The following is a 60,948-nucleotide window of genomic DNA, read 5'->3' as shown; positions in this document are numbered from 1 at the left end:
AGTAGCAGTAGAACTGCCTTTGCGAGTGGAAATCACCCGTAATCCATTTTTGCCTTCCGCAGCTGGTTGCTGGACGGGAGTTTTAGTTTCTTTTTCCTCAGAAAGTTGGTCTGAAGGGGAAAAATCTATTCAGTTATGCATAGACAAGATTGTTCATGATTACGTAGCTCATGCAGTGACACTTCAGCCCATGCTTCATATAAAAAACTTTGTTGCTCTTTTGTTTTGTTTTGTTTTTTAAAGAGCTACATTGACCTGATGGACTCCTAAGTAGAATACACTAGGACAAAACATCTAGGACTCTCTAGATTCTCTCTGCAGCTTTAACTATTACACAACACATTGCTCTTCAGACAGAAAAAAGAAATTTCCTTCTTAGTTTCACATAGAACTTTACACAACAGACCAGCTAAAGCCAGGAGTGGTTCTAAGCTTTCCTCCAACGTTTCAGGTTCTGTCCACTGACTGCCGGACAAAGCCACCAGTGACCTGGCCACACTGCCTGCCCTATCGCTAGTCAGACCGCAGGTCATCTGTGATTTCTACATTCCTTTACAGCACAGATTCCTTCAAGAACCAAAGATTTACACAATCATTTACAGCACAAATTCCTTCCAAGAACCAAAACATGCTCACCATCATCATCTTCATCATCATCTGCAGCATTGATTACAACTGAAGGGTGTGTAGGGCTTGGGACATTTTCAGAGTTTTCCACTTTCATCACCCCCTTAGCTGTGGAGAGGGATTTGACTGGACAGAAAGTTTCTTTTGCTGCAGTGACATCTGAGCCACTTTCAAATCATCGTCCGCGGACTCAGGCGGACTTGGCAGTGTAGCTAGAGGAAGAGGAGGATCATCGGTAATATGGCAGTTTAAAACTTTGACCACAATTTAGCAAAGAGGTGGTAGGAAAGGCAAATAACCCGCATAGACAATGAATTCATCATCTCCTTTTGCCCATCCCATCACTGTTTACACCGGGAACAATGACTTCCCTTCGAACAACAACACATCTCCCTACCACCCAGCAAAAGATGAAACAACAGGAAGCAAACTGCAAGGCAAACATCACACAAAGCCAAGAGAAGCTGAGCACGAAAGCAGAAAACAAACACCAGCAGTACACTCCGTGCAGTACACCTATGACTGCAGACCTTTTCCTGCACTCACAAATGAACAGTTACCTGATGGCCCCTACAGGATTGGCACCCACTAAGTAATACTCCAAATTAAGTCTTCAGCGCTTCAAGAAAAAGGACCTAAACTCACTCTTGCTTGGTGGGAAGAATTGTCCATCGATGTAACGTCCCTTTGCATGATGAAAAGCACAGTTGGCTTTCTGACAGCCTCCCGGCTGGTTCTCCCAGTAGCAAGGAATCTCACTGCGCTTTTTCTGAAGACAGAAAGAAAGAAAAGCTCGTGATAACATGCACGTGAGGCTTGCAAAGAGATGCGCAGCTCCAGATCATGACAGCTGTCACAACACAGTGCTGAAACATCATTCCAAAGGTCAGTTTCTCAGTTCAGTGGAGTATTTCTGGGCATATTCACAAAGTTTGCATAAGCTGGAACCACTATGCACATTTAGATTTGTCATCATTCAGTTAGAGAAGACAGGCACTCTCAGACACCAGTTGAGGGTGGGTTAAACTAATACACCTAGGATTATACTAGCATTATTCAGAGGGAAAAAGAACATCTGAAATTGCCTAGGTTAACCCTGTCTAGAACTACTTCTTGGAGACTTAGTTCTTCTGCACCTTTAACTTTCCCCACTTCCTACCCCAGGCAGCTAGAACAGCGTTATCGGAAGGACTGTGGGTCAGAAGAGACCTGAGAGTTCATTATCAAGCCTGCTCCCATGACAATAGAACAGCCTGTTTATTACCCCCCTGCTCCAGCAGGTTTTAGCAGTCTATTTAACAGCTATTCTGCATCTGTTGAGAAAACTGTCAGCATCTAATAAAAATATATATATATATATATCTTGCTAAGACACACCTAAGGCATTGATTTTATTTCCCTCTGCTTCCTCCCACCCCCTCTCTTGGTAACAGAAACCAGTATGATTTTGAAGCAAACGAATCTATCCTGCAAAAGCACAATCAGTACACCTACGGCACTGAAAAATGCTTTTGTTGATTGATTTTGAGAACACATCGTTAGGCACTCACGTCAATTTCCATGTGTCTGAATCGGTAGACGTTCCTGAAACAACGACCCTCCTGCCACAGCTTGCAGACTGTCTCATTGCCCAGCGCAGCTTCGCAGTGGCGGTAGGCGCATTTGTCTCCCTGGAACCAAAAGGAAACCAACAAGGAAAATAGAGTACAGCCTCAAAAATGGCCATGCTGCTGCCTAATGTTGCTACAACTGAATTCAGAATCTATCTGGTTCTCAAGTTAACCAAAGACCAGAGTGCTTCCTCCTCCTAATCTACTCCTTCCTGAAAAAAATGGGGAAAAAAAGCAAAGCAAAGGAAAGCCAGCCATACCTTGGTACAGGTAGAATAGAAATAGAAGTAGCAATCGTCTCCTTGTTTAGACATGCCGACGAGTTCTGCTAACAAGCTCGGCTTCTCTCCACAGGGACTTCCTCTGCTCTTGGAGAGAGCTGTCTTCACCCTTGCTTGGGCTGAAAGTCTTCTACTGGCTTGTGATCAGTGAAATCTTCTTTTGAAAAGTAACCCTAAAGAAAGTAACAAGTGAAAAATAATGAGGAACGAACAGTTTTCCAGCTTTCTTCAGTTAATCAAATCAAGTTATCAGTCTCTCAAAGAGAGCAAAGCCTTTTTCCCAAATTCTGGAAATACACACCAAGAAGTGGCATAAGCTTTGCCTTTGCTGAAGGAAGACAAATAACACAAAGAAAATCTGTCTAGTTTGTTTTACAGGCTTGTCTTTCTCAGTATGGAACAAACTGACCTCCCTGGTCTAACTTTGCAGTTGGCTATTCTGCCTTTGTCCTGGAGAGAAGAGCAAGAAAGGAACAAATCTATTTTTGCACTCCAAAAACGCGTTAGAGGAGGATTATCACACCTACCTAAGGGTACTTCCTTGTTTGTTTATAAAGCACCAAGTATTTCTCTTGGACAGTCTCTGTTGCTGGTCTGTTTTGTGCCTTCCATTTACAATAAAGATATTAAGATGCTTACCCCTTGTTTTTTGTTGTTTGTTTTTTGTTTTTTTTTCTAACGAACAGTGGAAGTGGAGAGTCGGATGACAAGCAAGAACAAACACTAGAAACTCCTTGTTCTGCCCCTGCTTTTTAATCACCCAGCATCACCCCGGCTGCAAAACAGCCTCTGCTGATTTACCTGCTTGTTAAAGCACCCCACAGGCTGCAAGTGCGGTGTGCTAGGTGTCAAGTTCTATTTCACGGTGCACAGGTAACCATTCGTCTTCCCACAGTCGAAGCACAGAACAGCCTCTTGCTAACAGAACTCATCCCTGCTGCTGCAAGAAACCTCATGGCCTGCAGGAAAACCTCAAGCTAAGAGTTCCAAAGCAAAAGCAGAAAACGCATGATTTGTACTCTTTATATTGGAGTGAATTCTAGCTGCTAAACGCTGCCTACATCTGAGGGCACGTGCTGAGGCTGGGGGGAAGGACACTCAACACCCACTGACAGCAGGAGTGCAAAGATGCCAGCCAAGAAGGCAAAGGTTAGAGCTGAACGCTGCCTCAGCTTCCTCCAGCAGCCAGCTGGGGGTCACCTTTCACCACGCGCTCTGAGACTCTGAGCCCTGAATTGGCAACATGACTATTTTTTTCCACTATTAAGCTTTTCATTAGTGCTTTTGGTTTGTTTGTGGGTATTTTTGTTTGCTTTTTTTGTCTTAGTTTCTGATTTTTATGGAGCAGTGACTTTAGCTGGAAAGAAGGGAGAAGCCAAGTATTTCTCAGTGAAGACGATAACAATTCTGTCTCTGTATTTGTAGAAAGAGACTGTTTGGCAGGTACAGGATACTTCACTGAGACTGTATTCTAGATAAACAGAAAACCTGACTGAAGAAATCTGTGTCCTTCCAGATTCCTGGGCATTTCAAGTGGTGACTCCTGAACGTTCTTGGGAAGAAGACCAACAACAGGTAAGTGATGAGAACACTGTACAAGTCCCTACAGAGACAGACTACATAGTTATTGTGGATCGCTATGAGCTCAAAGTATGTCTAATTTCAGCTTTTTTTTAATGCTCAAATAGGACATATTCCTGCGTCATGTAAAATTGCAAATTAAGCCCATTGTTCACCAATGCCAATTAAAACAATTAATTGGAAGGACATACAGATAGTGAAATAATTCAGCCTGTAATGCACTGTGACTGTTTAGTTTCCACACCTCATGGAGATTTCTGTAGGCTACCATTTGCTTCTGGTCATCTGTAGTTTAGGAGACAGATTCTTTGCCTAATGTTTAAGACAAAAGGCCTTGCTGAATTTTAAAATACCACACTGACAACCTGCTAGTACTATTATGGATATCATTTTAATGATTCATAATTCTTATGATGGGTTTGAGGGCTTTTATTTGGGGATTTTTTTTCATGCTTTGATGTATTAAGAACCTGAAAAGGATCTTTATTTCTTGCAGGGATGATATTAAACCTGAAGTTAGCAGGTTGACGTAAACTAGCTAGCCATGGAGAAGTGACTACTTTTCTGAAATTCCTTGAAAGTGCAGTATTAGAATTTCTTATATTGTGTGTGTGTGTATATATATGTATATATATATATATATATACATGAGGGAGGCAGAGTTTGCTGATAAGATGATAAGCAGCATTATTTCCAGGGGGCAGCAGTATTTCCATTTGGTATGGCTGCTCCCTAAAGCTACATGCTTGCAGGCTCACACAGGTAATGGACAGCTGTGGCAGTGGAAGAAGGTGCTGCCACTAGCTTGTCACTGTTGCTGTGCCAGAGATTATCATCTCTGCATCTTTGGTAATAGAAATGACTGTGTGAGAGAGAGGTGATTGCTACAAGCAGTCGCTTTGCTATTTACCCACCCCTGAATTTAAAGGTAGGATTGAGCAAACTAATCCACCTTTGCTCTGGGCGTTTGAGCAATCTGTTCTGCCAGCAGAGTTGTAGGCATGGCACACGTGGGTAAAGGTAATCACCTAAGGGTGCTTCCTTTTCCAGCTGGCACAGCTGTATCTACAAGATCTGCAGCCTTTTTACAGTGCCCCGCGCTGCTGCAATGCTTCTCTAATGAAATGCAACAGTGGCTTTGCTGTGGCAGCAGCTGTCCTACAAAGAGGATCGTGTCATTCCCTGCTGCTTTGGGAGCAGTCGACTTGCAATTACAACCATTGATGTGATAGATTGGTTAGTAGTAAAAGATTGTCCGAAATTTGTAGAAAAGATTGTCCGAAAGTGAGTATGCGCACCTCTGGATAAATTCAGATATGAGGACGCATCTACATCTATAAAAGAAAAAGGAGGGCAGGATAAAAAGAGAAAGGACTTAGAAGTCCTAACACCGCCCCCACTCTATATTCCACCGCCCGCACTAACAGCTCCTGTCCTTAATGGACTCCCCGAATTAGCTAATCCAGGAGAATCGGAATCGGATCATGAAACACAGGGGCCGGTAACCAGAAGCAGGGCAAGAAATCAGAAATCTGCTTTAAGGGAGGGATTATATCCCCTACGAGAAATAGTGATGGGGGGATCCCAGCCAGGAATGGAATATGTGGCCATCCCCATTAACTCTGGGGATGTCTGAGATTTTAAGAAAAGGACAGGAGGAGGGTAAGCGAGCTTTAATGGCAACTGGCATGTTTGCAGCTGCTGAGGAATAATTCTAACTGGAATAATAACTGTACATTGTATATTGTATATATATAAAAGCCCGGGCATTTTTGTTAAAGTACACTTTTATACATATGTTAATATGTAAATATGTAAATATAAGGACTGCCATTGAGGTGTATGTCTAAGGGAACAAAATTTGCCCAGGCATATTATCGGCTCATCAGGTTTAAATGTCCTCAGTGTAATTGTCAAGAGGCAGTTAATTTACAGTGGTCTGATTTTACTTGTGTATCTATATATTGTGGATTTTGGAGGGATTGGGATTGACTACTAAAGAGCTTCTAGGAAAACAGTGGAATATTGACCACTGTAGATTACAACAGGAAAAGTTCAAAGCAAAGAAATCCCGAGGAAAAGCCCTCTAGGATGTATACTAACACATTGGAGGGATATAGTGGGGTGAAAGGGTACAGAAAGTAAAAGAACTCTTATCAAATATTGTAATCAGTGGTGGCCACTTTATAAACTAGAGGATGGAGCAGAGTGGCCCCTAAATGGAACTATTAATTATAACACCATATTACAGTCAATGTTGTTTTTGTGGAAAGAAGAAAAATGGGATGAAATATGGTATATTGATTGATATGTTGTTTCAGTATCTTGGAGGGAAAAGGTATGGAATTAAGTTGGACTCTGACTGAGCCTTTGGTGCTGGTATTAGAAAAGTACAGGCTGGAGAAAGATAAAGGAAGTGTTAAAAGGGTTGCTGAAGGTGTTAAAGGTGTGGCATGCAGTATTTAACAGAGCTATTTGAAATTGAATGAGCAGGGAAAGGTGATGTAGGCATTATAAAAAGTAACAGTCTAGAAGTTTTGGTATATTTGCTGTGGTGTTTGGTCAGTTTCCCAAGCATTGGGGAGGGGGGAACAGCCTGCTCCACCAGGGGCCTCTCCAGCGGCCGCAGGGGGGCTTCGGCTCCAGCGCCTGGAGCGCCTCCTCCCCCTCCTTCTGCACTGACTTTGGTGTCTGCGGGAGGGTTTCTCGCTCTCCCAACTGCTGTTGAGCAGCAGGCTTTTGTTTGTTTCTTTGTTTGTTTGTTTTCGTGGATGTGCTCTCACAGAGGCACGGACTGTATTGCTCATGGCTTGGCTCTGGGCGGCAGTGGGCCCCTTTGGGGCCAGATGAAATTGTCCCTTATCTATCACGGGGAGGTTTCTGGGTTTTTCTCACGGGGGCTGCCACTGCAGTTTCCCACCCCCACACCCATCACCCCCCCCCCCCCCCCCAGAACCTTGCCATCAAACCCAATACACTGGAGCAGCTAAGTGATTACTGACTTGTAAAGTATCAGGGATTAAATTAACTAATGAAACCCTAAATGTGATGGGGGTAGAAGGGACTGGGATAACAGTGCCACTTTTGGGGAATACTAAGCTGAGACCAGGGGATAAAATGATCACTGGACAATTATTGTATGTATCCAAGGCAGGGACTAACTTGATGGGAAGGGATTTGATGATTAAATTGGGCATTCAAATAGTAAATTGTTAGACTGGAATAACAGTGTTATTAATGGAGTGCTCTCTGGCCCTGAGAGCAAACATACATGTATATTCACCTCTGACTGGAAAGACCCTGAAATGGGGGCAGAAGCAACAATATAGGTGGACAATTTTACCTCAGAGGTTTACAGTGCCACCTATCTATTTGGGTAAATTCTAAAAAAAGATTTTGGAGCAATTACAACCTCCCAAGGAGGTATTAATGTTACAAATATGTGGATCATTTTAAGGAAAATCGATACTCCCTGATGGGAGAGAAATGCTGAATAAAGTGATAATGAGGCAAATATTAACTGTTTTACATCAGAAGAGTCATTGGGAGGTGCAAGCAATGTGTGATGTTGTTCTAAGAAAGCATGTCTGTGTAGGAATATATACTTTAGGGAAACACACATGCAGAGGATGTACTATATGTCAAAAGGTAAATAAAAAGGTCTTCTGTAACCCATCTAGAGGGGGACGGGAGCCAGGGCTTTGACCTTTCCTAAGTATACAGGTAGACTTTACTGAGTTACTTGTTTGTCCTAATTGACCACGTGACTGAATGGGTGTAAAGCTTTGCTGCAAGGATTAAAGCAGGCCTTAGAGATTGAGTGGGATTTTCACAGCCCCTGGCACCCCTTCTCTTCTGGAAAGGTAGAGCGAATGAATGGTGAAATTAAGAAACAACTAACAAAACTTATGCTGGAAACTAAGTCTTCTTGGGTAAAATGTTTACCCCTTGCACTGTTAAACATATGGACACAGCCCAGAACTGATGCAGGAATTTCTCCTTTTGAAATGCTGTATGGTATGCCCTATGACTTGGAATTGCCACTTGATCACCCTCAATTCTAATTAAGACTTGGAAAGAGACTTTTTTTAACACCACGATGGGGAAGGCCCCTATGTTGTTTTGCTTACTACAGAAACAGTCGTCCGGACTGCGGAGAAAGGATGGACACATGCCATCCGTGTTAAAGGACCCATCTGTGACAAGAAGTGGGAGATCGCTCCAGGAAACAAAGACCTGAAGCTCACATTGCGACGAACTCGATAGGTACCGTGGGTTAAGGTAGAGGCTCTCCCCTGAAGAACACTACTGCTGCCGAGAAGAACTAAAACCTCGTAGTTGGCTGCAACCCAACTGACGAGTGAGGCAGAGGAGTGAATAAGTGGGGAAAGAAATGGGCCTCAGCCATTCCTATCGGTATTTGGGGGTTCTCGCAGTGATTTCATCCTGCATAGTGACTCAACACCACCCCCACCAACCTTTTAAATGGACTTTAAGTCGATTCGAAGATCAACAGGTTATTGCAACCCAGATAACATCGGGGGGGGCCAAGCTTTACTTCTACACTATGTCAGCTGATCTCGAGGCCCTGATGCTGGGAATATATGGGATTTTATTTCTGCCCAAGTTCTAACCTGGGAAAGGGGTACTGTAAATGCCTGAATGTGTATTATTGTGCATACCGGGGGTGTGAAACCATTGCTACAGACTGGACACTCGGGGCTGGTCAGGATAAATTCTTACAAGTGGGATATGGGCTGCAAGGTTGTAACCGACAATTGGATCCTTGTTACAGGTGGCGAGGGCATGGTATAGGGTATACAGGAACCTTCCACGGAAATAAAGAAATTTGCAAGGTTCTGTATATAAATATAACAAACTCAGACGATACTAGCTGGGTACTAGGGAAAAATGTCAGATTTTACTAACATGGAACAGATAGGGGAGGACTCATACCAATAAAGAAGGAAAAACCCAAGACTTCCAAGGTAGTCGGGCCTAATAAAGAGTTATTAGGGGAAGGTTTGGTTGTCCAGACTGTAAAGATACCTGGGACTGCCCAACCTACTACAGTGTTTTCTAATAAGTCAACAGAGTTATCCTTACCCACACTGCTTCCAAGCATTGTGAAAAAAAAAAAAAAAAAAAAAAAAGAAAGGGGTTGTACCCGAGAGTAGTATGTGGAAAGTTATAAATGCTAGTTTCCAGGTACTAAATCGAACTAATCCTGAGATAACTGAAGGGTGCTGGCTATGTGTAAGTGTTAAGCCCCCATATTATGAAGCTATAGGAGATATGGGGAGGTCTGAATATTCAAACGAGTCAAATCCTTCCAAGTGCAGTTGGGGTCAGGAAATTGGGATAACTTTGACTCAAGTTATGGGAAAAGGTAGATGTATCGGCACAGTTCCAAGAGATAAAAATGATCTGTGCCATGCCACTGAAAAAAAAAAAAAAAAAAAAAAGTACCAAACACACAAATGATTAATTCCTGCAAATAACACTAGGTGGGTATGTTCATTGTTGAGAGTCACTCCTTGCCTATCTTTAAAATTGTTTAACACATCTCACAATTTTTGTGTACAGGTGGTCATTATACCAAGGATTCTATACCACACTGAAGAGTATATGTATACCCATCACACAGTGGCTGAATACCATCTGGTAAACATCATACTGGGGTGGTAAGAGATACAATGACTAAATTGCGGGAAGGATCAGAAAAACGCAAAAGGGAAAATGAGGCTCCTCAGAATTGGTATGAATCCTGGTTTAATTACTCACCTTAGCTTACTACACTGCTAACAACCATAGCGGGGCCCTTGTTGTTACTTATATTAACACTGACTTTTGGACCATGTATATTCAATCGAGTAATTGCAATTGTGAAAAGACAATTGGAAGCTGCTCATCTTATGCTTGTGTATGCTAAGTATGAATCTCTTGAGCAGGAGGAGGACGACGCAGAAACTTTGATGCTCAGCAAGAAAATATTGCAAAAATTCAATGAACAAAATATGTTAGAAAAAGAAAAAGGAGGGATTGTGATAAATTAGTAGGGGCTTGTTCATTGTCCTTGAGAATTTAAAGAATCTACTGAGGAGATAAGGTTTCACAACTCACAGCATTGTAACATGGGGACAAATGGGGAAGGGGGGTTGGGTAAACATCCTTGTTAAAACAAGGATTTTGTAAGATACCACCCACCCACCTCAAGACATCCTATTTTGCCCCCACCTGAACACAAGCACAACGCATGATCACCGGAGGAAGAATAACGACCCCCAACAACAGACTGCGCAGCCTCAGAACAAGTCTCAACAAGTCGACAAGTCGACAGGTCAAGTCTCGACAAGCCAGAACTTGAATGCTCTAAAACAGCGACACTGGAAAGGGGAAGTTGAGTGCTGTGGTGGAGCGGAGACTCCCCAGCCGCCCAGCGCTGTTTTGCTTGTGTCTGCTTACTTGATTAATAAAATAATTTCAATAGACCAGAAAATTGTGTGGTCTAACTTATAACATTAGGGGTGGCAGCTTTTTCCAAGACTGACCTACGCCTGGCACCTAATCTGCGTTTCAGTAGACGTACAGAAGGGAACAAAGAGCTGTGTTGTTAGCACTGTATTTAAAAAGCTACCGTGAAGAAGATGCCTGTGTTGAACGGACAACAGGAAGCTTTCATTGCATCTCCAGGCAAAGGAGAGGAAAAAAACATATCACTGAGGCAAAAATGTGTTTCTTCTTATCCACTTCAAGACGATGTTGAAAACCTGGTATCCTAAATGCATCTTTACCTATGGAACCACAGTCAGCTCATTGCATTGCAACTGGAAAATTTCATACTTAAAAGGGAATGACAGGCAACGAGGAAGCAGGAGCGTTCCTGGCATCAAAACTTTTGCTCTTCGAAGTTTTGGGCAAACTTCTCCCCGTTATTAGTCGGGAGAGAAGAAGACCTTCACAGTTAAATATATATAAAGGAGTAAATCTAGGTTGGACATGAACAGCTGTCACAGCTAAGGGTTCCCAGAAGCCCCATTCTGTTTTTTCTGACTTGGGGAAAAGATCAACTTTTAGCGTCTGAGGTAAAAACATTGCTAAAAGCAGCGGTATGTGGAAACACAGCGTATTGAAGAGAAGTACGTAGTGGAAGTTAAAGCAAAACGTAGACTAAGATATCTGGACACGTACTGAAGGAAGAGCTCCTCTTTATTCAACTTGGAGGTGGAAAAAAAGGGGGTTGGGGGTGGGTTTTTTGTTTGTTCGCTGTTTGTTTGTTTTTTCTCCAAAGGTTTTGGGGGTGTCCCAGCCAGCCCCGGAGGACATTCCTCCCTCAGCACCGGGCACCTGAGGGGAACTCGGGGCTGGAGAAGAAGCCGAGGTCGGGGAGCCGGGCGCCCTCAGCGCCTTTATGCCCTGAGCCGAGGCGAGCCGAGCCGGGCCGGGCCGGCCGCCGCCTGCCGGGCGGAGCGGCTCCGCCCCGCTCCCTGCCGGGGGAGGCTGAGGCACCGCGGCCCGCCGCTGCCCGCCGCTGCCCGGCCCTGCCCGGCTCTCAAACCCTCCCGGGGACGGGGGGGGGAGGCTGCGAGGCGCCGGGAGGATGCGAGTGGGCGCCGCGGGCTGCGAGGCGAGGGCCCGGGCGGCCGGCGGAGCTGGGACTCGGCGACGGCTCAGCGCCCGCCCCGCCGGCAGCGGACGACTCCCGGAGACGCAAAACGGCGGCGGCGGAGGAGGAGGCAGGCGGCGGGGCTGAGAGGAGAGGGGGGCGAGGCGGCTGCGGGAGGCGACCCCAAGCGGCCACGGGAGACCCCCGGGGAGAAGGCGAGGCGCTCCCCCGGCCGGCCCTGAGGAGAGGGGCGGCTGCGAGCACCCCTTCCCCGGCTCTGTGAGGGGGGAACGGGGCGCGGTTGGGCTGTGACAGAGCCGGGGGTATGGGGGGCACACGGGCAGGGCGAGCAACTTCGCTTTCCGTGCCTTGAAACGGGACGGAGCCAGCCGAGACCGGGCTCCCCCCCCCTCTATATACACACACGCGCTCGGTGTGGCGGTGGGAGGGGAGCGGGGCCATGTCCCCAGCCCTGCCGGGGTTTTTTGCGGTGCCGGGGGCCGCCCTGACGCCCGGCTGTCCGCCAGGTGCTGCGCGGCGCTGGAGATCGGCAGCCGGCGGGGCGAGGCGAGGCGCCTAATGGAGGCGGCGGCGGGGCGCTGAGGGAGCGGAGAGGCTGCGGCTGTCAGCGCTGCCCGGTAGGTGCTGGGGCTCCCCGTCAGGCTTGACGGAGGAGTTTGGCTTCGTTGAAGGGTGAGTCAAGGCTGAGGTGGCGGTCCCAGCCGGGACAGGCGCCCCAGAGAGCGCCTTGGGGCTGTCAAAGTGCACGGCGATCCGTGCAAAGGGGGCTTTGTTGTGGAAGGCCTGAGGTGAACACGAGCAGCCCGCTGGAGGGGGAAAGGAGAGGGGAGTTTGGAAAGCTGCGCTGCTGGTGTTAAGCAGCAGCCTGTGCTGTGTTGGTGTTTGCTCAGAGGGGTTTCACGCACGAGGAGCTGGTGGGTGCTCTGAGGAACCTGGTCCAGCTGTGGAGAACAACCTGTATGAGGCAAACCCCAGGACCTAAATGCCATAGGCTGTAAGTCCAAACCTCCCCGAACAAGCAGACATTATGTAGAAAACCCATTTGTTACCGTCTTGAAACCGCCTCTTCCAGTTACGCTGTTAATTGGGTTCCCCGGAGCTCGTTAGAAGGAGGTGCCATTTTTTCTAAACGAGGTGACTGCTAACTTCAGGCTGGCAGTCCTGCTAGCTTTCCTCAGCCAAAAAGCCCTCTGCATTTCCGTAAAGCACCTGTGCACTGTGCTTGTTTAACAAAGACAAGTTTGAGACATAACACTTGGAGGTAGGGCACGCATTCTCTTTGTGAGGCTTTCCTACTCCTTGAATGCTTCTTGTGGCTCTCCTGGGCTCTCTCTTCTCTTGCCAAGCCCTCGATGACCTGTGCCTGCTTCAGCTGCATCCAGCGCTCCATTTGCTAGCCGTAATTGTCGTCATTTATCTCTGCTGGTTATTACTGGGAAAACCGATGTTTATCGCTGCGTGTCCACGCATCCCTGGAGCCTGTTAGAGCTGGCTTTTGAACGGTTCTGCCTTTTGTAAATTTCTCTACGCTGAAGAATTTCTGTCAAGTGATGGACTTTGTGCTGTTGTTAGGATTCCTTTTGTTCCTAATGTACCAAAAAGGCTGTTTCCTTGGGTCTTTTGCTTCCCTTAGCAGTTTGTGGTGTTTCACTTAGGCTTATTACTATCCTTGCGCTGTTTTCTCCCCAGTCACTTACAAAGCCTGAGGGACAGGATTAATTTTTTTTTAATCTAGTTACCATTAATATAAATGATCTTTTTGTTTGGATGTGACTTCTGAATTCATAACAGTCTTACTTCAAAGATCTACGACTGGTTTTGAAGTCTGATGCTTTCTTCAAGTTTGAGTTGAGAATTTCTTCCGTCTTTATGGAACTAACTTCTAAAGCAGCAAGTCAGTGTAAACTGTTTTTCTAGTTCTGCTTGCAGGTAATAAATATAACCGAGGCATACTCGCTTGTGGCTGAGCTCTGGCCAATCTCTATTTCTATGGTCAGTTTCGCTTTGTGTCTCAAGGCTGAAGTCTAGCTGAGAATTCCCCTGTGCCAGATGCAGTATTTTTGTATATTATGAAATTAGCCTCTCTAATTCTGAGAAATCCTGAGCCTGTTGCAAAATTGACAGAACGAGCTCTTTGGGGTCTGTTTAATAGAAGTCCTACGTGATAAGTTTTGGGGTGATGAGGGGAGGGGACATTCTGACCACATTTGGCGCAGTGCAGGAGGGCCTGGACGCGCTGTTCCCTTCTGCGAACTCACGGTCGGTATTCCCTCTCCGTCCTGTGCCAGAGACGTGAGGTCACTGATCCATAAATGCCCGAGATGGTTTGCCTCGGAGTTGCCGGTGACTTGTAAACAAGTGATGCAATTTTCAGGATAGCACGGTTTCCCCTCCTCCCTTTGTTTCCTCGCTATTTCCCAGTCAGGTACCAGTATCAGTGTTCAAGTCCGGCTGTCGGTTGTATCACCTTTGCCGAGTGTGTGCTCACAGGAATCCAGTTTTGTGGTGTTATTAATTAACTTTCTGACACTGTCACATCAGGCACTAAAGGTGCTTCCTCCTGCAGTCTACACAAGGGATGTGATGACTCAAGTTTTCAACATCTTTATTGTCATTGGTAGTATTAATTCTGATGTTCATCTTTTATTGCAGTCCATCATGTTAGTTTGGTTTGGTTTCGGTTTGGTTTGTGGTTTCGTTGTTGGTTTTTGGGGTAGCTCAGGGCCTCCTGAAATACTCCAACCACTCTGCTGCATAAATAGTTGTTTCTTTTTCTGTGGAGATGGGAGCCACCAAAAATGCCTCCTTTCCTTATCCTGTAGCAGCCAGATGGCATTTCGTAACGCTGCGCCGTGCCTCCCTTTGGCTGATGGTTCATTTCCAGTTCTCTTGCCTTTCTGAGAGCTGGAAGGAACCACACCAGGACCACTCACCTCTTTTCGTGTACCCTTCAGAGTGCAGTGAGCTGCAAGGTGTTGCATAAAGCAGCATCTCTGCTTCCAGGGGATCCTTTCTACCCAGCTCTGGAAGTCAGCCCAAAGGGAGCACACGGCTGCTGACGTGGGAGAATGTGAAGGGAAAAACAGGCAAGAACTCTGACCACGTTGCTACTAGCTCTTAGAAGACCTTGGAGATGGATCATGGAGAGCTTAACGATGCAAACATGCTTTGAAAGTTTGACTTCTGCTTGCACCTAACAGGTCCAGAAGAGCTCACTTCCAAAAAAACCAACAGGCTTCCAGTTGTGTTTGGAGCCGTTCCAGAAAGCCACTTGGTGTTGCAGGTTCTCGTTGGGTGCCTTGGCCTTCTTGACCCACAGCTTGAAGCCGCTGCTGGAGCCAGCCTTGGAGCCAGCAGGGAGCTCCTGAACTTTGTCATGGTTATGGCAAAGGCTGCAGGTGTTCAGCGCCCTGAATCTGGAGAGCATCTCTCAAGCCACATATAGTTTGTGAGACCAGAAAGAGCTGCCGGCTTATGTTGCAGGAAGCACGGCCGAAAGCACGACAGACACACAGTAGAGTCAGATCATGCTCCATTTTATTGCCCGAATAGCCTAACTTTTATAGAGAACTTAACGGGTGGACAGTGTTTCACACAAGATTATTGGTCAAAAGCACTCAGACAAACAACTGCAAGAAAACAACCCCACCTGCAAGAAAACAACCCCCTTGTGATTAGCAGTCACATAGACCTTGTCCTTGAAGCCAGCTACTGGTAACAATATTTTTCTGAATTCCTCAATTGGGCGATGTGGGAACACTGTCATGGGAACTTCTCATAGTTGCCCTGGTAGCTTGGTTTGCTCAGCTACAGCAAGCCATGGGATTTTTGCTGTTTCAAGAAATCCCTCAACAGGCTTATAATGAGTGCTGTGACTTAGGCGCACGGTTTGTAGAGGTTTTAAGGCGTAGTGCATGAGTGCCAGGCTCCTGTTTGGTCACTGGGACAAAACGAGATCTGGGAATGTTGGATGTCCTAAAAAGAGTACAGGGGAGACAACCGGGGAGGAGATGTGGCTCTTGTTGGCCTTGTTTAGCCCCCAGCCCCTCTACACCCCACAAACCTTAGTTACAGCTGTGGGCTTCTGCAGAACGTCACAATGCCTAGTAAATCTTCGGGATATACTTTAAAAGCAGGAAAATACTGTGTTGGTTTCTTTTTTTTTTTGTATACATAGGGCAGCTGCCAGCAGCAGCACCTGCTGGAGTCGAGGGTGCTGAGCAAGGCAGGGTCGTGTCCCGAGCAGCAGTCACAAGGGGAGCTGAGCGGAGCCCGTCTGAAAACTCGGGGGGTTTCTGCTTCTTAGCAAGCCGAAACACAGCTCCCCGTCCCCAGTACTCCTCGCTGTGAGGATGAGGACTGAGGAAGGCTCACCCTGCCTGCAGCTTCTTCAGTTCTTCGTGCGGGGAACTCGTGGAGGAGCCAGTGCCTCTGGAAAGAAAGCACCTGTTGGTACTGTGGGCATCCGAGCGTGATGCTAACCCACGCAGCGCTGCCCCTTGCATCTGACAAATGTTTTACAACTTCAACTTCTTTGCAGGTTCTACTTAAATTTGGTGGAGGAGGCTGTGGCTGAGCAGAGAACTAATTTGTTATTTCACTAACTGGAATAATTTACAATGGAAAGAAGCTTTTTTTAGTTAAAAGTTGTGTTTCTGATTACAGCTTCCGGTATTTTACCACAAACACTCTTTTTAAACTTGATTCCTGACAAGTCGCTTTTCTCAATTCTCGCGTTCTTGGACTCCACCAGGGGAAAAGGAAGGCCCTGCTAATATTGCTTGGCTGTTTCCTTCCGGAGGAAGGAGGGGAGAGTTGAGAAAAAGAGGAACGAAGTAAAATGAATTTACTCTTTGCACACGTGCTGAAAGAATAGGCAGGTGTTCTTGGGAATATCTCATTTAAATCTCTGTGTATGTGTTTCGAGAGGATGCGTCCTCACTTAGAGGAGCCAACATCCCATTGCTGGACCTAATCCTGATGGGGCTGGCATCTGAGGGTTACGCGGGCTGCTCCCGGCAGGGCTCTTCCCACGCGGGGAGGCCGAGGGAGTCGGTCGAGCACTGCTCCGCTGCCTGGAAAGATTCAGTCATTTCCACCCAAAGCGAGGAAATAAAAAGCTCGGTCAGCCATTTCATCTGGAGATACCCCGCCCTCCTCCAACAAATACGAAAAAGGGAAAATGTAGGCTTGGGCCCTCACATATCCCAGCAGTTTGCACCCATTCGGGCGATGCGATTGGGGTCGGGGCAGGCAAAATAGAAGTTACCTTTATTTTTTTTTTTAATTTCGGCAGAGGAAGTTATAAGGTTGATGTTGCCCCTTTGATATTTGATTTAACCCACTGACTGCCCGGGAAGGAAGGAGTCTGTTTAGTTTACCTTTGTCCTAGATTCAGTTTTAATATCTCATGTTTAAATGGGGGGGGATCTTTATTCTTAATGATTCATGCCGCCTCAAAGCACAGTGGTTTCTACTTGTGTGCTGCCTTTCCCACTGGGGGATGCAAACACAAGAACAATCATTTCAGACTCCTCCTTCAGTTTCCAAGAGAACCTTAGCTGCTCAGGGATAGCTCTGAATTTTAAAAGCATTTTTTTCTTCCAAATTATGTATTGATTGCACATAAAATAGAAGCACCGTAATATGCAATTTCAAACAAATGCACGGGGGTGCTTGGTTGCTTTTAATGCTCCTCCTTTATTTTTATTTTATTTTTTTTCCTCCAGCAGAAAACAAAAAGTGGATTCTGTTCCCATAAGCCGCTCTTGCAAAATCCGCACAAACATTTATTAGTCTAGACACAGAATATTCTCAGCCGGCCTCAGCCTGATGATGGCAAAAAGAAATAAAAATAATAATAATAAAAAAAAAAAAGAAAAGGCAAGCTAATATTGTACTTGGCTGTGAAAAGGGAAGGGGGGAATCATGCCCCAGGCTAGTGAAGCTGTAACATTTTGCTGGGGCTGCCTGCAACAACAGATGCATCTCGTTCCCCTGGGCTTCCAGTCCTGCCTATTCTCTTCTGCTGAACTTGGCCGCTCGCAAACATTCCCTGTGAGTACCACACCCCGGGCTTCTCCTGGACGCTTTTGATTTGATTGAATGATGGCACCAGGCATGCTCCTCTTCACCAGGCCTGCTCTTGTGCCCCAGAAATCATGTAGCGAATTCATTGATTGGAAAACGTGCAAAATAGGTGGGATCTGGGGTGACTGGTAGAAATCAAAAGGGTTTGAAATAGGCGATGTGACCGCAGCTTAAACCTGCAGGAAGGGAGCATCGACCCGAATGGTTTATCTGAATCTTCAGCTGCAACTTCTGTAAATACCAGCTCCTTCTCCTCATTTGCTACCATGGCAGTTTGCAGACTTTTGCTGTGTTAAAAGGACAAATCATAGTTGTGCGCGTTTGTTTGATCAGGCCTTTACCTCAGTGCTCATGTTCTCAGACTGCTGGGGTTTTATATTTTTGTCATTTTCTTAGAAAATGGCGAATGATGCATATCCCGGCTTCCAGATGATTAGTTCCTGTTGCTCCCAATTTGTGTCAGGCTGCGTTTGGTTGGAAATGAAAATGTAATTGCAAATTCCCCTCAACAGCACAACATGTCTGTGGTATTAATTAAAGCACTGTAAATACGTAGAATATCTGAGAATGCATTCCTTCAAGCGTGGCCGTGTTTTTTTAAACCTACAGAGGAGGCAAAATACGGTATTTAGGCTTAGTAGATGAAATGTATTGCTTCTGTGGTGGCAGATCCGTGTCTTGAGACTTTAAACCTGGTGGATCTCGTGCTCGAGCCTTCAAAGGAGATGTTACATAGACAATAAAACGTCCTGCTTTTCGGGGAGGGCTCTCCTTAGGTCACTCAGAAAACGCCTTCAGTCTTCACTCACTGCAGCATTCACAAAGTGAATGCCTTCCTGTAAGGTTAGTCACCGATGGCCACTCATTCCATGCTTTCACTAAGAAAAACCTTCGCAGCTTTGAATCCGAATTTCCTGCCCCGCGTTTAGGTGAGCCCGGAGCGGCGTCAGGCATTGCTGGGCTCCTCGTCCGGCGGCGCTGGTGAAGTGAAAGATGCCAAAAGTGAAGTTTGACAGTGAGCTCGGGGGCTTGTGCTGGCCCGGTGGCACTCTAAGCCCCCGTGTCTGAGCAGCGGGAGCATCCGAGCAGCACAGGACGGAGCTCAGCAAGAGGCTGGGGTCAGGGCACTGCTGCAAATAGAAATGCTTTGCTGGCTGCAGAGGTTAACCAGGTACGCAGCGCTGTTTTACTACATGGTGGAGACCTACGGAGAGTGTTTCTGCCCTCCTTTTTAGCTGAAACATCCCCAGATTCTAAGGGGAAAAGGAATAGAAGGGACTTGCGGAGTAATGTTCTAGTGAAACCCAGCCTTCCTAAAGAAGCCTGCCTGAATAATTCCTGTGAATAACAGACTGTGTTCAGCTATTTCCTAACATAGAAGCGGTGCTGACTGCTTCTTCAGAGTAACATAAGTTAGTGATGCTACTGAAATAGTTGTGGTTCAGACGTAGATCTGATTTCTCCTAAGCACGCTGAATTCACAGCTGTTGATCCTCCAGAGGAGGCTTTGCAATTGAACACCTGGAGAATAGGTAAATTTCCCGCTGCTGTTCTCCTCTCCTCTTGTTTTGTTTTGTTCTGTTTTCCTAGTAGCATAGGCTTTAGACTCTGAGGAAACGGGCTGCTTTTTTTCATTTCCAACACTGGCTGTTCCTCCTGAGCCCTGCCTTCTATTTTTGCAGTCACAGGATATGTGAATGTAAATTCTTGGGAGAGAGGTAGAAAACTCTGTTTCAACTGGTGTCTTTTTCGGCTATGTTGGGAGACCAAATAGGGTGGTTTTGAATCTTCTGGCTCTTATTCAGAGCAGCAGCATGTGGAGGGAGACAGATGCGTTTGCTTTTTTAGTGCAATGGCTTCAGAAGCAAGAGGGGAAAAAACACTTTCTCTGGGAGCTGGAGAAGGTGTCCTAATCGCAGGAGAGGTTTCTACATGGCATATCTTTCTTTGCGAGTGTTCCTGTAGTCCGGAGGTTTTTGTTTGTTTGTTTGCCTTTGGAAGGTTTTACTGTTAATCTTCACGTCCTTCAGCAGAAGTGAGAAATGTGATTTTATTTTGTGCAGTGTCACGGACCCTCTGAAATCTACTGGGAATGATGAATACCTCGCAGAGTACCGATTTGATGACGGTGGAGACAAGGAGAAACCAAGAAGATCAAAAGAACGTGACCTCATTTCAAAAGAAAACGTTTTGTACGGCAAAGAGTCTTCTGAGCCTGGTGAGAAATTGCGGCAAACTTCCTCTCTCAAGTGTGACACTGAATGTAGCTCTAAAAAGCTTTCCTCCTCATCTATTGCAGAGAGATGCCAAGGTAGAAAGGACAAGACTAAAAACACTGAGAAAGAGCATTACCAAAGCAAGAGGGAACATGCTCCTAGTGAAGAGAAGGAGAGTCAAAAAGCAGGTCCTTCCAGCGGCCAGGTTCAAAAGGCGTCACGCTGGAGCTCCGAGTTCGGCAGCATTCCGAGACCGTTTTGGCGGTTGTGGAGACGGCCCTGGCTGAGGTGGCTGCTGCTGTCGCTGCTGTCCCCTCTGTCCCCGCTGTTGCCGCTGTTGCCGCTGTTCCCGGACCTTGGAGACCCCCGGCGGCTCCCTGTGACAGGCCCTGTGGCCCCGGGGAGCTGCCCGCCGCCTCGTCGGCCAGCCCGGCAGCAATCCTGCCAGCACAGGATAGCTCACTGCGTTTCAGGGTAAAGTGACGATTAATTTCTATTTCCTGGCCTGGGTGCTGCTTCCTTCTTTAAGGAAGCTTCAAGGTTAAAGGTTAAGCTCAGTTATGTCAGGGCCCAAGTCTGTTTCGTGAAGGGGCTCTTGTACAAAAGCTTAAGCTGGGATTGACTCTCCGCTAAGCGGAGGCCAAACGTGTACCTACTGAGAAGCAGGTCCTAAGTGATAACGTTTTCTGAAGAGACTGCTAAACACATCTGAACAGTGCTGCTGCAAAACTCTGAATGGGGGGATAGCAACTGTCTTAACTGATCTGGAATCTTGAGTTTACTTTTCAGTGGACAAGAGGTGTGTCTCTCAAGGCAAACAAAGAGAGGAGTAACACCCGATACTCATGTCAACATAAATTTATGCTCAGAGCGTAGGTGTAGGAACAGCATCGGTATGTATATGGAACATCGGGAGAGGAAGCTCTGTCGGTATTTACAGTTTTTCTACTACCTTGTCAGAGAGACGTTATCTCCACATTAGAAATGGATGTATTTTGAAAAAGTGGTGGTGGATCGGATTTCTTCTTTCTAGTGTTAATATTTGCTCTTGAATCGTACTTAATACCTGGTAACGCCTCAATCAGTTGTCAAAAATAAACTTAAAAATGTGTAAGGCTTATCTCATTGGTCAGTATAAAGATCAAGGCCTTTCCTTTTTTCCTTTTCCTTTTCCTTTTCCTTTTCCTTTTCCTTTTCCTTTTCCTTTTCCTTTTCCTTTTCCTTTTCCTTTTCCTTTTCCTTTTCCTTTTCCTTTTCCTTTTCCTTTTCCTTTTCCTTTTCCTTTTCCTTTTCCTTTTCCTTTTCCTTTTCCTTTTCCTTTTCCTTTTCCTTTTCCTTTTCCTTTTCCTTTTCCTTTCTTCTTCCCCAGTATTGTTTTTCTGTTCTCCTTCTCACTGCAGTCTTGATTTTGTTTCTTGTCCCTTAAATGTGTTTTCAATGCGTTGCTGAAACATTTTCTCTTTCAATCCGAAAAAAGGAGCTGTCACTGGTGAAGATCGGAGCTTATCTGAAAATCCCTGAGCCCAGGAGCTGTCACCTTAGTCTTCCAATCGGACAAGGACGACTTCATTTCTCGTGTAAATGCATTTTTCAGGTTTGCGTATTGTTTTTTCAGGAACGGAAAGTGTGTATAGAATGGATTTAAAATCAATCTTAAATGTAAAATGTCAAGGGAAAAAAGTTCTAGTTACAACCTCTGCACACAATTTGCCAGCTGTGGGACTAGGAGTTTTCTTATTTACTGTGTTTTGTTTAACGTGTGTGAAGTTTAATGGATAGCAATCAAGGCGTGCTAGAAATCTGAAAGCACTTTATGCTTTGTTCTCTCAGTCATTTTGGTATAACAAACTAGCTTATGTTTTAAACCCTCCATTAGGTTAGTGGTTTCCCTATAGGTAACAAGTCCCTGTGTGCTACAGTAAGACAGTAACAAAACATGAAGTATAGAAGTTCATCCTGTCATTATTCAGCTTCTGCCTACGGACACACAATTATGCTTATTTAAAGCGGTATCACCTTGAAACCTAATCAGCATTTTAAAAAGGACTTTGTAGCAGTTATTGGCTTTTGTCCTGGAGGGCTGAGGTTTGTTTTGTTTTGTTTTACATTCAGCATTTCCGTTTCTAGCTTACATTCCCCTGTTGTTTTGCATGAGGAAAACGTGCAACTTTAGAAAGCAGAACGGAAAGAGCTGCTTTTTAGTCTAACGTTTCAGTTTTTTGTAGGAGTTTTAAATGTGGTAGGAGTAAAACACCAGAAGTACTGCTGCCAAAGTTCTATTCAAACTCGTATTTCTTAGAGAAGCAGAAGAAGCCCAGGGAGAAATAAATTTGCAAACGTGCTCTTCATGCTCTCCTTTCCCAAGATTTCTCTGAGATATAGCCCATCCTCTGTGGGTTTTGAGGTATATGGTTCCCAGGAGTGAGAAGGAGGGCCAAACATCTCTCTTCTTGGATCTCAACATGCCAGGGCTTTAGTGTACTGCCACTTACGGCTCCGCTTTTTCACCTGGAAAAAGCGACCACATGATGTAGACTGAGGAGCTCTCACAAATTAACTTGCTATCACAAAGTGACGCCCAGAAAAGGTGTATTTAAAAGCTAGGCTCATTATAGAATAACAACAACCCCCTCGTGATTGGTGCAGTAGACAGTGAGGTAGAGGGCGATCCCTGGAAAGACAGAAGAAAAGGAGCAGTGAGTTCTGGGTACCTTTGTGCACACGAAACAGAAAAACGCAGGCAGTGAAGTAATAGTGTTCCGTTACTAACGCCAGCAATAGATAATTGCAACAATTATCTATTAGATCATAGGTAATAATTAACAGATAATTGTGCAACTCTGGAAATCAATAAATAACTGATTCCCCTCAGAGAATGTCTTCTACATTTTTATATTAAAAAGACTCCAGAGTTGTAATGGATTAAAATCCTACGGAAGTGAAAGAAATGGCATCAGCCACTAGTTCTGCAGAAGCTAAAAGTAATACCGATAGAGTTTAGATGGAAATTTTCACTTTGTGTGTTTGGTTTGGGGATTCTTTTTAAATCATTCATACCAGCGATTTAGTTCTTAAGGCTGTTTCTTTGAGATTAAGTGACAGGACTTCTGCTACTCTTTTCTTCTTGGAATGCTTCTTGATATTCTTACGTCAACCAGAACTTCTGTCTCTGTCGCAGATGTCAACAATGACCGTAGTTAAGAAGCCCAAATCTTCAAAGTCTAAAAAGCCCCCTTCAAGGCGGTCTGGCAAATCCAAGAAACCAAGTACTAAAATACTGATGTCACGCACCACAAACTGGGGCCAGATACCGCCTGCAGAAGATTCAAGCCAAGTCTCTGTGGCCCAAGGACGTGGAGGTGCTATTTACTGTAGATCATCTGAAAAATCTAAGGCTTTTGCCCCAAGAGATCTAAGTAAGTGTGAGCTTTATCCTGACTCCATTTTCTTCAAAGCAAAAGTAGAAAATGCAGTTCTTACTTGTTGCACTGATAGAGAAGGGGACTAGTGTGAACAAAGACTTCAAAAGCAAATCCCCTGAGGCAGCTGAAGTGACTGATGTTACAGAAATTAATTTTGATATATTTACAGTCAACAGAGAAATCTGGGGAGCTTTGTGTAATGCACAGATTCATCCATGTCTTTTCCGTTTTGCAAAGAAAAGTGTTTGATTGTTGCTATTCACAGCTTCCATTTTTCACACGTTTTTTGAATGATAACATTGCTCAGGAAAAGATCTGGTATCTGTAGGGGTACCGTCATTCCTAGTTACTACTTTTTACCTTTTTTCCGTATAATTTCAAGTCTAAGCTTGTGGTTTAAGTTATAATAAGGAAAAAAACAGTAGTTGAGTTAATCAGGTTAAAGATTATAGGTGGAGAGGAACTTGGCATTAGGTACTACAAACAGAATGGCAGTTAGCCTTGCCTTAGAAAAATTAAAATGGTTGACGAAAGTTTTTTTTTTTTTTTTTTTTTTTTTTTCCCCAAAACATTGTGTTGACCAGCCAATTTGAATTTGGCGGTATTAAAGCTGTCTGCAATAAGTTTTTCTGGCTGCGATTGTAGCTAGCTCCTCTAGGTGCTCCTGCAGAATAGTATTTTTTTAAATACCTTTCTTAGAAACAAACAAACAAAATCTCTTTTAAATTTAACTTTCTTGCAGTCGTTAATGATGGAATTGCTCCACCACAGAGCATTCTTTTTCCACCTGAGAAGATTTGTATGGATTGGCGAGAAACACAAAGTGTTGGAGTTGGCCTGTACAATCTTGGCAACACATGTTTTCTTAATGCTACTCTACAGTGTTTGACCTACACACCCCCACTTGCCAATTACATGCTTTCTCTCGAGCACGGCCAGTCATGTGAGTACTTTCTAACAGTATTTCGAATCTGTTGGACAGCTGTGAAGGTGAAAGAACAGCAGTGATTCTGAGACAAACTTATTTGCCTGATTTTACCTGTAGAAGCTGGCTTTGAGCACTGTATTAGCAGTGGGCTCCGAATAGCATATGGAGTGCAATTAATGCACTATGTTTGTTTAATGAATTTATTTATGTATTTATTTATTTATGTATTTATTAAAGGATCATTTATTGCTTCGTGGGAATAATGAAGTGCATTGGACGGTAATGCATTTAGTAGTAATTTTAGAGAGTAATACATTTTTCAGCCTGTGGAGTTCACATTCCTGTCAGCCTTTACAAATGTGACTTTGCAGTAGTCTTTTAGATTTCTCATCACAAAATGCATTTGAATACAGGCTTAGTGGATATTTTTATTCTGTAAAGTTGTGTGAAATGAAATGTTACAAGACTGTTGGGACATTGGCATCTTGGGAGAATAGAATGTAGCAAGGAGAGTGGATATCGTATCTATAGTTTAAATTTTACTTAGATGTTTGTTTGTAGTTATGGATATTTTGCTGGACTGGGATGCTTTCTTCTTTCACTCTTCAGGTCGTGAACAAGATTTTTGCATGATGTGCACAATGGAGACTCACATTAACCAGGCCCTGCGTTGCACTGTTGATGCCATCGAGCCTACGCATGTTATCAGTAATCTCAGTCGTAAGTGGCTTCAGATGTGTTTCTTTTCGATAGCTTGTAATCTTCAAATACTTATTTGATGTGTATAAGTGGTTTTAACACTAGAAAGAAGAGAGATTTTAGAAATAGAAGAATGATTTCATTTTTAAATGAGGTGAATACTATCATCTTCTTCTTTAGGAATAGGACAACATTTCCGTTTTGGCAGTCAAGAAGACGCACACGAGTTCTTGCGCTATACTGTTGATGCTATGCAGGAAGCGTGCTTGAATGGAAGCACCGAGTAAGCATAAACAAGTTCACTTTCATACATTCTCTAGCACCTTCTAGTCCTTTATTTACTATGAAAAATGATCTCTAGCACCTTTTAGTGCCTTATTTACAATCAGCAACGAAAGTGTACATCATCCTTAGTTTTCATAAAACTCTTTGAAGAATTAACTGTGCGCCTTAAATCTTCTGAGGTCTGATTCTAATTTATTTCCAGATTGGACAGATCTTCTCAAGCTACCACCATCATTCATCAAATATTTGGAGGATTTCTAAGATCGAGAGGTACTTTAAAAAATATTAGTGTCCTTAGAACTGATCTGTGTCTTTTGTCGGTAGTAAAGCAGTCTGTAGTTTGTCTAAAGTAGTATCTGTCAACAACTTGAATTTGGACAGTTAGTCTCCTTCACATAAGGTTAAGCATTTATATTTTGCTTCCAGTGAAGTGCTTGAATTGCAAAGCAGTTTCGGATACGTATGAGGCATTTCTTGATATCGCTTTGGATATAAAGGTAAGATGTTTTCTAAATATAATTCATGATGTTTAAGTACATGCCTAACTTTCTAAATTAAACTTGTTTACCTTAAAAAACCAAACCACATATAATGTTAAAACGTAAGAGCTTGGTGGTGCTAAGGAAGTGGATTGGACTTTGTCCGTCTGTGGAACCCATGTAAATAGTCTCCACATTTGCATTGGGTTTAAGGGGAAAGAATTCTCTTTCTGCAAAAATTATAATGCTGTCATACTTCTCTGTTGTTCTACCCCAATGTACATCTAATTGTTAGACTGATGAATTTGTCCCCAGTATTGATGACAAAGCACACTATAGATGCTGTCTAGGCTACTGGAAAAGTATTTGTTCCGAAGTCAAATGACTTCCAGGTGAGGTCAATGCTGAGCATGCTCTTTCTGCCTCCTTCTTCACAGTGCTCATAGTAGATCGCTTGAGTATGTTAGTAAGATTCTCTTATAAACCACTAGTACGTCTCTGGAATTTTGAATTTACGGTGACTTTACGCTCTTCTTTCTCGCTCCTCTAGGCGGTTTCATCTGTTACCAGAGCTCTGGAACTCTTTGTGAAACCTGAAGAGCTGGGTGGAGAGAATTGCTATAAATGTAGCGAGTAAGATTTTGACGAATTAGGTCTTAATCCTAGATGTCAGTTTTATATGTTGCATGACTCTGTTGGACTACCTCTAAACTTTGGATCTACTTACGAGTTTTGTGGAAGTTTATAAAACACTTGGATTTTTGTTTCTTTGGAGGGGGGAAGTCTTGTTCAGAGGCATTCCCTATGGGTTTGCAATTCTCTGGCTCGTATTTTGCCATCAGAATTCAAAAAGAGATACTTTTGTTCTTTCTATTTATTAGCTCTCGACAGTACTTTTCTTGATGTAAACTGCCCAGTTTCCGTTGTTCTCTGGGCTGGCGGCTAATTTTCACTGCTTACGCTGTAGGTCCTACCTTGGAGCGGGCAATGTATCAAACTGAACTATTGTGTTTCAAAGGATGGCAGACAGTTTCAGTGTCTTTCCAGACAAGCTCAGTACATGAAGACTTCCTACTGTTAAATGTCTCCCTCCTGTAGAATGACCACGTGCTTCTGTTGTATTTTTGATGTTGATAGACGACCCATGTTGGAGATTATTTGCAATTTCTAGTCCTGGGGACCAAGGCTTTCTTGTTCCACTTTCATTATTTGTATTTCCCTTGAAAGCTGAAAGAATGTATTCAGGATTGGAGTTCAAATAGCCACTTTTGTAGACCAAGAAATGGTACCTTGCCATCCAACCTGGTAATACCCTTTCGTGAGAGATTCCTGTTCCCGCTATGCCCGGGGTTTTGGGAGAATTTACCTTCTTCACTGTATTAACAAACCTGACACGCAGTGCATGGGTTTATGAAAAGAAAAAAGACCAACCTATTATGCAAGTAAATGTCATTCAAATAGCATAGGCATGCGTGAGACATTAAAACGAGTTTGTTTTGGGGGTGAAAAAAGAAGATGCCTTCAAACACTTATCTCTGCTTGTTTTTAAGGTGTAAAAAGATGGTTCCTGCATCCAAGAGATTTACCATACACCGTTCTTCCAAGGTTCTCACAATATCACTGAAAAGATTTGCAGATTTCACAGGTGGAAAGATCAACAAGGTATATTTACCACTGTAATGCAACTATATCATCGTGTAATGGGACATCCCCCAAAGCTGAAAGTTGTTAATATTTTCAGACAATAATTGTAGACTAACGACTATGGCTTATTCTTTCTCTTACTATCAATAAAGTTCCCGCTTGACAAGAAGCATATGCTTTCCTCTGAGAAGGCTGATTCATCAGGAAACAGTTCTCTGCAACTTCTAGTCTTCAACATTGTTTATGGGAAGACTTATTTGTAGTGAATCAAGAAATATCTTCTAGAAATATATTCTAGAAATAAATTCTAGTCTGTGTTTTTTGGAAGTGTTTTTCTCTGGCTAGTCCACGAAGTACTCTGGGATAATTTTTCTATCTTCTTGGTCTCTCTTTAGGAGGTGAAATACCCGGAGTATTTGGACCTGAGAGCCTACATGTCACAGTCAATGGGAGAACCAGTGCTCTATGCCTTATACACGGTGCTGGTACATCACGGTGTCAGCTGTCACTCAGGACACTATATATGCTATGTAAAGGTAGAAGTCAACAGCATTTCTAACAGGGTAAAGGTTGTGCTGGCAAACCAATGAAAGCGTGACTAGCAGCTACTGTTTCTAGGGAAAAAGATTTCATTATATTTTTATTTGACACGTGTGTATTTTGTTCCTATCCGTGATTTCATTTGGAACACGTGCAATTCACCTAAAGAAATGGTTGTCTTTATTTGCAGGCTGGTAATGGACTTTGGTATCAGATGAATGATGCTAAAGTAGTCCGTACTGACATTAAGAGAGTTCTTGGTCAGCAAGCTTACATACTTTTTTATATCAGGTAATAACAAATCTTAACATGTGTTCAGAAGAGATTTACTTTCTTGTTATTGATATTTTTCTGTTTTGCAAGTGTTTTTCTTGCTATCCCAGGGAAAGATTATTATTTGTCTAATTCAGTTCTGTCTAACCTGAAATTCTCTGTGTCATTTATTATCTTTTGTTGCTTGGCCTGAAACTGCAGCACTTGTGTAAATTGCTATCTATGTGTTACCTGTAGCTGGCTAATTTAGAGAAGGAGAGAAATGAAGGTCATCTGTGGTGTAAGAATGAATTATTGCTCTGAAAGTGATAGTCTTAGTAGGAAGACTGTTCTCTCCTTTTCAGTTTGTAGTCTTGGCGAAGCCTTCTGTAGAGAAGGCTTCCATATCGTATGAACTGTTCCTCTAAAATTATAGGATGGGATTTAATCCAAGAGTAGGCTGAAAGAAAAACTAAACTCCGGTCACTGCTCTTTTCTGAAGGCGCTATGATTTGACACTTGGAGAACGTGCGTTTTACTTGCCAGCACCATCTTATCCCTGTTCATTCCCTCCTGGTCAGCAGGGGGCTAATAGTAAGCAGGCTGGATTTATGGGACCACGACTTCTTTCTCATATGATTAAGGTAATTCAGGGAAGTGGGAGGGCAGGTAACGGCACCAAACTGCTAGTGGGTTTGGGGTTTGGTGTGGGGTTTTTAGTTTGGTTTTCGGCATCTTAGTTTTGTTTTCCTTCCCATGCTGCAGCTTTCTCCACAGCCCTCATGCTACAGCCAGAGTCATTCAAACAGTGGTTACTGCTAAATTGTGCAGCCATGCGACTCCATTACTTAATACCTCCAAGACAGCTTTCTAAAGCACAGAGAGCTACGCTCTTTGACAATTTAAGCAGAGTGTACTAATCCTGGAATCATTTAAAAGAGGACTTGTTTTTCCTATCGTTGTCACTTTAGCTAAGACAGGGAAAACTAATTGTCTTATTCCTGAGCACCAGAACAATTACTTCAGGCTTTTCAGGGTATGTTTAAAGGGGAAAATAAATATATTTGGGAATAGCAGCAGGTAATGTTAAGTTGTTTGGCTGGTTTTCAAAGATGATGTTAATTTGATTCCAATCGGCTGTAAACCAAAAGCAGGAATTGAATACGCTTATTGGACTTGCATTTATCTTTAAAGGGCAGTGTGTTTTTCTTTGTAGGTGTTAAGACCATTTGTAGAAATACTCAGTAGGAGAGTTTTGTGTTTCAAAATGTTAAATGCAGTGTTTGCGTTAATCCATCTTGCCATTTCTTCTTTTTAAATACAGAATTCAAGCCGTTTAAATGGAAATGGATCCATAAAAGAGGACGCAAAGACCACTGGTGTCACCCTAAAAAGGCCATCTTCAGCACCACCAATGGCCTGTGTTCAAAACCAGACAATTACCAGGCCTTCAATTACTGATCCGTCAAGAAAACAGAAGATCACCACCAGTATTCACAATAAATTGCCTGCTCGTCGGTCTGCGTCACAGCCTGACTGTCTTAGCAGTGCTGCGGAGGATGAAGATCTCTACCAGGCTGTTCCTTCATCCACAATTACAAATTCGGTAATGCAAATGAAGCAAATGCAAACAAGCAAAAAAGTTTCTGATGAGATTTTTGTGGAGCCAACAGTGAATGAAAATCCTAAACTCAGCTCTGATAACACAGTCCCTTACGGTGCAGAATCTTCAGGAAAATCTGAGGAGGAGTCAAAGGGCTTATTTAAAAGGAATTGCAATGCAATGTCCTCTAATGGAATTTTGGTTGGAAAGGTAGTCCGTACATTGCAGCATTCCAGTTCTTCCTGTCAGAATGCTGACGAAGGAAGATCCCAGCATGAGCTGCCAAAAACCAATTCACTAAATGGTGCTATTAGGTTAGTTAATGAATCTAAAGAAAACGCACTGAAACTTGATGATTCCACTTGCCGAGTTGAACCTGTTAAACCTTCTGAGATGTTCTTTTCCAAAACAAACGGATTGCTTGAAACATAGATTCGCTCCATCGAGAATTTCTCACCTATGATGTATTCGGGAGTGTTTAGTGTGTTCCTAATTCAGGTGAAATACTGAGAAAACACAGCACAAATGTGATTGTAAGACTTTGTGGTATTATCCCATTAGAATTTGCAGACCTGAGCTTACATTAGAACTTGCCAACTGAAGCTCAGCTGAGATAAAAATTCCTAAGTTTCATAAAGTAGATTTTGGGAGGTGAGTTGGGGTTATCTTTGAAGTGTAGATAATGCATACAACTCAAAACGGTCTTGCTTACCATTTAATGGAGAAATTCTGACAAGACTAGTCCTCAGTACTACTACAAATAGTATTTTTTTTGTCTGCTGACTTGTGCGTTTTGATTGCAGATGCCTGGAGCTATGCCTTCAGTCAATCGAGAAGTCATCACAGAGTCCCTCACAGCCAGCCAGCTGAACAGCTTGTCAGAGGAAACGAGGTAACATGAGCACAGTCTGATTAAGACAAGACCTTTTGGAAGTTCGATACGGTTTTATCTGTCTACTAATAGTATTTAATGGAGGGATTTAAATTAGTACAATTCCATACTGTATGTCCAGCGTTACGAACAGAACTAATGATCAGCACTGAGCATATCACTCTGATGCAGGTTGGTGCCTCAAGGAGAACTCGTGTTCCTTCATAGAATGTTTTTCCATTTTTCTCCACTGTCTGGAGAAACATTGGCTGTTCCCCGCTCGCCCCTATGCCTTTTTTCTCAGAGCAGCAGGTATAAGGAGACGGATGTGTTTGCTTTTTTAGTGCAATGGCTTCAGAAGCAAGAGGGGAAAAAGCACTTTCTCTGGGAGCTGGAGAAGGTGTCCTAATCGCAGGAGAGGTTTCTAAATGGCATATCTTTGCGAGGGCTTAAGACTCTGAAGAAAGAGGCTGCTTTTTTTCATTTCCAACACTGGCTGTTCTTCCTGAGCCCCGCCTTCTATTAATGCAGTCATAGGATATGTGAATGTAAATTTGTGGGAGAGAGGTAGAAAACTCTGTTTCAACTGGTGTTTTTTTGGCTATGTTGGGAGACCAAATCGAGTGGTTTTGAACCTTCTGGCTCTTATTCAGAGCAGCAGCATGTGGAGGGAGACAGATGCATTTGCTTTTTTAGTGCAATGGCTTCAGAAGCACGAGGGGAAAAAACACTTTCTCTGGGAGCTGGAGAAGGTGTCCTAATCACAGGAGAGGTTTCTAAATGGCATATCTTTGCAAGTGTTCCTGTAGTCCGGAGGTTTTTGTTTGTTTGTTTGCCTTTGGAAGGTTTTACTGTTAATCTTCACGTCCTTCAGCAGAAGTGAGAAATGTGATTTTATTTTGTGCAGTGTCGCGGACCCTCCGAAATCTACTGGGAATGATGAATACCTCGCAGAGTACCGATTTGATGACGGTGGAGACAAGGAGAAACCAAGAAGATCAAAAGAATGTGACCTCATTTCAAAAGAAAACGTTTTGTACGGCAAAGAGCCTGGTGAGAAATTGCGGCAAACTTCCTCTCTCAAGTGTGACACTGAATGTAGCTCTAAAAAGCTTTCCTCCTCATCTATTGCAGAGAGATGCCAAGGTAGAAAGGACAAGACTAAAAACACTGAGAAAGAGCATTACCAAAGCAAGAGGGAACATGCTCCTAGTGAAGAGAAGGAGAGTCAAAAAGCAGGTCCTTCCAGCAAGAGGAGGTGTTCCCAGAGCGTGGAAGTTGTTGAGCAAAAGCGTCACAAGCAGGAGCACTGGGAGGGAAGCAGGTGCAGATCTTTCCCTGGTGAAAGAAACAGCCCTGAGAATGGCAGAAGAGCAGTCAAATATTCAAAGTCCAGATCTGGCAGCGGAGGAAGATCAGAACAAGGTAGCAATAGATATTACCGATCCAAAGGGGAAAGAAGTTGGAGCAGAGAAAGATACTATCGAGATGAAGCACGGAGATGGGAAAGATGTAGCTATTCCAATGATTACTATTCACCTCATGCGACAGGAGACAGTAGAGAGAGAAAGTTCTCTCACGGCGATGCAGCCTTTGACAAATGGACTGCAACTTACTACGGCAGGTCACATAAGCATTATCATTACAAAAGTGGATGGCCTCACGGTTCCCTCTTGAGAGATGAAGATGTACGTCGCTTTAGCACACCCCGAGCAGACTTGCATCGTTGCTCGGTATCTCAGCAACATTCTGGAAGACATTCTCGTGAAAGACATGCGCTTCCACCTGTGTCAGCTCATTTGGAGAACTGTCGCCAGAAAAATGAAACAGAAGGAAACAGAAAAAGAAAATGTACCCGTGCAGAAGGTAGTGAAAGTGAAATAGAAAGGAAAGACAGAAAGATAGAAAAGGAGCTTTTAGGTGGTGAAAAAAATGCAAAAATATCACAAGTTCTAGAAGAAAAAGAAGTCTAAGGATAAACATGGAGAGAAGGATTCCAAGTAAGCAAGGATTCCAGCATACTCCGCATTTTTTATCCTAATTCTTTTCTGGGTGCTTCTCATGTATTCCTTTTTTTTTTTTCTCCTTTTTTTTTTTCTCCTTTTTTTTTCTTCTCTATTTTCTTCTTTTTTTTTTTTTTTTGTTTTGGTAGTTTCTAAGTTACTTAGATAGCATCAGCTGGCTGGGGATCATGTTGTTAGGTTGATCGGTGAAGATAGGAAAGCTATTGCTGAATTGTGTCAGAGCACTAGCTTTGGACCACATAGTTGGAAACACATCCGTACACCATTCTGGATTAGGTTAAAAGTTTTTTTCTGCTTGCACATATTCCAGAGCTAGCCATTGTTAAGGATCTGTGTACAAACCAGGACCTATGGTCCTTCAATCTGAGGGCTTAAGTTTGCTACATCTAAAGTAAGTTGCGTGTGCACAAAGCACCACAAAATAGCTGACATGCTGCAAATCATCACCTGTGGTAAAATAAATAAAGTTTCATATAGGCAACAAGTGCCACATCTTTTTTTCTCTTTTAAACTTGCATGTTTCTTTCAGACTTCACGATTTGTGTTTCTGTGCGCTCCACTTTGACAGTGCCAAACGCAAGCGTAAAAAAAGAAGAAAAAGGAGAAGAAAAAGAAGAAAAAAGAGAAACACCAGGAAAGTGAAGGGCTCCTTGGAACACTTAGATCCTCGTTTCCAGAAGATAACGCGGGAGAAGAAGGAAGAATCCCATCCTCCAGATGGCTCTTCATGTGAGCAATGCACAAGTGAGAGCAGTAAACAACCTTACAAGGAAGGGAAGCCTTCCAGTGCAGGCGAAAGCAAGAAATACAGCTCCGTCTCATCCAACGAGTGTATTAAAGGTAAGCGGCCGCAGTGTGTCTGAGGAATTCCTTTTCTATTAATGTAGAGATTATTTCAAACAGTCTTGAAGTGCTTGATGACTTAAGAGTCTGCTGAATATTAAAAAAAAAAAAAAAGTTGATGGACTTTTTCTTTCCGTTTTTAAATGACCACTAGGAAAGAAGGCCTGAAATAAAGAGGTGAAAGGCAAATAGTTTTCATTTGGTGTGATGATTAAGTGGCAAACAAGAGGAAGAGTTGCAGGATCCCTTCTTAAATTCAGTCCAGCCAAGTAGGAAAAGTAAACGTGGACAGCTGTATCTTGGCAAAGAAGATAGTAGGGAGCAAGGAGGTTTAGCAGTCAAGATGGAAGGTGATGCCATGAGACTTACAGGCTAGTAATGTTCTAGTGAAACCAAGCCTTCCTAAAGAAGCCTGCCTGAATAATTCCTGTGAATAACAGACTGTGTTCAGCTATTTCCTAACATAGAAACGGTGCTGACTGCTTCTTCAGAGTAACATAAGTTAGTGATGCTACTGAAATAGTTGTGGTTCAGACGTAGATCTGATTTCTCCTAAGCACGCTGAATTCACAGCTGTTGATCCTCCAGAGGAGGCTTTGCAATTGAACACCTGGAGAATAGGTAAATTTCCCGCTGCTGTTCTCCTCTCCTCTTGTTTTGTTTTGTTCTGTTTTCCTAGTAGCATAGGCTTTAGACTCTGAGGAAACGGGCTGCTTTTTTTCATTTCCAACACTGGCTGTTCCTCCTGAGCCCTGCCTTCTATTTTTGCAGTCACAGGATATGTGAATGTAAATTCTTGGGAGAGAGGTAGAAAACTCTGTTTCAACTGGTGTCTTTTTCGGCTATGTTGGGAGACCAAATAGGGTGGTTTTGAATCTTCTGGCTCTTATTCAGAGCAGCAGCATGTGGAGGGAGACAGATGCGTTTGCTTTTTTAGTGCAATGGCTTCAGAAGCAAGAGGGGAAAAAACACTTTCTCTGGGAGCTGGAGAAGGTGTCCTAATCGCAGGAGAGGTTTCTACATGGCATATCTTTCTTTGCGAGTGTTCCTGTAGTCCGGAGGTTTTTGTTTGTTTGTTTGCCTTTGGAAGGTTTTACTGTTAATCTTCACGTCCTTCAGCAGAAGTGAGAAATGTGATTTTATTTTGTGCAGTGTCACGGACCCTCTGAAATCTACTGGGAATGATGAATACCTCGCAGAGTACCGATTTGATGACGGTGGAGACAAGGAGAAACCAAGAAGATCAAAAGAACGTGACCTCATTTCAAAAGAAAACGTTTTGTACGGCAAAGAGTCTTCTGAGCCTGGTGAGAAATTGCGGCAAACTTCCTCTCTCAAGTGTGACACTGAATGTAGCTCTAAAAAGCTTTCCTCCTCATCTATTGCAGAGAGATGCCAAGGTAGAAAGGACAAGACTAAAAACACTGAGAAAGAGCATTACCAAAGCAAGAGGGAACATGCTCCTAGTGAAGAGAAGGAGAGTCAAAAAGCAGGTCCTTCCAGCAAGAGAAGGATCAACTTGAATACAAAGAATACAAACTTGAGCTCCTGATGGGCTTCATGCTGAACTCTGTGCTGTTCTTGTCCTACTCTTGGTCTGTCCATAGATACTATGGTTTAAATCCAAATAGAATCATGCGATGAGGAAGATGTATCTGCAACAAATTCAACATCTAAAATCAAAGTTTACATTTTCCGTGATTTTCTTCCTGAGCAGAAGTTTGGAGTACTCCTTTTCTATTAATGTAGAGATTATTTCAAACAGTCTTGAAGTGCTTGATGACTTAAGAGTCTGCAGGTTTATTATCAAATCCAAAAAAAACCCGACTTGGTAGACTATTTTTTTCCCAGTTTTGCATGACCACTAGGAAAGAAGGCCTGAAATAAAGAGGTGAAAGGCAAATAGTTTTCATTTGGTGTGATGATTAAGTGTCCAACAAGAGGAAGAGTTGCAAGATCGCTTCTTATATTCAGTCCAGCCAAGTAGGAAAAGTAAACGTGGACAGCTGTATCTTGGCAAAGAAGATAGTAGGGAGCAAGGAGGTTTAGCAGTCAAGATGGAAGGTGATGCCATGAGGCTTACAGGCTAGTAATGTTCTAGTGAAACCCAGCCTTCCTAAAGAAAAAAGAGCTTTTCTCCCAGAGAAAGAGAGACAGACAGACAGACAGACAGAACAAAAGGGTGCCGGGGCCCTTTTGGAGCTATCTGGTGCTGGCTGTTGTCTGGACTGTTCTCACAGACGCCATCCCTGCAGGCCCCTGCTACCAAACCCTTGCCACGTAAATCCGATCGAAGTGTATGCAGCAATTACAAAGCCGCTGTGCTTTGGGCTGTCATGATCCTTCTGCAAGTGCAGGGGAGGTGCAGGGTTGCTTTGCATTTCCAAAAGGAGGAAGAAAGCCTCCAACCCCACTGGACCTCAGCCACTTGCAGGAGCCAAGCAACGCTCCCCACTTTCAGTTATCTCCCTCCCATGCACACAGTGGGAGCAAGGTTGAACAAGCACATTTTTGAAAATGTTTATCTTAATGAAGAATAAAAGAAGTCTACAACACCCAATCCCTCTGTGCACCCAAGGCAAAAATCGTGGACTATTCTGCCTCAACACTATTTTCAGACCCAATTTGTAAAGTCATCTAGCAGAGGATTTCTCTCTTGTTCACTCACTAGCTTAGTAGAGCACCAGTTTACATAGGTGCTGGAGCAGATTCCTCAACCATCTGAAGGGACTTGATCCCAGAAAAGTTCAAAACTGCAGATGACTCATGATTTTGTGGTGAAGCATCTATTAAATGAGAGCTGTTCCGCTTAGGGCACAGTGAGACAATGTGAGAAGAACCCTGTATCTCACTGATTGAGGCTTTATAACTCTACAGAATTGTCAGTCAACAATAAATGGAAAGTGCAGGAGATATGTTCTTTCTTCCTCCTTTCCCTGCCATAAATTAGCAGAGACATTGTGGTGGGATATAGGTTCAGAGCCTCACAGAAGAAGGATTTGAAGCCAGGCTCTCCACAGTCTGCACCACTGCCTTCCTGACGGCTTTTGACTATTTTAATTAATTTTATTATTTTATTTTATTTTATTTTATTTTATTTTATTTTATTTTATTTACTTTATTACTATTATTCTTCTTATTTTTCTGGATGGTGTCTAAGTCTTGGGGGGGAAGAACCAACTGTGGGAGGAGGGAATGCTACTACTGTCTGTGACAGTGGTGATTTCTGGACAGTGTTAGCAACAGAGCTTCTGCAGAGAAGAGAAAATGACAGGCAGTCTGTCTTGTTATTCCATGTACTGAGTACTGAGTGCAGTTTTGGGCTCCACAGTATAAGAAAAAGTATAAGAACAAACCAGTGCACTGTGATAAAGAGAGTTTAATAGGGTACAAAAGGAATAAAAACAAACAAAATAAGAAATGAGAATATTGATAATTTATAATGTATCATAGAATCATAGAAGCATAGAATATCCTGAGTTGGAAGGGACCCTTAAGGATCATCAAGTCCAACTCTTGACACCGCACAGGTCTACCCAAAAGTTCAGCCCATGTGACTAAGTGCACAGTCCAATCTCTTCTTAAATTCAGACAGGCTCGGTGCAGTGACCACTTCCCTGGGGAGCCCGTTCCAGTGTGCAACCACCCTCTCTGTGAAGAACCCCCTCCTTATGTCAAGCCTAAATTTCCCCTGCCTCAGCTTAACCCCGTTCCCGTGGGTCCTGTCGCTGGTGTTAATGGAGAAAAGGTCTCCTGCCTCTCGACACCCCCTTACGAGTATAAAATATATAAATATTGTTTAATTAATAATATTAAATACTTATCATTTTATAATAATGAAACAATGCCATACTGTACAACACAGTCAATAAAGTGGATTTAATTAAATAAATAATAAAACCCAGGAAATTAAATAAAATTTTAAAATGTAAATTTAATACAAATAAAACCCATTTTTCCCATCCCAATGAGTTCCTATCCCCATCATCACTTCCCATCCCACTGATCATTTCCTATCCCAATAACCTCCCAGTTCTGATCCCAAGGCTGAATTCCCAACTCCCACCCACCCATCCATCCAGCCATGCACCCATTTTCTGCCGTCCGTGCTGGCCATGCCCACATCCATGCCCGGCCTGAGCATGGGCAGCGGGAGCGGGCTGCATGAAATAACTGAACATGAAATTATGAAATAACATGAAATAATAAATAAGGTAACTTAATTGTTGCTGTTGTTAACATTGCTTCATGACAACAGATGCAAACATGGATCTTGAGTTGAGGGCAAAGGTGACCTTGGATCTGAAGCACACAGGCGTTCGCTAATGTCCCCCCATCCGGAGTGAATCCACAACGACTCGGAAGGAAAACTAAAGTCCAAAGCAGTGCACTGGGATAAAGAGAGTTTAATAGGGTAGAAAAGGAATAAAAACAAACAAAATTAGAAATGAGAATATTGATAATTTATAATGTATAAAATATGTAAATATTGTTTAATTAATAATAGTAAATACTTATCATTTTCTAATAATGAAACAATGCCATACTGTACAACACAGTCAATAAAGTGGATTTAATGAAATAAATAATACAACCAGTAAATTAAATAAAATTTAAAAATGTAAATTTAATAAAAATAAAACTCAGTAATTTAAATAAAATTTAAAAATGTAAATTTAATACAAATAAAACCCAGTAAATTAAATAAAATTTAAAAATGTAAATTTAATACAAATAAAACCCATTTTTCCCGTGCCAATGAGTTCCTATCCCCATCATCACTTCCCATCCCACTGATCATTTCCTATCCCAACAACGTCCCAGTTCTGATCCCCTCGGTGTCCCAGTGCAAGAAGAGCTGCAGGCAGAGGCCTTGCTGAGTGAGCACCTAAGGAGAGGAATGTAATCCAGAAGGCAGCAAAGAAGAGCAATGCCCCGAAAGAAGAGCTAAGTCTTGTCTCTCAGCCCTTTGGTGTCCCAAGCAGCAGTTGCCATGGGCAAGCTTTCCCAGCCCAGCTGCTGCCAGCATCCCCCCAGCTTGCCATTGCCACCTTCCTGGGTGAGGCGCGCGCGCATTTGCCATTGGCATTTGCCGTTGCCCATCCCTGAGAGTGGCAAGCAGTGCGTAGGTCCAGCACGAGAGAGGGGAGAGGGCAAGCGAGAGGGGCAAGGGCTGAGGAGCGTGGCTGAAGCTGGAGCAGGTGCCTGCAGAGGTCTCTGTGCCTGCCTGCGTGCTGAGCGGGCCTGGGTGCTGCGGGGGCCGTCGAGGAGAAGCCTGAGGTCGGTCACGGGTAGCCGTAAGAGTAGGCTCTGGTGTGGTCCTTCTGCCGCTGCTCGAAGAATTGCCCGGGGCCGATCTTCATGTGGTGGGCCGCCCGCTGCTGCTCCTCCTGGGCCAGCTTCTTGAGTCGCTCCCGCTCAGGACGCTGCTGCGGCGTGATGGGCACCGACGACTCCTGCTCCTCCAGCGGTGTGGGCGCTGCGTCGCCGCCCGCCCAGGGCCCCACGCAGGGCACGTAGTCCCCGCGGGGCTGCGCCGGACGCTGCAGCGTGCGCGGCTGCGTGGGCAGAGCCGTGGGCAGTCCCCTCCAGAGCGGGGGGCTCTGGAGGGGACTGCGAGGGGGACTGGGCAGGGCTCTCCTGAGGGCTGGGAGAAGTTGAGGCCTCTTGAGGGGAGCCAAGGGAGGCTGGGGCAGGGTTCTCTTGCGGGCAGGGATGAATTCCTGCTGGGGGGGCCTTTTGGGGAGAGGCTTGGGCATGGGTCTCCTGCGGGCAGGGTCGGGGGGGCTCTGGAGGGGACTCAGGCGAGGCTTGGGCAGGGCTCTCCTGAGGGCAGTGAGGAAGTCAGGGTCGGGGGGGCTCTGGACGGGAGCCTGGGGAGGCTGGGGCAGGGGTCTCTTGCGGGCAGGGAGGCAGTCAGGGTCGGGGCGCCTCTTGAGGGGAGCCAAGGGAGGCTGGGGCAGGGTTCTCCTGCGGGCAGGGATGAATTCCTGCAGGGGGGACCTTTTGGGCAGGGCTCTCCTGAGCTGGGGCCGGGCTGCAGGCTTGAGGGGGGAGCTGAGTGGCGGCACAGCAGCTGCAGGGGGCTGCAGCGCCCGCCCAGCCTGCACCTTGTCGGGGTGCAGCCCAGGGCTTGAGGGGACCTCACCCAGCGCTCTGGTGGCTGCCAGTCCCTGTGTGCTGGGCTCCTCGATGTCCTCGCAGAGATTGGGCAGCTGCGAGAGGAAGCGCTTGAGGACAGGACTGCTGGGGACAGCGGCGAAGGCATCCACGGCATCGAGGCAGCTGAGCAGCTCCTCCAAGCCGGAGCTGTCCAGGTCGGCCGGGAGCTGGTCCTGCAGGTGCTGCAGCTGCTGGCTGTCCCCTGCCAGCTGGGGAAAGGCCTCGGCGAAGGCATCGGGGCCCAGCTCCAGCAGCTCCAGGGGCTCCTCAGGCACCTCTGCAAGTGTCGCTGCTGAGGAAAAAGCAAGCCAATGCAATTCCCCAAGCATCCCCCGCTGCCAGCTTTGCCATGGCTCCTGGGTGTGGGGCGCCCAGCGGCCGGCTGGGCCAGCCCCAAACTCACCGTCGGGCGTCGCCGTCTGGGTGCTGGCGGTCGCTGGAGCCTGGCCAGGCTCGGGGGGAGTGGGGCCGGGCAGCGGGGGCCCCTGGTCCTCGCTGAGCCCCACGGCATGCAAGCAGGGCTCCGGCAGCTGCCCCCGGCTGCTGCTGAGGGTGCGGGGCACAGGGAGCGCCTGTCCCCGCAGCGGAGGCCCCGGCACGAGGAGTGGTGGGGGGCCGGGGTAGGCAGGGGCCTGCAGCAGGCAGGTGCCTGCGGGGTGCAGGAGCTCCCCATGGAGCACGGCCCTGGGCCCCAAGCAGAGGGGAGCACCATCCTGGGGCACCAGCGTCCCCGTCCACATCAGCAGGGGCTGGGAGACACTGGGGGCACCCACAGGAGCGCTGTGGGGGAGCTGCCCCACAGCAGGGAGCTGCCCCACGGCGGCGGCGGGGAGCTGCCCAAGCTGCAGGTGGTGCCCCTGGGCTGGGAGGTGCCCCCCAGGTGGCAGCTGCACCCTGGCGGGGAGCTGCAGCACCTGCCCCTGGACCCCCGGCACCACGTGCCAGACGGTGGCCTGGGGCAGTGCGGAGGGGAGGGTGGGTACCTGGGGGGGCTGCAAGGGCAGCGCCATCGCTCCGGAGAGGGAGGGAAGCAGCCAGGCAGCCACCGTTGGCGGCATGGCTGGGATGACGAAGGGGGAGTTTTGCGTCTGCGGAAGCTGCGGAAGCCGTCTGGGGAAACCCTCTGTGGGAAAAAGGGCACTGGGCTGAGCTCTGGGGCGCTGGGCTCGCCAGCAGGGCCGCAGCCCCGGGAGGAGCGGGAGCCGGCTGCTGGACCTGCCATGGTGGCTGGAGAGTGGGGCGGTTGCTTGGGGAACGCGGGCAACGGGGGTTCCGTCCCAACGGCTGACCAGCCCCTCGCCGACATCCTGGGGAGGACTGCAGGCTTTGGAGCCAAGCAGGCTGCCCAGCGCAAGACTTGGCCATCCCCAGCAGGCTTTCCCTCCCACGCAGCACTTGCCATGCCCAGGACGCTTCCACACCACCACTTGCCCGGCCCAAGGCTTGCCCAGCCCAGGACCAGCTTCTCGGCCTCAGCGGCAGTGCCCATCCTTGCCATTTCACCGCATGGCACATTCCCAGCAACCCAGACGAAATCTGCCCCATCAACACGAAGCGTTTCTTCAGCCAAAGAGACCTCGTCCCAAAGAATTCCTCTCTCTTGGAGGACTTCTCCAAGCACTTCCTTCCCCAGGGAATGGTACCCACCCCATTCAAGACTTCCCATCCCAAGGCTTTTGCTTCCCAGGGATTTCCTTCCTAGGGAACATTGCCCATTTCCTAGCCCAATGGCTTCCCACCCCAAGGAAGTCTTCCCATGCTGTAGCCCCGAAATGCCCCCAGAGGGCACCTGGCAGCTACTGGGAAGGAAATGAGCTCTGTCATGGTGAGCTAGCCGCTCAAGGCCCTGCTCTTTGGCCCAGGTGTCTGTGAGGCGGTGTTGGCAAGGAGTCCTGTTGTGAACATAAGAACATAACATAACAGAAGAACATAAAATCACATAAGAGAGAAAGAAATATAGAATAACAGAACGCGACATAAGAACATCAAACAAAGACAACTCTCATGATGTGGTCTGATAGGATGGAGGAGAAAGCAGAAATCCAGCAATGCTGTCTTTCCTACTCCTCAAAACCAATTCCGTTGACAACTGGGAATGCTTCCAGCTGGAAAAAAATGCCAGAATGAAGTGGAGGACTCCTTGCCATCACTGTGTTTCTGGAGCACACCTCTACCTTTCTGTCCAACAGGGGGTTCTTCTTGGGAGATAATTGCCCAACATGAAAAAACACAACCAAAGCCAGAGGACCCATCTCCGCAACAACACGATAAATAGAAAAGACATCTCTAGATGCAGACCCCAGAGCTCCAATTCACTATGTCCCACTAGTGGAAGTTATTTTTTAGGCTTTGTTTTTAAGGCCACTGGCTGCCTCCTCCCTTATGCTGCCCATTCTCCCTGTTGTCCTGTCTTCTTTCTCCTGCATTGCTTCCTTTCCTTGGTGGACCTTGCTGAGCTCTTTGATGTTTTGTTGTATATTTATGTATGAAGACATAAAACTGTTAGAGAGTGTCGAAAGAAGGGCAACAAACAAGAGGGTTTCTTTTAACAGGGGGATTGAGGTTTGTGGCAAGGTTTTGGTAGCAATTTAGGGGCTGCACTGTGCTGGACACAGCAACAGACGCACCATAAGCCAAAGTCAGACAATAAGCCAAGGTGTGTTCACGTGTGGTTTACTGTGGTTTACGTGTAGAAGAAAGTTTTCGCCTATTGGTGAGTATACTGCAGATTTGCTGCATTGTTCTAAATTAAATAGCAAGATAAGTGATGGCATCGTAGGCTGGGAAAATATTTCTAGAGTATTAGCGCATTTTGAGCATCATTTTAACTGTTTATGCAAACATGAAGATTATTAAAATCAGTGTTTATTTATGTCTATATGTAAACAGGTGATCATGTTGTATAGCATGCAGTAAATGGTTTGCGAATGCTGCTTGAAGAATGAAAAGAGTAAGTCAGCTCCACAAGGAATAAATGAATTTTGTTTATCTGTGCAATGCAGAGATTAGAATTAGACCAACAGCATGGAACCAAAGTCTTGCTCTGTGCCTTTTATCTGTAGGACAGTTCATGGAGGCTTCAGCAGCCCTATCTGTTTTCTAGCACTCTGAAATGTCCTCTGTGGTGCTGCACCCAGTTGAAAGCCTGCACTGATTGTGCTGAACTTTCCTAACAGGAGGCACGGGTCCTTCGTCGGACGCTGGCTGGGGATGTATGCTGCGATGCGGGCAGATGATGCTGGCCCAAGCACTGATCTGCAGACACTTAGGGAGAGGTGAGTGCTGGTCCTGAGGGAACTTCGGTATTGTCTGCAGACGCTTCTTCGTAAGTACTCCATTAAAAGCACAAACCCTGAATTTATTAGTGAGACTTTCTTTGATGCCCTGGTAACAGTTCCTAATGAATCGATTCATATTCAGCTGGGTGAAATCATCCCAGCCTGAAGCAGAGAAATAGGCATAGAAGGAGAACAAATGGGGAATCCTGTCGCCATTATTTTATAAACCTTTTAGTGTAACACCCAAGTTGAGGCCAAGGGAAAACCTGCCACCGTGGGACAGTGCTCTTACCCTTCTCTTCACTCCTCACTTGTCAGCAGCACGAGGTCCAAACCCCCCTGGTGCAAGCTCTTAAGCATGCATGTCACATCCCAGGATGCTGCCAGTGGAGTGTTTGGACTTTCTGTATGGATCTTATGTTGTTATTTAATGGGTGCTTAGAAATCCAACAAGGTCTAAACACAGCCTGTACTTTTAAATAATCTTGGAAGCTCAGAGATACTGGAATGGCTATCAACACGCAGCATGATCCGTCAGAATATGTTTGCAGTTGATGTTTTTGTTTTGTTTTATTTTCCCTGTTTTTACAATCTAGCCTATGATGATAAAGTGCAGCTTGATGATAAATAACAAGCTTGGAATTCTAGGAGCTCTACACAAAATGTAAATATTCGAGATGAATTGAAATGTCTTTTAACATCTCATTATAAAGCTTTCTGCTGTCTAGACATTTGATCAGTGTAATGAAAACGTCACCATTTTTTATTCTATATCAATTTTTCCTTTCAGATTGGCAATGGGAAAAACACAAAAAACAACCAGAAGAATATCACAGAATCCTACGATGCTTTCTCAACAGGAAGGCTTGCTGTTATTCAATCCACCAGATGGGTAAGAACAAACATAAACTTTCAGGTTTTTTCCACTGAAATTTCTACTGTGTTGAATCACTAATTTGCAGTATGTTAATTCATAATTTTAAGAAGTGGATGTGAAGACAATGTGTATGCTTATACAAAAATAAAAAGGTATGCAGATGGGCGCAAAGACTAGTAGTACAGAAACATTCCCTGAGACCTAAATAAAGCCATGTACTAGAATCTAGCTCTTGATAAACTCTGTAAGCCTTGGGTACCAGAGTCAGTAATGCTAGAATAGACAGTCTTGTAGCTTATTGCTGTAATTTGTAATAAGGGGCACTAACATTTGTTAACTTGTAATTCTCATTATAGTTTAGAAGCCTTTTGTTTATTAAAGAAACTGGCACTCCCTAAGTTTTGAAAAGAGCATAGATTGAGAAAATAATTGTTATTGCTAAATACAGATTGCAGTTACTCTAGAATGTTTGACAGTCACGGTATTTACTGTATATTGTTCCCACATTCTTTATGGTCTCATTTTTCTTTGATTTTGTGTACGTGTGTCTTTTTTTCACTGTGAAAACAGCACAGGTGGGTGTTGGAGAGGGGAAGTCAATTGGAGAATGGTTTGGACCAAATACAGTTGCTCAAGTACTAAAGTAAGTGAGATCATACCAGTCTCATTCAGAACGTACTCCCCTGGGGCAGCCAAGACAAGGCCCAGGCAGAGTTTTGAAGGCTGCATCTCCCCCTGTCCCACAGTCAGGAATGTACTTGCCATCTATTTACAAGTGCAGCATGGAATGTCATGCCACAGCTCGGTGTGCAGGTACTGAGTTGGGAATGGGTGACCTCTAAATTTTAATAAAGGAAGAGCCTGAGGAGAAGAAACTGCAGGAAAGTCTCCTGCTATGCCGTCTGCATGCCCTCACCAGTCACACCACAGATGTATATTCCTTTCTGCACAGTGGCACAGCTCTGGCAGGTCGAGAGTGCCACCGTGTAGGTCGGAGTGGTGGTGTGAAACATCAGAGAGAAGCCATCTCGGCTGAGGAGGGAACTGAGCTGCAATTCCTCCCTTTCTGAGCAGCAGTTCTGCCAGCAAGGCTACTGGATAAAGATGGGCAGCTCCTCATAGTCTGGGAGCCACACTGAAAGGAACTGAGGCTGCTCAGTTCTCCAGGGGTACGTGGAGGTGTCTTACCTCAGGCAGGGGCTAGGCTACAGGTCCTGCGAGCTCAGCAGCAAGTCTTTGACACCCTGGAACAGGCACATGATCTGAAGAGGGAGGGGAGCTGAAGCATGCCCTGGACTCCAGATCTTTCATGGCCAAGTTTTTCATGGTGAAACGCTCACCCCCATTTCTTTCTGGCTTATTTGAAACAGCTAATTCTGCCAGTGCAGCTTAAGAGTGTAGCTCCCTTCCCCAAAGGTTTGGATTTTGCAGAAGTGGACATAAAACTGTGTGCTGCTGTCTCCCACTGAAGTTTTGGTGCCCCAAACCCTTACCTGATTTAGCTTTTAATGCCCCATTTCTGCTGTGCACGCAGGCTCAGGCAGAAGTAATTCCACTGAATTCAGTGGAATTTCTTAAGCAAAAAGTAATCTGCAAAACTGGCATAGGAATTTTTTTCTTTTCCAGATGAGAAAAGACACAATTGGGCAAGAACCCATTGCAGAGACTGTCGAGTGCAATAAAAAGTAATAAACTTGATGTAGTTGAACTGTTACTGTCACTGCACTTAGCAGTAAGACAAAACAGTTTGCACATGGTGCAGCGCATATGTTTTTCCTGGTACCACTCAGTACCTATTTTTCTAAAGATATTAAACATTTAATGTTTAAAGTTTTCTTTTTCTTACATGGAGACTTTAAAAAATGCAGAAAGGATGTTTTTTCTTAAGAAAAAAAAAATGGTTCTGAGTGTAAAGCTACCCTTTTGATCCAACTAGTTTATATTAATTAGTACCTTAATGTTTTCTAGGAAGCTTGCTTTATTTGATGAATGGAATTCATTAGCAGTTTATGTATCTATGGACAATACGGTGGTCATTGAAGACATCAGTAAGTGACACCTCATCAGTTTTCTGGTAACAGTTTCTGATTTGACTCCATTTGCCAGCATGTATCTAAACATGAACAAATACTTGGGGGGCCATGGGTTTGTCTTGCAAGGGTAAGAAGAGGGAAGAAGGACATACAAACTCAGTTGTGTTTTTTGATCCCTGATGCCAACTTCTTGCTCACATCACTGGATGCGAAGAGCTCCTTGAAGAATTTCTACTGTCATCATTGCTGCCATTTCATTTCTCTGGCGTTTTATAGTCAAAGCTTGACAGTATTAATAACATTAATAGTACATGTCACTGCAGTCTTAAATTGTCATCCCCCAATCATTGATCTAACGTCTCACTTGGACGTGCCAGCACATACTGTCTGCTAGAATTACTTCTACTAAATAGCTGTAATTGCCATGCCCAGCTCGTTTTGTCTTGGGTGCCCTATAAAGATCCCTGGCAAACTAGCTTAATTCACTACTGAGAGGAAGATCTGCTTTGTGTTCCTCTGTGCGTTGACTGATTTCTAGTTTTATTCCCGCAGAAAAAATGTGCTGGTGCCCTCCTCAGAGCAGCAGCGCGTCCCACAGCAGTGCACATTTGCACAGAAGTGCTCTTGGCCGAAGCAAGAAGGCAGGAGGACTCTGCACAGGCTGGAAAGCCCTCTTGCTTATTATACCTCTACGACTAGGGATAAATCACATAAATCCCGTATATATTGATGCATTTAAAGTAAGGTTTTCTTTCAATTCATTGCTCGTTACTGTCAAATAAGTTTGGGTATCTGTGATGTCAGTAAAGAAATGAATTACAATTTCCTTTATTCCTTTTGAACTCCTAGGAATGCTTTAAGATGCCACAGTCTTTGGGAGCATTAGGAGGGAAACCAAATAATGCCTATTATTTCATAGGATTTTTAGGTAAGGAAAAAAGAAACTTATTCCAAATGTGCAGATGATCAAAAGAGAACATTTTTTGAAGGGGAAATAGTAAGGGGTCTAAGCGTGAACCTCTAGAAGTAAAGAAAGATGAGAATAGAATAAAATAAATGAAGAAGAATATCTAAAAGAGTTTAGAAACAGTATGAGATGATCCTTAACAGGAGCAGAAAGTTAACAGCAAAGCTAGGTGTAAAAATAAGTGATGACATCAACAAGAGCAACATACTGAGAATAGCTGATAGCATTTGACAAGTGTATTGGTCAAATGTCACTTTTATTTTCTTGTATTTCAAAACTGTTTCTGATAGCAGTATCTTTTTCACCTTTTGCATACCTTCTGTTATTAAGTATTGCTCTAATTAATTTAAAATGCATTCCTTCAGATTTCACCCCACTTTGGGCCAAAATTTTGCAACCCTATTTTGTCCTTTTGTAAAACCTAACCTGTTTTAGTTAGGCTTTTTTGTTCCAATTTCTGAATGAATGCCTAATGGGATTACAGATTGCATCTGTGAACATCCTGTACCTTTTAATCTGTCAAATGTTAGTGTTTACAACACTTGAGATTTTTTTAAAAAAAAAAAAAAGTACTGGATCTCACATGGAAAAATAAAAGTATGTGACAAAGATAGAACATAACCAACCAAAAAATTACAGTAATAGGTCACAATAGGAAGTTATACTAAATACCCTGTGGGAAACGCTGTGTCTAAACCTTCCGATTCTCTTAAAGAATCCCTAGCTGGAAAGTCTAGATTATACTGACTGCGATGGCAATCTAATTTCTATTTTACAGTTCTGGACCAAGTGCTTATTAATGTCACTTGCTTATTTTTAACATACAGCTTTTACCCATCCAGGCAATGAGCTGATCTATCTGGACCCTCACACCACTCAAAGCTTTGTAGATTCAGAAGAAAATGGCACGGTTGACGATGAGAGTTTCCACTGCCAGGAAGCCCCACATAGAATGAAGATCATGAATTTGGACCCTTCAGTAGCTTTAGTAAGTGTCAGGAAATCTTGAATGCATGTACTTTATCTCAAAGTAATGTCTCTCTACATTGGTAAGGGCAGCAATGCATCTCCTTGAACAGAACCAAGATCACAAAGCTGTCTTCTGTGATCAACACATAGTAGTTTGTACATAACTACATCGAGAATCTTAGGGCAAGTGGGGAGCTGTCTGTACTGTAGGGAGCTCGCTTTGTTTTCTTTACTGAGCAGCTTTTACTTCTTTCAAGAGGCATTATAATGGTCAGAGCAAGGAACTGAAACAGGTTTACGTGTTTTATTCTATCACTACTTTATGTTTGGTCACCTCTAGACAAGTTACTTAAACTTACTTTATATCATAAGTTGAAAATGTTTAAGTGGAATTATTGTATTTCACCCCAAATTACAAATACAAATGTATTATTTGTAATTCACCCAAAATGTCATGGGGGTACTGTGGTATTTGAAAAAATTGGATCTGATCCCATGCCAGTATCCTGTGATTGGGTGATTGGCAGTTGTCACCAGTGGGATGTGTTTCTAAAGCTTTAAACAATCTGTAAAGATACCGGTATCTGTCATTTATTCACATACCTGTTTTTTAATACTGCTGCTTTTTAGAAAGTTTTTTTGTTTTGTTTTGTTTTGTTTTAATACTTAACTACGTAACTGTGCAAAATGTGGCATGATGCAACGAGACAGACAAAATCATAATGAAGAGCAAATATTTTCAGTATAGATACCAGAATGGAAATGTTCCTTAGGTGGTCCATCATCTACAAGTTTTCAGCTTCTGCCGATACCTGGACTGTAGGAACTGGGTGGCGCTCCATGGAGGAGCACACAGGAGCTGCTGCTATTTTTTGCTTGACTATTTCGTTAGGGGTTTGCAGGGCCTTGTTCTCCCCGTGGGTTCTCTCCCTAGAGCTGCCACATATTTGGAGTCTTATATCTACTGATCGTACAGGGCATTACTGTATCAGAGGTCAAACCGCCTTACCTGCTGGTACCACATACCTACCATCTGCAAAGGTAAAACTCTGTGTGTTTGTTTTTTCCCCTAAGGGCTTCTTTTGCAAAGAAGAATGTGATTTTGATAACTGGTGTAGTCTTGTACAAAAGGTAAGAGTGGGAACTTAGCATCTCGATTTGTTCTTTATAAAGTCTGGTTTTTATTGTTTGTTTTTTGTAAAATTTTCCTTTGCATTTTCCCTTGTGTACAAATTGTATGAGCCATGGAGAAGAATGCATTAAAGCATCAGGGTAAGGCAATACTACTGAATTGCTAATTGGAAATTGTTCAGCACTTTACCAGCCACAAACCCTGCCAGTTGGAAAATGGGTGTAAACATCCACACTTGAAGGTGTTACTGGGTGACACTTGCTTTTAACTTCTAATTCTCACTAAATGACTAAGGTTTAACTGCCATATTGTAGTGATGTATCAATGATTTGCTTCCTGATCCTTTTTTATTGTTTGACATAATAGATTGCGTGTTCTAATTATGACTGTTAGTCCCTGCTATCTTAAAGATCTGATTCTGTAAGTGCTGCAGGCCTCTAGCTCCTGCTGATCTAGGGAGAACAGAAGGTGCTGGCTGCCACAGGAAACAGACTTGAGGATGTTTCTGCATGCAGCTGTTAAGCTAAGCACCAGACGTCTGAATGTAAAGTACCATCAACCTCTAAAGGCATTTATTTAAAAAAAAAAAAAATCAGTTTGTAAATAACTGAAATACAGGACAGAAGGTAACTTCTCTTTGAAGAGGAATAGCGTTTGGCTTCAGGAACACCTTTTTTCCTGACCAAAACCTGTCCTTCAAAATCTGATGCATTTTTTTTTTTTTTTTTCCCCTTTGGAGGAGCTGATAGATCTGTCTTTTGTGCTATTGATCAACAGAAAACTTGAGGAGAGTTCTATGCAAGCAACTTTCTTTTAAAAAGCAGAAAATATTGTTATAAATGGCTCAGGATTCAAATTAGGATTAAATAAAAAAATAGGATTTATTAAAAGAATATAAAGGAATAGAGGTAAGCAAACAGCGCTGGGTGCACCGGGAGTCTCTGCTCCACCAGGACGCACACCAGTTACATCAAGCAGCTGATTTTTATGCACCTAGACTAATACATATTCATTACTACTTCTAAAAAAAATAGATTATTATAATTAGCTTCCGGGGTCCAGTTCCTCCTACTGGAGCATGCGCACCAGTCTCCTCTGGGGGTCTCTAGGGGTCTTTCATGCTGAAGGCTCGTAGTCTTCCTCTCACCCTTTGTACTTACTCGGCACTATTCCGAGTTTATGGAACACTCTCTGTACACTCTCCACAGGTCTTGTCTCCCAACCGTCCTTCAGCTTCTTTTTTCTTCCTCTTAATCTCTTGGACCCCCTGGCCAGATACCAAGGATCTCATAACAGTCACTAGTTGTTATCAGTTGTTCTGAAACTCCCAGACATCAAACACAAACAGCTTTCTTATTTGACGCTTCACGAGTAATTAAAACATTCTTCCCCAGCCATTCACAGACACATCTATAGCAGTGTTAAGTTAATCTCGAAGAAGACAGGAAAAAAGGCTGTAACTGTTAGAAATAGAAGTCCGGAATAACAAAAGCAAACAGGTTCACAAATTTAAGGAGTGTTTTCTGAAGACGTGATAAATTGACTAGAATGAGGGGGAGACTGGGACACACTGCATCTGGGATTCAAGAACTAAATTGCCAGTGCAGGGCCCAGAGGCAGACAGGATTCAAACAGAATTATTCTTTATGGACACGAATTTATGGACACGAATTGGAATTGTTAAAACATTCCTCACAATCCCTTATCTTCTTTTTACTATCCCCAATTCGTGTCTCTTCTGTTATTAATAATTGGATTTCATCAGTTTGTTCTTGGAGGGTCCAATCCTTAAGCATCATAATTGACATATTCCCTTCCTTTTTTAATGAAGTTATTACCAATGTACTATTTATCACCCGGCGTATTGATAATGTAAAACAAGGTATCATACAAGGTACAAATAATAACGTCATTACACCACATAACAATAAAAATAACACTCTTTTAACCCATGGTCCACCAGGCAGCCATGAAAATAAATCCCATTCCATATCCTTCCAGGTTTGTGTTTGCTCGCTCACCTCCCCCCTCTCCTTCTCTGGGATGGGAGAGAGAAATGGGAAAGTGAAGCCTGTGAGTTAACAAGAAAATAATAATAATAATAATAACAATAATAATGATGATAATATTACTACTAGTAATAATGTATACGAAACAAGTGATGCACAATGCAACTGCTCACCACCTGCTGTCCGATGCCCAACCTAACCCCGAGCAGTCCGGCCCTCCTCCCAGCCTGCCTGCTGGCAGGACAGTGAGAAGCTGAATTTGGCTTGGTCCTTGGCTTGGTGTAAACACTGCTCTGTAACAATTAAAAACAATTAAAACATCAGCATATTATTAACATTCTTCTCATCCTAAACCAGAACATAACATTCTATCAGCTACTAGGAAGAAACACCCTTTTTATCAATCTTTAAACAGCAATTACTAAAGCTAAATTTTCCACAGACTTCTCCTTCTTGTGCTAGTAAATAATCCAAAGCTAGGCAATTTTGATACAAAGCAGTTCTCATCATTTATAACTATTTCTATTACAGCTAATAACCTAATTATTCTATTAAGTATATATACTGGGGTCCTATAGTCCCACGATCTGTCTTCTGCCCACGTATCTGGATCATAATAGGCAAACACCTTCAGGGTTGATTCAGGCTTGTGTTACCGTTCGGCCTGTCAGGGTGATCCAGCTCCTGGAAAATGAATCACAATTTTATATAGGTTAAAAAAAAGGTTCTTATGTTATTTTCTTAGGACAACCTGACCTTAGTGTGGGAGAAGTCCAGTCGAGGCCCTCTCACTCGGCAGTCAATACCCATAGGGGTTGCCTCCCTCGGTAGACCATACACACCACAGTGGAGGGTCCTGCCCTGGTCTTGCCTTCTCCCTTTCCTCCCTTCAGGCTTGTCCCCTTTATTTGGCATCCTTAATTCATGCAGAGCCTGCAGAGCCTCGTTGCCAGAATATTAGTTCTTCCTTAGCTTGAGTTTCAGTTTCCCAGGAGTGGACTCAACCCTCCGAGTTTCAGTAGTTACTGGTCCTTTTATTCTGGATGCATGGGTCCCTTTCTGCGGTTCTCACAGCTGTTTCAGTAGTCAGTAAAACAAGGTACAGTCCCTCACATCGAGGGTTCAGTGATTCTTCCCTCCCGTGGCTGCTTGTTGAAACACTTTCTTTTTTATCTTCTGACAAGTTAAATAACAGTTATCTAATTTGCTTTGCCGTATGGCCCTTTCCAGGTTCCTGTAGCAGGATTCATCTGATAGCCTTTCAGGTTGATACAGATTTGACTACAGATACCAGGGTTTTGGCATTCATCACTATCTCCACAGTTTCCCAGCTGGACAGTCACATTCATTTTTGTTGCATTCCTTCAGGGGCTCATCACTCCAGTCCTTGCAGTCTCTCTGTTGGTTACACGCTTTATTGATATCTATGCACACAAAGTCAGATTCAGTACACATCTTCTTCACACAAGCACTCTCATCACTGCCATCTGAGCAGTCTTCACATTTTACTCTAGCACCGTTGGCAGCAGTGCACAGTCAGTTGAAGGCGAGCAGCAGGCAGAGCGCCCCACACCATCACCTGTGTCACTTATACTACTCCTATTACCCATGCTGTTAGTGTCAGTGGCATCCTCCTTTTCTTTTTGCCACTGACCATTCACCACAAATGGATGAGACACATGATTACTAGTTAGGAAAGAGAGTGTAACGTCTGCTATACGGCTGCAGGCAGTGCCAGCTGCAACCTTAGGTTTGTGAAAGAGCCTGCCGGTGGTCATTTGGCAGTGTGATCTGCGTCTCTGCACTCCTGCCCTGCAATAGAGCTAAGTCGTCATCAGTAATAGTTATAACACCGATCTGGGGACGAATAGTCTTTTTTGCATTGCAAGATAAACCTTTTATAAAAAGAATGCCAGAGTGAAGCAGCACAGCCGCTGCTGCCGCTGCCTCCATGGTTATGTCAGACAGGCTGCAGGGTCCTGATGTCCGCCCCTCTGCTCTGTGCTGACTCGCCACACGGTGAGGGTCAGCTACCGGTGTCCACTGACGCCTCTGGTCTCCCGTAGCAACTCGATCTCGGATGTTCCGCAATTACTTCAATTTCCCCGCGTTTTGCAGCTTCTGTCAGGTCTATTCTGTGTCTCTCAGAGCCGTCCGTGGCTCCGCAGCGTCTCTCAGGGCTCTCTCCGTCCAGCGGTAGTCCCTCCGTAGTGTCTCGGGTCTCCCAGCACTGCTCTGGTCTCGGCCTGTTCAGGTCTCAGCGAGTCCAGGTCTCAGCCTGTGCGGGCCTCATATGTTGCAGGAAGCATGTCATATCATGCTCCTGCCTTTTTCTTGTCACAGTCAAAACATTTAAGAGCAAAAATAGGATACACAAGATACACCGGGCCCATATATTAGGCACCACCACTCAAAACTTGGATAAAACAGCACTTCTTTTCAGTCTGTCAAGCACTTCGTTCGTCTCTGCCCACTCCCCTTGCGGAGAGTACGGAACAACAGATCGGAACTCTGCACTCGCTTTGCAGCAACGCTGCGTCTCACTCACACAGCACAATCACACATGGAGGCCTCCAGCACATCTCATTCATACCACTGGAATATAATTTAGAATGATAACTAACCAAACAAGTATTGTCTCTGACTGTGTTCTTCGTGAAGTGACTTGTAACACTTTGTTTTGATTAAGGAGGTATTGGGGAGGCATTGGGGAGGCAAGGACAATCCCCAGACATGGACTGTATATCTCGAAACAAGACACTGGAACTCATGATAAGGAAGCGGCAGACGGACAGAGAAACAAATGTAAGGACTATAAATCTCAAAATTGGACATTGGAATTCATTATAAAGATACAACAAATGGAAGAATTGGCAACAACCAGCTCTCGCAATTAAGAAACGTGCCAATTCAGCAGATTCCTGACCAAAGGTGAAAAGTACACTGTGAGGAAGACTCGGGGTCTTCCTCCCAAAGACCCCTGCCCACGTCCCAAAGACCCCTGTCCACAATTCTTGGGAGGCTCTACGCAGGCGCAAGGTGCCATGAGAAGCGAGGGAAGGCGGGGATAGGTAATGCATATGTATAGGCGCTTGTAGAATATTGATAGATTGATTGTATAAATTCAAGACTGCTTTCCGCTTTGGGTATGCACGATAGGTGGAGAGATCCCCCGTGCATCCAGCGCTGCAATAAAGAATATACCACTTAAAGGAATTTCGGCTTCGATCTTTGAATCAATCTGGCACCCCAGATGGGACTACCTCTCTGCCGGACCGCAGGACCCGCTGGGGACAGGACTCCCTAGGGTACCCCCGGGATTTCCCGGAGGGACTCCTCGACTCACCGGATCACTGCGGAGGCAGACAAGGACCCCATCATTGTAAGTGAGTATATTCTTTATTCTGGTTTGGTTTTCTGGTAGGCCGGTCATCTGGGACTGTCCAGTAAGTCGGAAGGTGACTTCTGCAGGACAGTATTTGGTATATACTTTGTGGTTAGTACCACAAGTGTATCTGGGGACCTTGAGGTCCATCTGTATCTGGAACTGTCTGTAAGTCGGAAGGTGATCTTCTGCGAGGCAGTGTTTGGTATATACTTTGTGGTAAGCACCGTAAGTATATTTGGGGACCTTAAGGAAAGAGCTCGCTTTAAGGTCCATCTGGAATTGTGTTGTTTATTTCGGTTTTCTGACTCATGGAGTACGGTATTTAACTCTGGTTATTGTTACTGTGATTTTGGCTATTTTTCTGGTGGTAATAGTAGGTTCGTGGCATTGTTATAAGAAAGATATCGTTATGGTGTTACACAGTTCGGTTTTCTGACTTATCGCATGTGGAATTTGACTCTGACTATTGTTATTGTGATTTTAGCAATATTGCTGGTAATAGTAGCTTTGTGACATCGCTACTGAAAGATATTGCGTGCCTGTAATTTTGTGAGTGATACGTTTTTGTGATACGCTTTTGTAAGTAACACGTGTATTCTGAAAGTGTAAACTGGAAAATGGGGGGGCGAGTAAGCAGTGAAATTCCTAAGAAAAGTGCGTTAGGATGTGTTTTGAGTCACTGGAAGGATATTGGAGGATCTGCCGGTGGAAGTGTGAACAGGAAAACATTGATAAAATATTGTAATCAATGGTGGCCGCTTTATAAGCTGGAATGTGGAGAAAAGTGGCCCCTAAATGGAACTTTAAACTCTAATGTTTTGCTACAGTTAATGTTGGTTTTGAGAAGGAGAATAGGATGAAATGTTGTATACTGATGTTGTTTCAGCATCTTGGTGGGAAAAGGTACGGAATTAAGTTGGTCCCTGACTGAGCCTTTGATGTTGGCATTAGAGAAGTAGAGGCTGGAGAAAGATAAAGGAAGTGTTAAAAGGGTTGTTGAAAGTGTTAAAGGTGTTTGAAGTTGAATGAGCAGGGAAAGAGGATGTAGGAATGTTAATAGTTCTGTCTCTGCTCTAGGCAGAGATCTTAAAATCATGGGTGTTAGCCCTTTGGGGCAAAGGGATCATGATGGGTCTGAGAGAGAGTTGTTATGGAAACAGAAAAACAGTTAACTCTTAAAACAACGTGAGTTCATGTGTGAGCTCAGATTACCGATGGGACCGCTCAGGGAACTGTGGACAACTGCATTCCCCTGACCGACCCCACTGAGACCCGAATCATCCCTAAAATTATGAACGGCTAAGTAAATACTAAAATCTGGATGAATTGGGAATTGAGAATATGCTTCCAACAAGGTCTAAAAGAAACCCCTACGGAATTTTTGGACCAACTCTGAAATGTAATGAAAATAAATAAATAAATAAATAAAACAAAACGGTTTGGACCTGGCTTCGGAGGACAAATTGACTAGCCTTTTTCTAGGGTAATCATTGGTCCCTGATTTCAACAGGAATAACGGGGACCTGGGGAATCTACCCTAGCGGATCCTCCACTGATTATAATGAAGCTAGGGGAGGAATGGAAGTGAAATTTCTTATTGATATGGGGCAACGTATTCAGTTCTAAATCAAGCATTAATGCCCTCACAGAATTATTATGTTAGGGTAAAAGGTGTGTTGTGGTTTAACCCGGCTGGCAGCTAAACACCACGCAGCCGTTCGCTCACCCTCCCCCTCCCTCTCTAGGACGGGGGAGAGAAATGGAAAGTGAAGCCCGTGAGTTGAGATAAAGACAGTTTAATAAGACAAAATAATAATAATAATAATAGTAATAATACAATGATGATAATAGTACCACTACTAATAATGTGTACAAACAAGTGATGCACAATGCAATTGCTCACCACTCGCTGACCGATGCCCAGCCTAACCCCGAGCAGTCCGGCCCCCTCCCCCTGGCTAGCCACCCCTATACATTGTTTAGCATGACGTCAGATGGTATGGAATACCCCTTTGGCTAGTTTGGGTCACCTGTCCTGGGTCTGTCCCTTCCCAGCTCTTACTGCACCCCCAGCCTGCCCGTTGGCAGGACAGAGCAAGAAGCTGAGATGTCCTTGGCTTGGTATAAGCACTGCTCTGCAACAATTAAAACATCAGGGTGTTATCAACACTCTTCTCATCCTAAGCCAAAACGTAGCATTCTACCAGCTACTAGGAAGAAAATTAACTCTATTCTAACTGAAACCAGGACAAGGTGTAACCGAAAAGGCTTATTTTTGTGAACCTTTGAAGTACAAGTTAGGGAAACAATGGGGCATACACAGATTTTTATATATGCCTAACTCCTCATGGGCACTCTTAGGTAGAGATTTATTAGAGCAATTAGGAGCAGAAATTGTCGTTGAAAAAGGGAAAATGAAATTAAGAATAGGAGAAGAACAACTAATAAATGTGTTAAGCTTGGCACTAATACAAACTGACCCTAAAAGTGAAATACCTTTAGAGATCACAGATCAATATGTCCAGGAGTTTGGGCTACCGAAGTCCCTGGAAGAGCAAAAATGTGACCTTAATAATTATTAAATTAAAGCCAGGAGAGAAACCCGTTAAGGTTAAGTAATATCCTTTGAGGATAGAAGATAGGAAAGGAATTAAAGAGATAATTGATAAATTTTTACAGTATGGATTATTGATTGAATGTGAATCAGAATACAATACACCCATATTGCCAATTAAAAAGGCAGATGAAAAAAAGCTATAGGTTAGTTCAGGATTTGAGGGACATAAGTAAAATCACTGAAGACATACACCCTGTGGTAGCAAGCCCTTATACGCTATTGACCAAGTTAAGGGACAAGTTGGTCTGGTTTACCGTACTGGATTTAAAGGATGCCTTCTTTTGTTTAACCTTGGCCCCAGAAAGCCGAAACCTCTTTGCCTTTGAATGGGAAAATCCTGACTCAGGACGAAAAGTCCAGTTGACATGGACAGTGCTTCCTCAGGGGTTTAAAAATAGCCCTACGATTTTTGGTAATCAACTTGCAAAGGAACTTGAATCCTGGGAAGCCCCCAATTCTGCAGGGGTCCTGCTGCAATATGTTGATGATCTCTTGATTGCTACCGAAGACAGGGGAAGCTGCATACAGTGGACGGTGAGCCTCCTTAATTTCCTAGGAATGAATGGATACCGGGTTTCACAACAGAAGGCACAATTGGTTCAAACCCACGTGACATACCTAGGATTTGAGATCTCAGGAGGACAACGTGAATTGGGGACGGAACGCAAGGAAGCAATCTGTCGTACCCCAGAACCACAGACTGTTAAAGAATTACGAACTTTCCTAGGAATGACAGGTTGGTGCAGATTATGGATCAACAATTATGGATTAATTGTAAGGCCTTTGTATGATTTAATTAAAGATAACTGCATAAGACTAATATGGACAGGAGAAGCCCGAGCAGCCTTTAAGAAGTTTAAGATGGAGTTGATGCGAGCCCCAGCTCTTGGTTTACCAGATTTGTCTAAACCCTTTTGGTTATACTCCTATGAAAGACAGGGTATGGCCTTAGGGGTACTAGCACAAAAGTTGGGACCTTACAAAAGGGCAGTGGCTTATTTCTCTAAACAATTGGATGAAGTAAGTAAAGGATGGCCAGGCTGCCTGCGAGCAGTGGCAGCCGTAATTATGAATATACAAGAAGCCCGGAAATTTACAATGGGGCAGAAGATAACAGTGTTTGTCTCACACACTGTGTCAGCAGTTTTAGAACAAAAGGGGGCTCATTGGTTATCTCCTCAGAGATTTTTGAAATATCAAGCAATATTGGTAGAACAGGACGATGTGGAAATTGTGATAACTAATATTGTGAATCCAGCCTCTTTTCTTAGTGATGCTCCGGCGGAACCTGTGATTCATGATTGTTTAGAAACTATGGAGACTGTGTATTCCAGCCGACCAGACCTTAAGGAGGAGCCCATGGAAGATGCAGAAGAAACTTGGTTCACGGATGGGAGCAGTTTTGTTACACAAGGACAACGTAAAGCTGGATATGCTATAACAACTACTCAGCAGGTAATTGAGTCTAAGCCTTTACCCCCTGGAACATCAGCTCAAAAGGCGGAGATAGTTGCTCTCACGAGAGCATTGGAACTGGCAGCTGGAAAAAGGGTAAATATTTGGACAGATTCTAAATATGCATTCGGCGTGGTACATGCTCATGGAGCGATTTGGAAAGAACGTGGATTACTGACTGCTCAGGGAAAACAGATAAAACATGCTGAAGAAATTTTAAAATTGTTACAGGCTGTAAAACAATCAGAAAAGGTCGCTATGATGCATTGTCAAGGACACCAAAAGGGAAACTCTGATTTTGAAATTGGAAATCGATTGGCAGATCAGGAGGCTAAACAGGCAGCTGAAATAACTGAGGTGAAGGCATTGTCTTTAATACCAGACGGTAAAATCCAAACTATATATATGAACCAAAAAGCCAAATTATACAAAAGAAGACTTAAAATTAATTGAAGATTTGAAAGGTAAAATGAAACCAGATAGATGAGTATATTTAAAAGATAACTGTGTAATAATACCCTCTAATTTGATATGGCCCATAGTTCTTACAGAACACAATAAAACACATCGGGGAGCTGACACATTGCATAAGAGCCTGAGTCAGACATTAGTGGAACAAAATTTATATACAACAATAAAACAAGTAACTCAACAATGTAGCATTTGCTTACACAATAACCCCAATACCAAGAATAGAATAAAATTTGGAATAATCAGTAAAGGGAATTATTCGGGGCAACTGTGGCAAATTGATTTTTCAGAACTCCCTAGAAAAGGGGGGTATTGTTATTTACTGGTTCTGACTGACATGATTTCAGGAAGGCCTGAAGCCTTTCCCTGTCGAACAAACAAAGCAAGAAGAAGTGGTTAAAGTCTTGTTAAATGAAATAATACCATGCTTTGGGATTCTAGTAGCAATGTCTTCTGATAGAGTTTCACATTTTTGTGTGCAAGTGGTACAACAGATAAGTAGGATTCTAAAGATATTCTAAAGACAACTGCATACTCTTTATAGACCGCAGGCAAGTGGACAGGTAGAAAAAATGAAACATTTAATTAAACAACAAATAGCTAAAATCGGACAAGAATCTAATTTGTCATGACCTCAATCCCTCCCTTTAGCATTACTTAGAATTTGAGTTAAACCTAGAATAAAAAGGGAATTTGAGTCCCTTTGAAATCTTATATGGAAGGCCGTATCCATTTCTATTTAGTGGAGAGGATCGAACGCAGTTAGGATTAGAATATTTATATGCATATATAACTGAACTTCAGAAATAATTAAATAAAGTACATAAATTTGTTCTCAGGACCTGGGCTAGATGGTTGGATCAACCAATCCACCCTTTTAAGCTCAGGGATTATATATATGAAGACTTTTTCAGGACAACCCCTAGAGGAAAAATGGAAGGAAAGTGGACGGGACCATACCAGGTATTACTGACAACACGCACCGCCATTAAGATTAAGGAGCAAGCAGCTTGGATCCACGATTCAAAGGTGAAAAAGGCCCCGGCGAGGATATGGACCATGACCCCAATTGGACCAGCAAAATTGTGTTTTTCCAGATCCTAATGATTGTGGGGATATGGTTGTCAGATTTGGGATGGGCAACTTGGGATGAGAACTTACACCTGACCTTAATACAAACTGCATCTCAAGTGATTAATAAGACGAACTGTTGGGTATGCACCCATCTGCCACAGCATGGGAATAAGGGTATATCGATAATTGGGATTCCCTTGCCTGCAAACTTATCTTGGACTAATTTGTGGGAAAACACATCTTGGGTCAAAAAAATATGAAGAAGTTTTGGAACTAGAAGTTAGTAGCTTTGTGCCATTGGAATCTTACTATGTATGTGTACAAAGGTGTAACCCGCCTAAGGGTATGGGAAAACAGGATTGTATAAATACGGGTACTACTTATGTGGGAAATCAGACATCTTGTAATCAAACAATTGATATTAGTACAATTAGCAGTTGGGCAAATTCAACCAGCTGGCTGGTTCCAGAAGGAAAAGGGTGGTATTGGCTATACAATGATACAGCCCGTAAGGTCTTGCCCGAGAATTGGAAGGGAACTAGGGAACTTGCACTCTTGGAGCAGTAGTCCCCAATTTGACCATACATGATGTAGCGCCTCGAGGTTATTTGAGAAATCATATCCGGAGAATTAGACGAAAAATTAACAATCCATTGATAGAGAGACACACCGCTTTTCATAGTTTTGTTCGATGGTTTATCACATGGTTAGGAGTGAGTGAATTGGAAAAGGCGATAGTTAATATTTCTGCAATTATAGAGAAGTTAGAAAACAAAACTCTGGATGCTATAAAGGCTCAACAAGAAGAGATTCCTAGTTTATCACAGGTAGTATTACAAAATCCGATGGCCCTAGACTTGTTACTGGCCGCTCAAGGGGGAGTCTGTACAGTAA

The 60,948-nt window shown here is 43.9% G+C and overlaps 1 protein-coding gene and 1 long non-coding RNA gene across 7 annotated transcripts; one reads left to right on the top strand and one right to left on the bottom strand.

Annotated features, from left to right (window-relative positions):
• Window positions 1-553: 553 nt before the first annotated feature.
• On the bottom strand, window positions 554-2,285 carry LOC140003145 (uncharacterized). The gene is made up of 3 exons (XR_011811179.1): window positions 2,178-2,285; window positions 1,273-1,396; window positions 554-839 (listed from the first exon to the last, which is right to left on the bottom strand). It is a non-coding gene; the product is annotated as an uncharacterized lncRNA (long non-coding RNA).
• A 9,190-nt stretch (window positions 2,286-11,475) lies between these two features.
• On the top strand, window positions 11,476-49,116 carry LOC140003066 (ubiquitin carboxyl-terminal hydrolase 42-like). 6 transcript variants are annotated; one of them, XM_072041788.1, is made up of 26 exons: window positions 11,476-11,835; window positions 12,233-12,343; window positions 19,880-20,034; window positions 20,116-21,609; window positions 23,211-23,448; window positions 24,197-24,397; window positions 24,992-25,102; window positions 25,262-25,364; window positions 25,569-25,636; window positions 25,793-25,863; window positions 26,396-26,478; window positions 27,396-27,507; window positions 27,885-28,025; window positions 28,220-28,320; window positions 28,784-28,925; window positions 29,606-29,887; window positions 30,688-30,776; window positions 34,775-34,929; window positions 42,961-43,059; window positions 43,853-43,954; window positions 44,510-44,582; window positions 45,908-45,987; window positions 46,525-46,712; window positions 46,822-46,900; window positions 47,782-47,927; window positions 48,983-49,116. In XM_072041788.1, exons 5-26 carry the CDS (start codon window positions 23,211-23,213, stop codon window positions 49,055-49,057), a joined length of 2,739 nt encoding a protein of 912 aa, XP_071897889.1. In that variant the 5' UTR covers window positions 11,476-11,835; window positions 12,233-12,343; window positions 19,880-20,034; window positions 20,116-21,609; the 3' UTR covers window positions 49,058-49,116. The 6 variants fall into 6 exon arrangements, with proteins under 6 accessions (XP_071897889.1, XP_071897885.1, XP_071897888.1 ...); XM_072041789.1 differs by lacking the exons at window positions 34,775-34,929; window positions 42,961-43,059; window positions 43,853-43,954; ... (4 more) ...; window positions 47,782-47,927; window positions 48,983-49,116 and adding exons at window positions 31,663-31,808; window positions 31,890-32,621; window positions 33,309-33,466 and having other exon boundaries at window positions 11,552-11,835; XM_072041784.1 differs by lacking the exons at window positions 34,775-34,929; window positions 42,961-43,059; window positions 43,853-43,954; ... (4 more) ...; window positions 47,782-47,927; window positions 48,983-49,116 and adding exons at window positions 31,663-32,621; window positions 33,309-33,466 and having other exon boundaries at window positions 11,550-11,835.
• Window positions 49,117-60,948: the final 11,832 nt, after the last annotated feature.

The sequence above is a fragment of the Anas platyrhynchos genome, chromosome 8, assembly GCF_047663525.1.
Source record: "Anas platyrhynchos isolate ZD024472 breed Pekin duck chromosome 8, IASCAAS_PekinDuck_T2T, whole genome shotgun sequence".
Taxonomy (NCBI): Eukaryota; Metazoa; Chordata; class Aves; order Anseriformes; family Anatidae; genus Anas; species Anas platyrhynchos.
This window is presented reverse-complemented; position numbering and strand designations above follow the sequence as displayed.

Coding starts and splice junctions, on each gene's coding strand:
- LOC140003066 (XM_072041784.1), top strand. CDS start 23,211: ATGTCAACAATGACCGTAGTTAAGAAGCCCAAATCTTCAAAGTCTAAA. Junction 28,926..29,605: donor TTCTTTCTCATATGATTAAG/GTAATTCAGGGA, acceptor TTTTAAATACAG/AATTCAAGCCGTTTAAATGG. Junction 30,777..31,662: donor AGCTTGTCAGAGGAAACGAG/GTAACATGAGCA, acceptor TATTTTGTGCAG/TGTCGCGGACCCTCCGAAAT.